Here is a 72,089-nt window from a genome sequence, read left to right as displayed (position 1 = left end):
TTCCGAACCGCTCTGGTGCACCTGGATATTCCCTAAAGACAAGTCAGTAGAGCAGTAGAATAAAACCCTTCAGTTTTAGGATTGGATAAATACCAATCAAAGTCGACGCCGTCAAATCCATACGTTCCTAGAAACGAAACGAGAGAGTCGAGGAAAGCTTTTTGAGCAGTAGAAGATGCGGCAAGATCAGAAAAGACATTGGAATATTCTCCTGGGTCGTTCATTGCCCATCCACCAATAGTGATCCACGTTTCGACACCATACTGCTTGAGAGCAGTGAAGCGAGCGTAGAGATCCGTTTGGTTGGATTCCATTGGTGTCAACTCATAGGTATCTGGGTCAATGTATAGGAAGGAAAAGATCAAGTGTGTGTATCCTCCAACAGGGATCTAGAATATTCATTAGCAATGATTATGTCTGTGTGATATGGGTTCAGTTTACTTCTTCTGGGGTCATCGCTGTGCAGAAATCATTAGCACAGAAGAATTCAAGGAACTGGAGACAAACTTACTATTGCAAGGATTATCCAGATTGAAGCCTTCGTAGTAGCCGATTCGCCGTGTGACAGACGAGTTACCAGAGCAAGAAGGAGAGGGCCAAGTTGTACTTCCGCAGAAATCAGACGTCGTCCCACCTATTCGATGAAATGAATCTTGCTGTCTCGTTCAGAACAAAACAATAATTAAGTACTTACAATATCCATATTGGCTGCAGCAAACGTTCAGTGGGCAAGATTGTGCAGACGAGTAGTTGGACGCTTTCAAAAGGAAGTCAGCAAGCAACATCAATTAGAAAATTAATGGCTATATATTCGTAGTACAAGGCAATTCATACCCCAAGTCTCACCCCAGCCGGGATATACACCAGGATTACATTCAGCCAACTGTGCACATGTGCCATTTGTGCTGGCGGCTGCAATACAAGTGCTGCCACAGTAGTCTGGGCCATATCCACAAACCTGGGATACACTTGAGCAGCAACCTTCAGTGCATGGATTATCCTCTGAGCAGGTCCCATCTTGTGCTTGGACTCTTGCAAGCAGCAGTACTAGCTGAAAAACTGTTGCCAGCATCCGAGCAGGCTTCATTGGAAAAATCTCACTACAGAGAGAAAAGCAGGAAAATGGAAGATAAGTAAATGAAGGTATGTATATTGAATAGAAAAGGCTCTGCAAGGATGCTAAAATATCTGGAAAGGTTTTCCCCTTTTAATAACATTCATCATTCACGATACAGGCTCTTTCTTTCCTACACGTATCTGTACGTATTGATAGAGGTCGTAGTCCGTATACATACCATCAACTCCAATGCTTAAGTAAAGCTCAACACTACAAACTTCACTCTTGTGGGTCTCACCTCATATATTGTAAAACAAGCATACCAGTGATACCACACAGGAAGGTGATCAAACATTGAGAAATTTTCCCTCGTGGAGGTTGCATTCTCATCGGAGCTTTCACTTTTTCTGTGCAAGTGGTTTGCAAAACCTCTACAGAATGGTATTGAGGCTTTTCGTACCCATCTTGACAAGCCAATTGGAGAGCAAGGTAGACAAATCAGAAAAGTAGCCACCATATAGTCGTATTTGTGTCGCCGGAGGGCGTAGTACTGGGTTCGATTGGGTGATGTTGTGCGCTAGGGCTTTTCTCAAGTTTGAGAGGATGAAAATTAATCTCCGTTGAAGCATTACGCGAAGAGATTTGTTGTGGAGATATTCTGCAGGACAGCCGGAAAATTCTCACACACCTATTTTTTTTTTGACTGACCTATGTCCACACAACAACCTAGGTGTATCCAGAAATGGTTGAATGGTCCAATACTATCCAGCCTGTTAGTAACCTATATACTACTCCGATTGCGAAATCCTTGACAGCAGAATGGTCTTTTAGGACTAAGGCTTCAAGCTAGTGCAGGGGCTAGTCCGGAGGTTGTTAAGACTGCTAGTTAAGCGATTGAGAATTTGAGATTCTAGTAGTAAGCAGTGGGTACTGCAAAGTAGTATCAAGTAATAAAATAGACTTATATGATTGACTTTATCCTAGCGTATATTTAACACTCCGTACTAATTTCGGTGAATGCAGTTTTCGCAAAACAGTCACTCGGAAAGATCATTTAAGGCCAGTGCCACTAAATGGCATGCGGCGCAGCGGGTAAATTGATTCCCGGTGAAGTATCGGTTCCAGCATTCGGCTGGAAAAATATGATTCCAGAAACATCCGGAAACTTACTCTTCTGGTGTATCATATCGCTTTGCTAATTCAATCAATCGATGCAGTCATTCGTACTGATTGACTGTAAGAGATGTCGAATCTTGAATGGGCTTGGCGATGAAAGTCCGGCAAGTCCCGCCAGCGGGCCGCCCGGCGCACGGGCATAGTTCAGGTCTAATTGATTTAGGCAGGTTACAATGATCCCCGATTGTTGCTAAGGAAGAAAAGGAACACGATCAGGAACGCGTTCCAGCAAAGGCAAGGTTCGGGAGTCGGGAACCAAGTGCAATCTTGTTAAGTGAGTTTACTAACGTCTTAACATGATGCACGTGCTGTGCATCAGGGTATACCGTACCATACTAGTAGTGGTACGGACTCCACTCCGGGCAGTTTGCTCGACGAGTAGAGTCAGTAGACACTATACAATGCAATTTCGCAAGTTGCGGTAGACCTCATTTCGTGGAAGCCATGGCGTTGCTACTCCATGCTCTAGTACCCAATAATGGAGCCAAGTCAGACTATATCTCCGGAGGTAGCACTATTTAGATATCATCCACAAAAATTTAGGTCTTAGTGGTATGCAACGATTGTGTATCGTCCTGATCGTCTAAAATACACGATCATAAATGCAGATTCAATGGTGTTGATATAGAAGAAGGAGCTTTCTACTTCGCCAGTCCCGGATAACAGCACCACCACGTATTTGCCTATAGCTATAGGAAATGAAAGTCGCTGCTCTCTTTCAACTATTTTGGGCTGCAGCAACCATCAACTTTGGGTTGGTGATTGCTGCTCCCAGAGGCCCATTGCACAATGGTCTCAGCAAAAGAACAACAACATACTTCTGTGATAGTACTGCAGAAGAAGTCATAACATACTCACTGGGCGAAATGATAGAGATGGTATATGTTTTATCCTCTGAATGACTCGTGATTATGCTTGCGATTGCATCTGCTAACGAACATCATTCGACTAGTTGACAACTGCCATTGATCGCACATTAAACCTGATGGCGTTCCTCGCCGATCCACCGATTCATATCAATCAACAGGGACAATTGCTACAGTCCACGTTCTATACTTTCGAATCGATATTTGGAAAACTGGAATACGGTGCAGGAAGTAGCGAAAACTCCGACGCGATTAGCAGAGTACAAACGCTTATAAGTCTGGTCCCCAGCCGAACCACTGCAAACTATGGTTTCTAACTAAGCATTCTTAGCTCTTGCTGAGACTATGCGGAGCTCGGTGCAGGGGATACTTTCAAACCAGTATTTCGAGATCTATTGTAGTGATGCCTGGCTTATCAGTGAGGATAGGGATGGTGACATAAGCTGTAAGAATACCCTATGCGCCAAAACATTCTGTCTTTATCGAAACTAGTCTACTGATCAATCATGACTTTCTAGTAATCAATCCCTATCTTTATTGGGATAATCGAGTGACCCGGACAACGTCTCTTGGTATTGATTTTTCGACGTCACAAGGAATCTGTAGAGACGATGCAGCTTTCTATGCGTGGGTGAACCCTGCCATGTCTTCAAGCCAGGCTCCAGGAGGACAAACGAGTGTGATGACTCTGTGCCAAAACGCACTTTCGGGCTGGGTATCAAATTACCAAGCTCAAAATACCATGAAAGTCGCTGCTCAACAAACGTATCCAGATAAAGTTTCCTTGGAAATCTTTCAGGGTCTGACTTTGACCACGGCTCTTTTGCACGAATTCACTCATGCCCCAGCCATAGTGGGCCCAAACTATCTAAGTATATCTTCCTCCATCCTTCTTTGGGATTCTACCTTGAGATATTTGCTTATTGTAGATGAAAATAACAGTTGATGAGTCATGTAACGATAATGGACAAATAAAATCGGCGTACGGTTGGTTCTGCGTAGCGCAACTCGCGGCAACACCCAGCAAAGCCCTAAACAATGCAGGTATGATATGACCAAGAACTTGAGTCTATTCTTCCCTAATGCCTTGAAGGATTTGTGCTAATTTTTTTCCCCCTTAGATTCGTTTTCTTTCTACATTACTGGTAAGAAGCTCACCCTGTTTTGATTTCGCTCGGTCTGGGTACACTGACATTCAAGAATAGCCATGTATTTGTCATTGAGCGATTGGTCCACTGGTTCTTCTGTCACAATACCACCTGATACCACCCCTGCCGATGAGGATGGCCTGGCGAGCATGATGTCGAAACTCACACTTGACTGACGACGCTTGCTTGCCATAAGATACTCCACGTTCGTCCAGATATTTCTAGTGAGAAATGGATAAGAAGTCGGGAAGTAACATCATCGGCCCAGTCGTTGAATTCGAATTCAATGTTCTTCTGGTCAATAAAGGTCACTTAGAAAGAAGCAGATATAAGCTCCATAAGCCTGTTTTCTTGTTTACCAAGTAACTTGTATCAAGTTAAATACAATCTCATTAGTTGCTTGCTGGCTGTTATTGGTCAAATCTAGGATAACATGTAATAGACGTGGTTATTGGAGGTTGGGGTACAGCCATCATTTGATGTATTAACTTCCAGGACGTCAGACAAACCCATTCAAATGACACTTGAAGGACAGTAGAGTTCCAACGAGCTTTTAAGAGCATTGCCAGTATGTGTCAAAGTCTGATAGGAAATAAACAAACATCAAAACTTGAAATTATACGGGCTGTGCAATCGTAGCTGGTCATGGTGGTTGCACGTGATGTGGCGCGGGGCGTCTGGTTTTTTTACGCTTCATTTCCCCAACGCATTGGTAAACTTCTGAGTCTGCATACTCTTCAGAACGCCAGGTCACCAAAATTATAGCTTAACGAGGATCTATTCAACCATCGGGTATTTACAACATCTTGAATATCGACATGATCATCGGACGTGTGGATGGCACACCCCATCTAAATAGGATCTCGTTTTTCACGAGAGATGTGGACCAGCTGCCGGCGAACCCCGTCCTTAGTATTATGCATTTCACTTTCCAGTCCGGAGTCGACATCGCAGATCAATCGCATCTAGCATCTATACCCTGGAGAAAGTCGTTGAAGTACGTCTCAACAATTCCAGGATTCCAAGGGCTGTATTGGGCTCCAGTGGATCAACCTTCGTCATGCCAGCAAATAATCGTTTTGATCCAGTGGGATAGTGGTCGTGGCTGGAGATGTTTTCAACGCTCTTTAGGCTTCAGTATGATGCTTGGTTACATTGAAAACATTTCTAATCGATGCATTCAGCTTGCTCTTCCTGTCGACAGCTTATTCACATCTCAGAGTTGTCTTGAGCTTGTATCCTTTCAGTTCTCCGAGGCGCCGTCTACGGATCAGATTGCTGGGTTGAGGTCCAAATGGAACGATATATTCTCCTCATATCTCAGCAATGCTTTAGTCGAGTCCAGGCTGATTCATTTTTGTGGAGAGTGGCTTGAAGTGGACAAAGATTCCGAAGATCGGTTTTTTGTTGGTTTGCTCTTCTGGAAACATTGTCAGGCAAATAACAACCAGGATCGAATTCAGCCAAGTGATCCTCAGAATCTCGAAAAGAATATCGAGGAGATTCGAAAAGATGCAACAAACGTGGTATCAGCTTCCACCACTCCACTGAATCATATACCTTTCAAAATCTCTACTCTTCAATCATTAGGTCGTCAACCACTATCTGTGCCAGAAATAGAGCATCCACTTTTTCAAACGCCTACAGAGCCTGAGTACAATCTGGATGAATTTGTGTTATCAAGTGGTCAGGACCGGCTTCATGTGGAATCTATGATAGAAGCGAGACGAGGGGAGCGTATTGCCGGTGGACCCGCTGGTACGTGGCTTGAGATGGGATTGCTTTCTCAGCATCATTTACCGCAAAGGCTAGAGTATAATGCGAGCCCTAATATGGAAATGATATCTTTTCGCGCCCCAATCGGGGATCCACAGGTCGAAAGTTCATTTGAGCATCTTCGAAAGGAACTCTGGGGCTTGGGAAACTGTCCTGATCTATTCTGGGGTAGAGACAAAGAAATGGAAGATGGACAGAGCAATACAAACCTACTGTTTATACGTACGTTACACCATCCTTGGTGCTGAAATATTGATATAATAACATTGCCACTTTTGCAGAGATCGAAGAATCAAAATATCCAAGGCCAGAATTTCAAGCACGAGTCCAAAAGTCCTTTCAAAGCTTCGCAGATAGGTGTGGTAAGGCTTTACAGGACATATCTTACAGAAGTATCGTTAGTCCAATTCGATGGGGTGTTCATCAGAATATGGACATTACCATTTTTGATGTCTCAAAAAATGAGTGGGACCAGCGATCATTTGAAATTGCTTTTTCTAATTTCCGGGAGTATGTTGACAACTTCTCATTGCAGACGGAAAGGTTAGAGACTCACAGGCTGATATTCAATTGCGCAGAACCACGGCTCAACATCAAATTCAACGACAGCCTTATGGACCTTATAACGCTTTCATGCCGAAAGGTCAAGGATGGGTCGTTCGCCATCAAGATTCTTCATTTGACATCCACGAACCCGAGACAGTGCGACAATTTATGTCCTATTTCAACTGCGAGAAGGAAGAAGGTGCTCGAAAAGAGTGGTACGGCGACTTTGCTCAACGAGCCCAGACCGAATATGAACTCTTAGGTCATATTGTGGATTGTATACGGACTGTGTGCACTCGCATAACTTCACATTACCTAGTTATGGAAAAAGAAGATGACTGGATGATTGCGGACAAGTTGAAAAGGGAGGAGGAAAAAGCCAACAAGCCGCCTTCGCCAGCGCCTAAGTCTATCTTCGATCTTTCATGGGCAAAACCGCCGAAGAAGCCTGACATATCATTTCACGTCAGATAATGTAGATTAGATACCATTATGGTCCAGCTTATAATAGAGGCATCAGCCAATAGGCACTTGAATGGTACAGATTAGTAACTCATAATCCAGACTCAGAGGCTCCATGCGGAAGGATAAAATCATTTTCCGATTATATTCCTAGATTAATGGGTTCTATGCCATCTTATAATACTGTGGTCAGCTATACACCCGACTGTGAGGTTTATTGCAACCTACTGCAAGGGACTTATTGATTGACGGGCATTGTTTGTATTGTAGGGAAGAGATACATGCATATGACCTGGACGTCTTAATAAAAAGCTGAAAATACCAGAACTACGACTCCTGCTATCTAATCCACACAGCCGTATCCTCGCAAGGACTTTGAGCTCATGATAGGCTTTGCAAAAGATGAATGGCAGTCCTTATGCGGCCACTCTCCCACCTTTCTGCATGGAAGTGAATATGACGCTCGCTCTATTCTCGAGCACGTCTTTGGAAGCAAAGAAACACAATACAAGAGTCTATATCCAATGCATATAACCGCGCAACTCCTCAATGATATTATGTCTATGCAAATGTCCAAATTCCATTCTTTGGATATTGCGTCCAATCTTGCTAAATAGGGCTTGTCGTGCTACGTAATTCAGTTTCCTCTCGATCTGCCTACGGGTGGAGGTGCGATTCATACGGGTGATATGCCCTTCATATTCCGCAACTTCACTGTTTGGGACATGGAGAAGCGGTCTGCTTTTGAAGACACTGATGTTGTTCTAGTGGCCTGACTTGCACCGGTCTTTGGAGACATGTACGGGTCATTCATTCGTCAGGGGAAGGTAGAAGAATCGACCCGATGGCCGATGTTTGACGACGAGACGCAGACCGTGTTGTGGTTTGGAGAGAGCATTGAGCCGCGGCACAATCTGTTGAGAAGTGAAATGGAGATATTTCGGAATGCAGGTATTTTTGATCATGCTACACTACTGGCACGGCTGCAGTAGAATATATGCTATCATCTTGGTCAGTTGTTGGCAATGAATGGTGTTCCTCTTTTGTATTGACTGAAGATCCTGTACAGCTTGCTGATAGGAAGCAATGACATACACGACGCACAAAATCAAACAATGAAGCAAATAGATTTGTCTAGTATTAAAATGGCAGTAACATAGGTAAATATTATCTACATTAATCTCAAGCAAACGCCGTTAAAAATCGCCGATGCTAGTGACCTTGAGACTGCCCTAAGTTATACTAAATAAATAATAGCGAGATGAGTAATACTAGTGGTCCTAATAGCTGTGTTAATAACGTCGCTCTTTTCCTCCTTAGAATCTAATTATTGATTATCTGCTCACTCATAATCTTTCCTCTAGCTAAGCATATTAGTATTCTAGTCCCTAGATGTTACGGGCTAGTCCCGCCTAATGCTCACTATAAGGGCTTACTCGAATTGAAATCACAACAATGAGGAAAGAAAGAGAAAAAGAAGCTACAAGTTTCGGGGGCGTATACAGGCTTATATGGGCAAGGGGAAATAGGGGCTTCGGCAGGTGTTGCCTGGCAACGGGGCAGAAGCAAGCGCGTAGACGTAGGCACGGAGCGTAGGTGTAGGCACCGAGCAGGTACCGGTTCGATGAGGTGATTCATTGAAGCGATCATAATACTACCGGGCGGTGAGGGCTTTATAAGGCGATCAATAAAGCGATAGTGAGGGCTTTGCCCGAATACCCTTCATGAGGTCAGCTCATAACATTACCCCCCTCCTCCCTTTGTGCGCTTTCCCAAACATCGAGCGCGACGGTGTCTTCCAGATTCCGTGCCGGTTCCCAGCCTCGTTGCTCGTATCCTAACCATTTCACCAAGTATTGGCGTTGCTTGCCACGCCCTCGCTTAACAGTACGTTCACCCTCAATCCTTTCTACCACGTACTCCGTCTCCATCGATCAGCTGACCCGGAGGCTGGTAATCAGACACCTCCTGCGACGGGAATGGGTTCTCAGATGCGGGTCGTAGCAAAGCTGTATGGAACACGTTGTGTATATTCCCAGGGACATCTAACCGATAAGCATGCGTGCCAATCTTTTCCAATACCGTAAACTTCGCATGTTTATAGTCCAGCTTCTTAGACGGCCGGTCCGTACGAATATTGCGTAAATCAAGCCACACCTTATCTCCTACTCGGTAGGTGTAGGCTGCGTCACGGTGCCGGTTTGCGGACTCCTCCATGCGTTGTTGTGCTGCTGCCATTTCGGTCTGTGCCAGGTCTGCTGCTTGTGCCAACTTCTCAATAATATCTTTTGCAATATCCCGTTCCTTACGGCGTGTTGTTGGTTCGTGGGAGGCATCCCGTAGATCCGTAACCTCCAAGTCATATCCGTGTGTAAGGAAGAAGGGACTCATTCCGGTGGTCGATGATATCCGGTTGTTAATTGCTATCTCAGCCATCGGGAGCAAACTGCTCCAATCGTTCTGGAAATAGTTACAGTGCTTTCGTAGATAGTCCTCAACAAGAGCATTCATTCGCTCGGTCTGACCATCGGTCTGTGGGTGCCATGCAGTCGATAGATGCCGTTCAGTCTTCGCACTCCGGCATACGTAGCTCCATATCTCACTTACAAACTGCGTGCCTCGGTCTGAGATAATGCTTTGTGGGGAATCCATGGCGAGCAATAAAGAATCGTAGGAACTCGCGCGCAACCGTCTCGGCGCCGAGATCCTTCAGTGGAACTAGGATAACACCTTTGCTCAGTCTATCCACTATAACCATAAGATGGCAGTAACCGTCACTAACTGGCAGCTTATCAATAAAGTCGATGCTGATCTCCCGCCAAATCCGTTCTGGGACTGGGAGTGGCTTCAAAAGTCCTTGTCTCCGTTCTCTCCAGATCGTATTCGCACCGCACTTGCTACAGTTACTCGTGAATCGCCGGACGTCATGGCTCATATGTGGCCAGAAGAACATTCTCTTTACAATAGCGCTTGTTCCGTTATGACCAGGGTGTCCTGAGAGCAAAGAGTCGTGGCAACGCTGTATTATCCTTGTCCGGAGTTGCTCCCCACCGTGGGCTCCCTGCTGGACACTGGTATTGCCACGATCTACTCGTCCCATACGGGCTCACGCTGCATAACGGCATACCACGATCCACTCGTTGTGCTGTCGTCCCGCACGGGTTGCCTTGTCGCTTACCACTGTTGAAGTAGGCTGTGAATGAAGGCGATGATATTGTTGTTAGTTAGGTAAAAGTGAGTCAACCCTCATATATACATATGTGTTGAGCCCCACATCCATGTCATGTCATTTCAACTGACTACCACAACTGGGATCTGATTGCGAATAACTAAACGAGGAAATGTTCGGAAGGACCAATCCACGGCAGAGGATGAACAACCACGTTTGAGAGTTCGGGCCCTCCAAACAAAGGGTGATAACGTTTCGGAAAATGAAGCCGGATATCTTTCCGCACAAGTCGAGATTGCTGGAAAAAAACACAAGCCGTCGCATGATCGACAGAAATGGCTTTCAAGTACGGATGCTTCCCTAGATAGGCAAGGACAAGGCTAAGATCACTTTCTCCAAGCCTACATTGTCTGATTGCGACTGAATCTAGTGCTAGAGGAAATGAGAGATGCCAATCAATATTGTAATAGTCCACGCCCAGTCTCGTAAGAGAAGTAAAGTCTTCGAAAGATCGAAACTTCGGAATCTAGTCGTAAGGCTTCCCATCATCATAGTCTTGTATCACAAGCTCTTCTAGGCTGTTATTATAGCGAAGTAAAGCTTCATGAATGTCTCCAACATCCAGATAGAATTTCCCTAGATCGCCGAAAAGGAAGCGCTTAGGACTTGAACAGAGGTATTAGAAATTAGTGAGGCGCTTGCAGCTCTTAATTACCGCACATATACCTTTCGAATCTAAATCACAGTCCTCAAAGAAGATCGTCTGGATTGAAGGAAAAGCCGCAGGTAATTCCAATATTGATTGGTCAAGTCGTAGATTTGTGAGTGACAGCAGGCACAGTTGCGGCAAGTCACCAAGTATTTCCCATATTATTGGGTCACACTCCACTCAGCGCAGTTCTTGTAGGCCTTTCAGGGAAATTTTGCCTTTCTGAATTGAGGTATGTAGCGAAGACAGAAGTTTGTGATGTCCTAGTATCGCTAATTTTCGTAAGCGAGGTGTGAACGATAGAAGTGGAACTGTCAGGCTTCGTAGCGTCCTAATACTTAGGTCACCACACATATCATCGACGATTATTGATCTAACTTGTGGGCGAACTAAAGGATCCTGTTTGATAAATTCCCAGAATCGTCGTAATTCTTCCCGTGTATGTTCTGGTATAGATTTCTTTTAGAAGGCATAGTGGAGATAAGGTAGGGAAGACTTGTATATATGTCGCGAAACGAAACGTGTAGAAATAAGTGCTGGCAGAGGAAGAACCCTCCAAATCAACGACAAAATCTCATTTGGAAGGTCAAGTATTCCCGGCATTGTTGATTAATTCAAGTGGCAGGAACAAGGCAAAATAAGTAGGCGATGTGTTGAATATAAATAGAAGGCAAGGCTGACTCAAAATAAGTCTAAACTAGCTTCCGTAGCTAGACCACATTAGGATTAGTACATGTTTCAAGTCGAGAAAGGAATTACTTGGTCTCGAGCAATCATGTGATATATCCGAAGAGTTCTATCATGCTAACAACGGATTCGGAACGCTGTATTAGCTAGTATTGAGAATACTATATAATCTGCATATCTAACTAAAGAGAACATTCAGGGGGTTACTTGAGGCCATATTTATAATTAGAATAGGGGTCAACTAAGACACATATCCGATGCCTATTCTGGCCAATTAGATGCACCTTTGTGAAATATAATATTGGTTATAGATTACATGCTGTATTCAGAATAGCGGTTATAATCTACTATCACACCCCTTCAGCGTATAATCTAAAATAGGAAAAAATAAAGCAAAAGAAAAAGGCAATATCTAAATGTCTATATAGAAACTTAATATTAAGAAGTAATAAAAACGGTGATAAATTCAAGAATTAAACCAAGAATCAATAAAAAGAGAAGAAAAGGTATAAAAAGCTATACTAGCTAGTTATTTTACTAAATAGGCCATCTTCCTAAATCTAGTAAAAATTCCCTATATTAGATATCTTGTTGGTACTAGTAAGACTTCTAATTAAACTAAAGTTTAATATAATAACTTATATCAATTAATCCTAAATACTTAATAAAAACTTTATACTTCTTAATCAAGAAGGGTTTAATAAAGCCATCAACAGTTATATTATTAATATTAATCTAGTATATATCAATCTATTAATCTTGTACCTTTTCATATAGTTAATAGTTATAAATATCAATATAGTAAAGATGCATTTAAATTACTTTATTTTTAATCATTAAGTATACTATATAATAGTTATTATATTTAATAATAAGAGGATCTTATTTAGTATTAAATTCAATAGTTTTAAAGAATTATTTCCACTAAAGAAGCTGTTTTTCTATATTAAATAAGATAAAAAGCTTAGTCTTAGTAATAAATGTAGTAATAATTCTCTATTTTTTTAAAATCTAGTTAATTAGACCTTTAAATAGCTTAAAAAGAAAAACCTTAGTACTATATTAATCTAAGTGATCAGTAAATACTGTATTACTTACTATATAAATCAGATCAGTTTTAAATAGTCCTATAAAGTATATCATATAGAATCTTATATAGTAAAGGTATAGAAGCATATAATTAATAGCTTTTATATAAGCTAATATTAGATTTTATATAAATATGCTTAAATAGAAAATCATATAGATAATATTAGATCTTATTATAATTGCTATATATAATGTAGATCCTATTTTTTCTTAGTAAAGTATAATCTAAGAAGGTGTTATTTTACCTTTATAAGGTGTTAATTTAATAGTAATTATTAGTGTTATAGGTAGTTTATTAGTAGATAGATTATAATATTTTATAATCTTTTTAATATAGGAATCCTAGCATAGATAAATAATCTCTATATCTTTATTCTAAATAATTCTTATATTTAAGAATTATTTAATATCTTTAAATACTTTAACTTTATATTTACTTATAACCTTTTCCTAGAATAAGGTATAATAGTATTTATTTTCTAGTTTATAAAGCATTATAATATTATTAATAAAGAAGAAGATAATAAGGTATTTATTTAAATAGAGATATATTTTATCTAAGCACTATCTTATACTAAATTTTTAAAATATTTTTACTAGTTCTTTTTATTATAGTTAAGAAGATTACTTGAAGTTATAAAGTATCTTTAGTAGCTTTAATATATATCTATTCTTCTCTTTAATATCTTTAAGAAAGCATATAAAGAAGTATTTCTTATTAATTAAAGTATTTAGAAAGATATTAATTATATTATATTAACCTATTTTATATCTAAAAATAATTGTAAGGCATAGTAGGTAATAGATTGTCCTTATACTTATTATAGTAGTATAAATATTATCCCAGCTAAGCTATATATTATTTTTAATATAGAGATGTGCGCTATAATGTGTTAAATAATTATTACTATCTAATTTATAAGTAAATATCTAGTATAAAAGTAAAATCTTAATATATTTAAGATTTAGATTAATATTTAATTTTTTTATCTTTTTAAATGTTTCTTTTTTTAATAAAGTACAATATTTCTTTCTTGTAGTCTTTATAAATTCTTTATAATAGATTTGAGGTAGTTTAAAGAAATCTTTCTAATAATTTAAAACCTCAGGAAGCTCATCTTAATATAAATATAAAAAACTATTCTTTAATTTTTCCTAAATATCTAATATAGTATTAAAAGTAATAAAATAAAATCTTATATTTAGTTTAGTCTTTAATCTATAACTTTTTTTGTCTTTTATAATATTAGAAGTATTAAATATAGTAGAAATCTTATTATATCTAAGTGTATATTTATAATTATTATATAATTAAGCTTTAGCTTAGAGTTATATATTAGCCTTAGTATTATAGTTATATAATATACTAGTAGTCTCTTCTACAGGAGATAAGGATTCTAGAGTAAGCAAGTAAGCATTTTTTTAATTATATATAGGTATTTAAGATTTCTTATTTTAAATAGATTGATTTAGCAATAAATTTAAAGATTATCTATATCTAGAATCAACTATTAATAATATTAGGAGATATATTAAGTGTAATTCCTTAGAGGCTTCTTTTTATATCTTTAAAATAGCTTACTTAGCAGATTTGTCGGAAACTTCGGTTATCTTACCGTCGAGTATAGCTAGGATAGCTATTAACAGGCGAAGTTAATAGGCTTCTAAGATTGAAAGGTCTCGGGAGATAAAAGAAATAAGAATAAGGCTATAAATATCTTAACTAATAGAAGATTATATATTTAAGTTATTATAATTAATTTAAGATAATAGAAGAAAATTAAATATATAGTAAATGACTATTCTTATATAGCTTTTCTTTATTATAGTTTTTATAGAAATCCTCTGATTTCTTTAATCTATAGATTATAGCTATTATAGAAATTCTCTGATTTCTCTGATGCTCTAACCCTAAGGCTTTATAGGTAATCTTTTGTTTTAATATGCATTAGTCCTATAGTGACTAATCTGATTTATTGATTATGATGTTCTGATTCTCTAATAATCTCTTTCTTTAAAGACTGATATCTTAACAGTTTAATAAATAGCTTATATCTTTTAAAGTATAAATAATTAATTCTAACTTCCTAAATATTCTAAATATATAATTTTATGGTTTTATATTAATTATATTTTTAAAGAAAATAATTTTAAAAAATTCTCTTCTTTTATATGTTAAATAATTTAGTATTATTTATTATTTTCTATATAATTAGTATAATAATTTAGAAAAGATTTATATTAAAGTAAAATTCTTTAAATATTATAATAAGTATATTTATATAAATAATTATTACTATATTAATATACTTATATCTAAGATAATATAAAAGTATCTTTTTAAGATTTAAGAATATTTTTAAGAAAAAAAAGAGTAGGCTTTAACTAAGATTTTTTATTTATAAAAATAATAAAAACTATTAAAGAAATAAGCTGGAGAATTTCTTTAAAAGGATATAAAGAATGTTAAAAAGTTAAAAAGATTAGAAAAAGTAGAAGAAAAGGTGAAAGTAAAATAAGTAAAAGAATAATAAAAAATTAAAGAGCTTCTAATTACTATTTTTACTTTATAAAATAATGATTTTATTCTTAGTATTAACTTTAATTTTTCTATCTTTCTTAACTGTATTTCTTTCTTTATTCTTAAATCTTCTTAGAATAATTTAAGTGCTTAATAGATTTCTATATATCTTCTTTAGATCTATATCCTTTCTATCTTATAAGATAATAGATATATTTTTTTTTTAATTTATGCTGTAATATTCTTTTAACTTTATATTCTTTATTATCTGCTATTTTATCTTTATTTATTAGATTAATAATTAATTCTAATAATAAGATATAAAATATTAAATATATTTATATTCTTGCTAGTAGCTAAAGTTTATAATTATTATTTATAAGTTTTTCTTTAATAGTAAATAATCTAAATTTAATTATATTAAATTTATTACTTAGTCTTATATTTTTAATATTAAAATTTTTTAATCCTAGTATTTATTATAAAAAATAAACTCTCTTTCTCTTTTTAAATACTAGCATATTCTTATACTTCTTATTATAATATCTCTTTATTTTTATTTCTGTCTATTTAATATCTTTTAACAAATTGCTATATATTAATTATATATATATTACTTAGATATTTGCTTTATTTAATGCTTCTTTTTATTTAATATTTTTCTAATTTATCCTTAGAATTCTTTTTAAATTAATAAAATATGATACTTATCCTATTAATATATTTATAGCATTATTTATTATAAACTAAGTAATTAGTAATAACTCTATTTAATTATTTTAATTCTAATCTAAATAATATCTTAGATATTATTTAACTACTTAAATTATTTTTTTAATCTAGCTATTAATTTATTAATAATATATAGTTAATAGATTATATTTTATTCTATAATTTTTTATAATTATCTGTTAAAATTTAGATATAAATAATTTATCTCTATTAGATATAATTTTACTTAGTAATCTGAATATTATAAATACTTCTTATAATATTAATATTATATATTATTATATTATTAAACTCTTTAGTATTAGCTTTAGAATAATATATTTTATAAGTTTATCCACAATAACAATAGCTTCAGTATATATAATTTCTAAAATAGGATCTTTTAATTTTAATAAGCCTTATATAAAATCTATTATAATTTTCTGCTATACTTTTATTAATATTTTTAAAATCTATATTCTTCTATAAGATTAATAATTGATTAGTTTATTGTAATTATAACTATTATATTTCTTAATATAGTTTTTAACCAATTTTCTCATTCTTAGAAAATAATATACTTATTATATCTTTTCCATTATTTAATTAATTCTATAATATCCTTTAATTAGTAAATCATAATTCATTTAAATAATTTCTATAATCATTAAAAATAGTATTAATATTAATCTTCTTTAAATGATTAATCCATTCTTAATTACTGCTTTGTTGTTGTGTAGTACTATTTATAATATTTTATTATTTCTAATAGCTTTTACTATTTTTTTATAAAAACCTTTACTTTTTATTATAATTATTATTACTAATATTACTTTATTATTATAATAAATTCTATCTTTATCTTCCACTAATATATTTATTTATAGCTGTTATATTCCAATTATATAATCTACTTTTCTATTTAATATATTAATAATAATATTTTCTTTTTCTTTGATATATTTAATTTAAAACTTAAATTTTAATAGATATTCTAATTATCTAACTTATCTATTGGTAAGCTTTTTTATTATTATGAAGTATTTTAGATTATAGTAATTACTTTTTATAATAATTTTTTCTTTAACTTCTTATAAGTAGTATCTTTATTACTTAAATACTTTAATTACTATAAGTAACTCTCTATTATGAACATCATAGTTTCTTTTTATAATAATAAATTATCTGAAGTAAAAGACAATAGATTATAATTATTTATTATCTTCTAATTATTTTAAAATAATCTCTAATATATATCCTAATGTATTTAGTTAAATTATATTTAATTTTTTTAGATTATAAAGTATAAGAATTAATATTTCTTTAATTAATTTTTTAACTTTCTTAAATATTTGTTATTGTTATTTTGTCTAATTAAAATCTTAATCTTTTTATAGTAATTCTATAATTAATTATATTATTTCTACATAGTTCTTTAAGTATCTTCTGATATACTTTATTATATCTAAAAATTATTATATTTTGTTAACATTTATTAGAATAGACTAGTTAAGTATTATATTTTTATTTTCTAGTTAAATCTTTAATTCTTCTAGTATATAAACTATTTCTAGATAATTAATAATTATAATATTAAATTTATATTTTCTGATCTTAAGTATTAATCTTTTATTTATAAGTGCTATTATAACTAGTTATATATATTCTTTATATTCTTTTAGATTTTATAAGTATATAATAATATTATTAAAATAGACTACAATAAACTTATTTAAATATTTCTATAGAATATATATCATATATTATGCAAATTATACTAATAGATTTTTTAAATCTATTAATATAATTATCTATTTAAATAGTCTTTTATCTATAAAGAAAGCTATTTTCTAAATATTATTTTTAGCTATTTATAGATTATAATAACCCTATTGAATATTAAAGACTATTATAATCTTTACTTCCTGTAATAGATCTTTTTTTTATTTTTAATAAAGCATCTTATTTATATTATCTATTATTCTATTATTTAATACTCTATAATTAATAATTATCTATTTAATTATGTTTTTCTTATTAATAAATATTAATCATACTAATGCTTTTCTATATCTTAATTATATATATATTGCTTTATAAAACTTATTAATAAACTTATTCTTAAGTTCTAATTTATCTCTTAACTTGTGATATTATTTAACTAATAATAATATAAATCTTTTTTCTAGTTTAATTTATACTTTAAATTCTTTATTATATATTAATAATTACTATTTCTTTTTTATAAATAGTTTAATAAACTTATAATATTTTTTAGACAACTTTGCTAATACTTTTATAAGTTTTTTTTTATATAATTCTTTTAACTTTAGCTTTATTTTCTATATTTTTTTAATAATTTTTATCTTATTAATTATTCATGCTTATTAAATTATCTTAATCTTTTCTATTTTATTATCTCTAATTCCTATTTTATTTTTATTACTCAGATTTCTCTAATTATTTTATAACTTTTCTATATTTTATACTTTATTTTCCTTATTAATATATTTAATATCTTTAATAAATGTTATCTTTCATTTCTATTTTTTTACCTTCCATACTATTCTTTTAACTTCTAGTAACATATTAAGGATTTTCTCTAACTTCTTATGTAACTATATAATTTTTTTAATATTCTTTTTTTTAATTATTTATATCTTTAGTATTATTTTATCAATAATTATTATTCCTTTAGCCTAGTTAATTACTAGATTTTAGGTTCATAATCATGCTATTTTAAATATAATATTATAATACTCTTTTAATACTAGTGCAATATTAAGTATAATTATTATAATATATTATTCTAATTTTATAACAATATTTAATATCTATCTTTTATAGCCTTGACTGATTATTTCTTTATTAATAAAAATAATTATTACCTATTTATTAGTCTAAATTATAAATAATCCTACTTCTTTTATAAATTTTTCTCTAATATAGTTATAGACTACTTCTAAATCTAATAAGATTCTTATATTTCTTCTATTAATTTTTACTAATATTATTACTGTTCGATTAACTACTTTTAGCTTTATAATTATTATAATAAATTTTATTATAATCATATATCTTTCTTAATATTTTTATTAATATTTAAAGTATTCTTTAATATTATAATAATACTATTTATATAGTCCTTCTGCTTTACATTTAGTAATTATAATATTGTCATAATAGAGATATATAAGTTCTTGATAGACATACTAATATTCTATTTATTCTTATAGATATTCAAGTCTTGATTCTTCAATCACTTCTAGGATCCTTAGAAATTATCTCTTTTGTTTTTTTTCCGCAAGATATATTTTATATAATGAGTTATAACATATTATCTAATGTACTTCCCAATGTAAATTTCCTTTTAATGCTGGATAGTGATAACAAGAGCATGTCAGAGAATCAGAACGTCACAGCCAATCGATAAGGCAACATTTACAGAACGGAATATGCACTACGCTGTAGATGCTAGAACAAGATAGGATAAGATTACTATTATATCTATTAGGACAAAGATATAATAGGAAATATATTAGAGCTACTAAAGATATAAAAATCTATTTATAGCCATTAGACTATAGATATAGAAGATATAATAGAGGAAAGCTATATAAAGATATTTATTTACTATATATTTAGTTTTCTTCTATTATCTTGAATTAATTATAATAATTTAAATATATAATCTTCTATTAATTAAGATATTTATAGCCTTATTTTTATTTCTTTCATCTATTAAGATCTTTTAATCTTAGAATTCTAATTATATTTAATAATAAGATAACTAAAGTTTGTAATAATTTAAGACCCTCAGTTAAAAAAGAAGTTTTAAAAATAAATAATAATAGTATTTTAAATTCTAATTTTAGCAATCTTAAGTCTTAATTTATAAACTATTAATACTAGCAATAAAGATATTATAACTATTAATAATAGAGATATAATAGTAATATTATAATATATTAAAGAATTAGAATAAGCTATAATTAATAATAAAAAAAGATTAAGCTAAGCATTTTAAGAAATTAAGATTAGGATAATAATTTTATTTAAAAAAGAATATAGAATTCTTAAGATATATTTTATTTAAATATAACTTTATTTTATATATAATAATAAATAAATTATAAATAAGTCTAATAAAATACTAGCAGCATCAAGTTTTCTTAATAAAAAAACTATAAAGTAATTTACTTTATATATCACTAACTGATATTATATAAATAATAATGAAAAATAAAGAAATCTTAAGATAATTATAATATTTTCTAATTATTAATACTATAAAGAAAAGCTTAATTAGTTATAGGAAACTATTAATAAAAAAATTGAAACTATTAATAAGATTTAATATATTAAATAATAGATCTTAGTTAAAGAATATATTTTAAAATTCTTATAGATATCAGAAGGACTTTTATAGAATAGTTAAGAATTTAAAGATTAGTTTTATAAAGGACTAAAGGATAATATTAAAGATTAAATCTTAATAATAATATTATAACTAAAAATATTTTAAGTAATAATAAAAGCAGTATTCTAGATTGATTTAATTATATATATTTAATAAATAGAAAAAGAAGAGTTTAGAAGGAATAAAGTAAACTTATATTAAAAATAAACTAAAAATAAGGATAAAGATATGATAATATAACTAAATGCAACTTTATCTAAAGAAGAAAAAAATAAATTAAGAAAAAATAAAGCTTATTTTAATTATAGAAAACTAGGTTATTTTATAAATTAATATTAAAAGTTAAGAAAGAATTAGAAATTAGTTATTTTAGATTTAAAAGAGTAAGTTGTAATAATTATTTTATTAATTTTAATTAATAATAGCAAAGCTGGCGGAATAGTTAATAATAAGATTAATTCTAATAAAGACTTAAAGTAATTAGTTAAAGATAAAGAATAATAATTAAAATAAATAATAAATTATAAATAAATTTAAGTAGAATAAATATAATAAATTAAAGAGCAGGAAGCTCTAGAATAATTAAAAAAAATATTTAATAATTTAAGTAATAAAGATAAAAAATAGAAATAGAAAAGATTTAGTTTTAGAAGGAGTATTGAATAGATAAGATGAGTTAGTATTAATATAAGGAAGAGATATTAATCTTATAATTTAAAGAAAGAATTAATTAATTAGGTATTTCTTATATATTACTTTAAAAATATTAAAAATTTATTAGAAGGATATAGTAAAGATATTAATTTAGAAGAAATTAATATAGAAGATTTTAATATAAAGGATATCTAAGTAAAATCTTTATTAAAAGAGTTGCTTTATATTTAATTAATGTTGTAGAATAATAAGTTAATAATAATAACTTATAAGGATCTATATTAAGAATTAAATAAAAACCCTATTGAGGAAGAATTAAATAAAGTATAGGAAGATATTATTTAGTCTTAAGAAAATGATTAGTATAATTATATATTAGTAACTATAACTTGCTAGAAGAAGTTTTAATAAAAATAGAAAGATTATATTAAAGAATATAAGTATTATAAAGAATAGATATATTATATGTATTAATAATATAGATAAATATATATATCTCTAGTAAACATGTATAAATATATATTGTATGAGCAAGGATGACGTTTTTACAATAAAATGATTAGACATATAAGGAATTGCTTTTATCATCACTATCCAGTATTAGGAGGAAATTTGTATTAGGAAATATATTAGATAATATATTATAATTTATTATGTAAAATATATCTTGCGGAAAAAGAGTAAAAGAAATAATTTTTAAGGATTCTAAAAGTAATTAAAGAAATAAGACTTAAATATCTATAAGAATAAATAGAATATTAGTATATCTATTAAGAATTTATATACCCTTATTATAATAATATTATAATTATTAAATGCAAAGCAGAAGGACTATATAAATAGTATTATTATAGTATTAAAGAATATTTTAAATATTAATAAAAGTATTAAAAAAAACATATAATTACAATAAAATTTATTATAATAACTATAAAGCTAAAAACAGTGAGTTAAATAGTAATAATATTAATAAAAATTAATAGAAAAAATACAAGAATCTTATTAAATTTAGAAATAGCTTATAACTATATTAAAGAAGAATTTATAAAAAAAGCAGGACTATTTATAACTTAGATTAATAAATAGATAATAATTATCTCTATTAGCAGAGAAATAATTAGTTAAAGCTATAAAAGATAAATACTAAATATTATTATAAAATTAGGATAATATGCCACAACAATTATATTTAATATTATATTAATATTAAGAAAATACTATAATACTATATTCAGAATAGCATGATTATAAACCTAAAATCTAATAATCAACTAGACCAAAGGAATAATAATTATTAATAAAATAATACTAAAGATATAGATAATTAAAAAAAATATCAAAGAAATTACATAACTACATAAGAAATTAGAAAAAATCCTTAATATATTATCAGAAGCTGAAAGAACAATATAAAAGATAAAAAAATAAGAATAAAAAGTGACATTTATTAAAAATATTAAATATATTAATAAGAAAAATAAAACATAAAATATAAAAAAGCTATAAAATAGTCAAAGAAACCTGAATAATAAAAATAAAATAAGAATTAGAAATAATAAAATAAGAAAAGTTAAGATAATCTAGCAAATATAAATAATTAATAAGATAAGAATTACTAAAAAAATATAAAAAATAAAGCTAAAGCCAAAAAAAACTATATAAAAAGGAACTTATAGAAGTATTAACAAAGTTACCTAAAAAGTATCATAAGTTTATTAAACTATTTATAAAAAAAAAATAGTAATTATTAATATATAATAAAAATTTCAAAGTATAAATTGAACTAAAAGAAGAATTTATACTATTATTAATTAAATAATATCATAAGTTAAGAGATAAATTAGAACTCAAGAATAAATTTATTAATAAGTTTTTGTAAGGCGGAATCCTGGATGGAGTTGGGAATAGCTTCAAAGTATAGCAGGCATATAACCTCGTCTGGCTTCTTACCACTAATTAGACTAGTGGCTTGGCATATACTATCTTATAACTATGAGTGGCCTTAGGCTTTTATAAAGTAGTAATTAGCTGCTGAGCATATATGTATATATATTATATATTTGAATCTATTCCTAGGCTAAAGCTGAATCCTAGCTACATTCTTATAATCTTTATTATAGTCTAATTACTTGCTTTATAAAAGTCTAGCAATCATTATCTGGAATAATTCTAAAATATATCTCTCTATATATCTAGAGATAAGCCCTTAAGGAACTATTATCTCTAATTAAATATCTTTTAAATATTAAAGAGATTCTAATAGAGAAAGAAGAAGTAAGAGTTATAAAGATAAAATTAGATAATAAAAAGAAAGACAAAGCTAATATATCTTTAATAATAGCTAGTAAGACAAATACTAAGACTATAGCTATAGAACTAGTAATTATAGAAACTTAGAATAAGGCTTTAGTATTTATAGTTCTATTAAAATTATTAATAAAATATTTAGAGAAAGACTTTATAGTAATAATAATAGATAAATTTATTAAATTTGAAGCTAGAGTAATTAAAGTTATAGAAATATAGTACTAAAGGATTATAGTTTAAATTATACTTTAAAAGCTTAAGAAGCTAGAGTAATAGCTACTATATTTATTATTAATAAGCTTACTAATATAGAGCTTTAATATATAGGAAGATTTAAATTATCTTAATCTAAAAAAGAAAAAAAAAGAGTAAGAGATAATTAATATTAAAATAATAACTAAAGAAGAGCTATTAAATTAAAAAAGACTATAAGTATTTATAGAAATTATTTTCTTAAAATAGCTAAAGCTAGTACTTAAAAAGAAGTATAATAGTATTAATATAAAGGAACTAAAATCTTTTAAGCTCTAACTTAAATATTATTTTATAAAGTATAATTACTATTATAACTTTGAAGATATTGATTAATAGAAAATACTAACTGTAGTTAAAGGGCTAAGCTAGAAAGTATTTAACTAATAGGATATGCTTATAAAGGATAAAATAAAGATCAACTATATAATATGGAAAGACTTTGAATCCTTTCTGGCAGGTATTATATATGCTTTAGAACTATTACACTAGAATATAAATAAGTAATATTAATAGGTATAGCAATGAAAAGGCTAAATTATATTTAAATTTAATGTTTATATCTAGAGATTAGAATGCTTTTTAGAACAAATATATATAAATGAGAATTAGAAATATTACTTTAAAGGTTAAATTGTGGAGTTTATATATATTAAGGCTATATAATAGGGCAATAAATCTAAAGAGTATAATAATTATATAATATACTTTTAAAAAATAAAAGATTTTATATTAGAATAAAAAAAGGAACTTTAAATTATTTAGAAGTAGATTATAAAGCTAAATTTAGATTCAAAAAATAAAACTTTAGATCAAAATTTAGACTAAAATAATAAATCTAACTAAAGGGACAACTACTATAGTAATCATTATTTCTAGAAGAAATCTAAAACCAAAGGTTCTAAGGATAGATTGAAGATTTAAAAGTTACTAATATATACCTACTGTAGCAAAAAAGGGCATATAAAGAAAAACTATTACTTCAAGGACTCTAGTAAGAGATTTAAGAGGGATTTAAAATAATTTTTTAATAAGGTCTAGTATGCTATTATAGTATTAAAACTGCACACTATATAATTAAATTAAAGATTATATATTAGTATATATATTTATATATAAACCTTAAAAGGCCATATAAAAGTACTTACCTTAATTGATAGAACTGCTAAAGATAACTTTATAAACTAAAAATAAATATAAAAAAATATATATTCTTTAATAGGTCTAGCTATAATTATAAAAGTAATTAATAAACATTTAATACTAATATATAGAAAGATCTTACTAAATATTATTACTCCTAATTTAGAAAACAGACTAGAAAGTATCTAATAGATCTATAGTATTATTAATATAAAGAGGTATAATATTATACTTAGATTATTATAGTACTTAACTGTGAATCCTAATATCTATTATATTATAAGATAGTGATATTACTGCTAGTCTATTAAATAGAAGGCTAAGCTTACACTCTATTATATAAGTTATAAGGCTGTATAGTAATAGGACCTTGTAAAAAATAAGAGTAATATACCTATAAAGTATATATTAAAACTATATATAAAGTAGATTATAGTCTAAGAATTCTACTAAGCTATAGAGGATAAAGAGATTATTTATATTATAAACTTAAAAAGAGTTATAATAAAAAAAGCTAACCTAAATAAAGAGGAGATTAAGAATCCCTTATAACTAATAGCTACTAATATTTTAGAACTACTAGTATACTTAGAATTATATCTTAATATTTTCTTAAAGAAGTAGATAGTAGTATTATCTAAATATATAGTCTATAATTATACTATTAATTTAAAGTTTAATAAAGAGCTATTATACTATTTAATTTATTAATTAAGTCTGAAAGAATAAGAAGTATTTTAAAAGTATCTAGTAGAGAATTTAACTAAAGGCTAGATTTATAAGTTAAAAAATCCTACTAAAGTATTTATCTTATTTATATTTAAGAAGGATAATAGCTTATAGCTATATATTAACTACTAGAGGGTAAATATTATTATAGTTAAGAATTAATATCTCTTATTATTAATTAAAGAGACCCTAAGTCAGCTTTTTAAAGTATTAATATTTATATAGTTAAATCTTTAGGATATGTACTATTATATTTAAATTAAGAAGAGAGATAAATGAAAAATTACTTTTTATATCTAATATAAGCATTATAAATATACTGTTATATTATTTAAGCTAATAAATGTCTTAATAACTTTTTAATTATATATAAATCAAGTGCTAAGTGATCTTCTAGATATAAGCTATATAATATATTTAGATAATATTATTATATATTTAAAGGATAAAGCTACCTACAAAAAGGATATTTATAAAATATTAAATTACTTATAATAGTATAAATTATATGCTAAGTTATTAAAATGTGCTTTTAAAGTTGATAAAATATATTTTCTAGATTTTATAATTAGAATAAAAGATATTTAAATAAAATCTGAATGTGTTGCTATTATTTAAGAATAATCTAAATTTAAGAATATATAGAATATGGCTTAATTCTTAGGCTTTGCTAATTTCTATTATAGGTTTATTAAGAGATACTCTATAATTACTACATTGTTATTAAATATGATTAAAAATTATAAATGAATATAAAAGAGGTTGAAAATAGAATAAGAAGCTAATGTAAAGTTTATTTTTACTAAAGAGGTATAAAATATTTTTAAAACTCTTAAGAAGTGCTTCATATAAGTATTTATACTTAAGTATTTTGAACTAGAATTCCTACTTAGAGTAAAAATTAATATATTAAATTTTACTATAATAGTGATCCTAAGTTAGTTAAAAGCTAATAAATTATAATATTTAATAGTATTTTATTCTTAAAAGATAACCCTAGTTAAACTTAATTATAAAATATATAATAGAGAATTATTAATTATTATTAAAGTCTTTAAACACTAGAGGCACTATCTAGAAGGTAGTAATAGGTTTATAACTGTTCTTTTAGATTATAATAATCTTTAGTATTTTATGATTATAAAGGAACTAAATTAAAAGCAGGTTTAATGGGCTAAAAAGCTTATAGTGTTTAATTTTAATATTAAGTATTAGCTAGAGTATAGAAATCCTATAGATATATTAAGTTGAAGGCTAGACTATATTAAAGTTAAAGATGACTAATAGATTTTATTATTAATATTAAAGAAGAAGCTGAGCTAAGGACTTTATTTAATAAGTATAGAATTTTTTAAATATAAATATAATTCTGATAGTATAGAACTTATATATCTAAAAGAGATAATAGAGACTCTTTAAGTTAATAATAATTTAAACTCTAAGTATTAAAATATATTTAATAGTTAAAAAGAAATAGTTATTAGTATTATAAGAGATCTAGAACTTTTAATATCAAGGTTCAAAGTAGTAGTAGTTATTATAATTAAGATAGTCTATTTAAATATGCTTAAAGAGCTTATTACTGTTATTTATTATTGCTAGTAAGTAGATATATAAGCCAGGAATATATAAAAATAGATAGTAGATTTAAATTTAAAGATAGATTATTTCTATTAGTATATTAAAGTTAATAATCTATTTAGATTTAAAAGTGTAGTATATATGTTATATAACTATATATTTAAATAAGAAGTCTTGTAAATTAATTATAATAATTTATAAGAAGATTATTTCAGCATTAAAAGAATATATAAAATAATATTATTGAAATATTTCTAATAAGGGCTTTATGATATAATTTAATATTATTACTTGATATATATAAAGTGTTAATATAATTGTATGCTATAGTATAAAGAATATAAACTAATGAAGTTATTATTAAAATCTATAAAACCTTAGAAATTAGTTATCTTAGATTTTATAGTAGAGCTTCTATCTTTAAATTAGAGAAGAAAAATGTATAATATTATTATAATTATCATAGAACTATTAATAAAATATATTATATATAAATTTATGTCTATTACTATATCAGTAAAAGAATTAGCAGAGGTTATATATAAATTAATAATTAAATACTTTATTGTATCTAAGAATATCGTGAATAATTAAGCAATAATATTTATAGTTATATTTTGGAAAATGCTCTATTAGTACCTTGATATAAAAAGAAGAATTAATATAGTCTATTACCCTTAAATTAATAGCTAAATAGAATAATAGAATTAGATATTAGAATATTACCTTTAGTTATATATCAATTTATTATAGAATGATTAGATATAGTGATTAGTGCTAGCTCAACACACATATAATAATAGTATGTATAGCATCACTAGAATGTTATCTATCAAAGTATTAATAAACTTTTAGGGGGATATTCATGTTAATATTAATTAGGACCCCCTGGGTATAGATTCTAATAAGGAAATCTTAGAGATAAAGAAGAATCAAATATTAGTAACTAAATAAGCAACTTAACTATGGATTAAATATAAAGAATTTTAAAAGCTATTAGAGGAAGTATTAGAGAATTAGTTTAAATATTTTAATAAGAAATGCATAGTAATGCAGTTTTAAATTAATAATAGAGTGATATTATAAACTATAAATATCTACCTTCTAGATAAGAAGAAATTAAAGTTTAATTTTAAGTTTATTAAACCTTTCTAAATACTAGATATATAGGGAATAAATATATATAAGCTAAAAATACCTCTATAATATTAATAGTTGCATCTAGTATTCTATATCTCCTTACTAGAATTATTCAAGGATATAGCCAGAAATAAAACCCTATCTAATAGTGTTATTATAAATAATATTAGAGAATACAAGATTAAAGAAATTTATATAGAAAAAAGCTTTAAAAAGAATAAAATATATCTTATTAAGTAGATAAACTATTTTAAAGAAGATTATACATAGAAATCTAAAAAAAATATTAATAATTATACTATATTTAAAACTTATCTTTAAAATTATAAGACTATTCATAACTTAAAGTAAAAAAGAAAGAGACAAAGAAAAGCTTAATTTATAGTAGTTAAGAATAAATATAAGATCTATTTTATACTATAAATTATTAATAGAGGTTATTGATTATAAGATTTAAAAAGAATTTATATTATATAATTAATAAAGACTTAGCTAATTAATTATAAAAGCTAAGAAAATAGATTATAAGATTAAGAGTTTAAAGGTCTAAGCATAGATACTTATCTATAAATAGGCTTAATAAGGGGAAATAAAAAAGACCTTTTTTCTCTACTAAAGTTAGTAGGATTACTAGCTAAATGTATTAATTAAAAATAAAAATAATAAGAATAAAGCTCCTCTAATAAAATAATATAAATTATTATAATTAAATGCTTTTTAAGTAGACTAGACTAAGTTAAAACTATACTTTTATTATTAGTTTTAGTATTAGAGTCTGTCTTAATAGTATATTTTCTAAATATATAATTTAAAGCCTTAAGTACTTTATTTAATATATAGTATTGATTATTAAAATCTCTTATTACCAAACCCTAATGGAACTCATTAGCTAAAGTCTTTAGATAGTCTAATAGGGATTTAGGGTATTATAAACTATTAATATTAATTATAAAATAAGAGATATTTAATAGTATAGATATCTAAACTAAAATATAAATATATACTTATAGGGATATATTTATACTTAAATATTTAACAATGCATATATAACTAAGTTATAGTATTATAATAAATATATTACTGCTTAATATAGTTATAAGAATTTAAAATAATTTATAATTAAAAGTAGGTTAAGTATAAAAGCTCATATAAAGACTTAATTGTATATTCTTATATCCTATTAGTATTAAAACCTTATATATAGAATATTATTACTTACCTTACCTTTTAAAGACATAAAGGGTTAAGAGTTATTAGATATAATACTAGAAGTAAAGACTGTACTAAAAGACTTAATTAGAAGATCCTTAAAAATATATAAAGATTTAGACTACTCATTTATTTATATTATTAGTAATTATATTAATATTTACCTAACTTTATAACTTATCTTATATAACTAACTTACCTATGTAGATAATATTTTTATAAGATACTCTAAATATAAGAATAAATCTAGATTAATAATAGTAAACTATTATTATATTAATATTTTCTTAAGTATTAGGATATTACTCTTAAAAAGAAAGATAACTAGAATAGGTTTAAATTATTAAAATTAAGTATTCTAAATTAACTATCATACTTAATTATAAGATAGTTAAAATTATCTTACTATTATCTTAAGTATTAAATTAATACAAAAAAAATAAGAAATTAATAATATAAAATGCACTAAATCTATATTTAATAAAATTTTAATAAAAAAATATGATATTAAGATAATATTTATTATTAAGGAAGAAGATAAGGCTAAGAAAGAGAAAAAAAAAAAAAAGAAAATTAGAATAAGAAAGATAAGAATTTATATATATTTATTACTAATATTAATCTTAATTACTTCTTATATATTTAATCCTTTATCTAATATCTATTATCTATCTTTAATTTCTTTATTAAGAATAAGGATTTTGTTATGAAACTTAAACTATTAATTCTATATACTAAATCTTATAAGCCTATGAAGTTTTAGGCTCAAAGATATACCCTTATAAAGAGAGAGATAGCTGTAAGGCAGAATCCTAAATAGAGTTAGGAATAGCTTTAAAGTATAACAGATATATAACCTCACCCAGCTTCCTACCACTAATTAGACTAGCAGCTTAGCACACACCACCTTATAACCACAAATGGCCTCAGGCCTTCATAAAGCAGCAATTAGCTGCTGAGCATACATATATATACATTATATATTCAAATCTATTCCTAGGCCGAAGCCGAATCCCAGCTACATTCTTGCAACCCCCGTCACAGTTTTATAAAATAATATATATATAATCAGAATATAGAAAAGTATCAGCACAATTAATATTTATTAATAAGAAAAATATAATCAAATAGATAATTATTAATTATAAAGCACTAAATAATAAAATAATAGATAATATAAATAAGACATCTTATTAAAAATAAAAAAAAGATCTATTATAGGAAGTAAAAATTATAATAGTCTTTAACATTTAATAAGATTATTATAACCTATAAATAGTTAAAAATAATATTTAAAAAACAATATTTCTTATAAATAAAGGATTATTTAAATAAATAATTATACTAATAAGATTAAAAAATCTATCAATATAATTTATATAATATATAATATATATTCTATAGAAATATTTAAACAAGTTTATTACAGTCTACTTTAATAATATTATTATATACTTACAAAATCTAGAAGAATATAAAAAACATATATAACTAGTTATAATAGTATTTATAAACAAAGAATTAATACTCAAAATTAAAAAGTATAAATTTAACATTATAATTATCAAATACTTAGAAATAATTTACATACTAGAAGGATTAAAAATCTAATCTAAAAAAAAGATATAATACTTAACTAGTTTATTTTAATAAATATCAATAAAATATAACAATTCTTAGATATAATAAGATATATTAAAAGATACTTAAAGAACTATATAGAAATAATATAATTAATTACAAAGTTATTATAAAAAGATCAAGAATTTAATTAGATAGAATAATAATAGTAAGTATTTAAGAAAATTAAGAAATTAATCAAAAAAGCACTGATTCTTATATTTTATAATCTAGAAAAATTAAATATAATTTGACTAGATACATTAGAATATATATTAAAGATTATTTTAGAATAATTAGAAGATAATAAATAATTATAACCTATTATCTTCTATTCTAGATAATTTATTATTATAAAAAAGAACTATAATATTTATAATAAAAAGCTATTTATAATAATTAAAGTATTTAAATAATAAAAATACTACTTATAAGGAGTTAAAAAAAAGATAATTATAAAAAGCAATCACTATAATCTAAAGTACTTCATAATAATAAAAAAGCTTATTAATAGATAAGTTAGATAATTAAAGCACCTATTAAGGTTTAAATTTTAAATTAAATATATTAAAGAAAAAAAAAATATTATTACTAATATATTAAGTAGAAGAGTAGATTATATAATTAAAATACAACAATTAACGTAATCCACACCCGAGTGGTCACCACAACCGAGTGGTCACTTTTCTCCGAGAACCGCGCTCTATATTAATTATCTATAATTCAACGCGTCAATATGCCACCAATTTATAATAAAAATCAATCAAATTCTGAGGAACAAGAAGGACAAATTCTATTAGCAATTTCCAATTTACAGAATAAAAAAATTCCTAATATTAGACAAGCAGTAAAGATTTATAATATTCCTTAAACAACACTTTTATATAGATTGAAAGATATTTAATAAAGATCTCAAACACATATTAATAATCATAAATTAACTAAAAATAAAAAGGAATTACTTATAAAATAGATATTAGATCTAGATAAGCAAAGATTATCTCCTTAGCCTTCTATAGTATAAGATATAGCTAATATTCTTCTTTTTTAATATAGAAATCAAATAGTCAGCAAGAACTAGGTTTTTAACCTAGTTAAATATTGCTCAAAGCTAAAAACATAGTTTTTATAAAGATATAACTACAAATATACTAAATACAAAGATCTAAAGCTAATTAAGAAATATTTTAATTATATACAAGAGGCTATAACCCAATATAGAATCCTAACAAAGAATATCTATAACTTCAATAAGACTAGCTTTGCAATAGGTCTCTATATAAGTGCAAAGATTATCACTAAAAATAATCAATATAATTGTCTATATCTACTATAACCTAACAATCAAGAATTAGTAACTATAATTAAGATAATTAACTCTACTAATTAGACTTTGCCCTCATATATAATCTTTAAAGTAACCAAATACTCCCAGAAAAGCTGGTTTAAGACCCTTCCAGATGATTAGAAAATCAATATAAGTAATAATAAGTAAATAACAGATAATATTAATATAAATTAGCTTGTTAATCACTTTATTCCTCATACAAATAGCTAGATTATTAAATAATATCACATATTAATTCTTGATAACCATAAAAACCATTTAACTACTAAATTTAATTATACATACACTAAAAATAAGATTATTCTAGTCTATATACCTATATATTCCTCACATCTTATATAGCCTCTTAATATTAGCTGTTTTACAATTTTAAAACAATAATATAGAAAGCTTATTAAGCAGCAGATAAGACTTAGATTTAATCATATTAATAAAATTAACTTTCTTACTACATTCCTAAAGGCCTATACAATAGCATATAAAGCTAAATCTATTCAGAATAGCTTCAAAGCAACTAGATTAGTGCCATTAGATCCAGATCAAGTTTATAGTCAACTTACTATCTAATTAAAGACTCTAACACCACCTCTTTATCTATCTAGTAATTCACAATCATCCTGCTTATAAACATCTTAAAACCCATATTAATTTAAGCGTTAATTAAGTACAATTAAGCAGCAAATCAGCTAACATATACAGAGCCCATCTAAGATCATTAATAAAGCGATTAGCCATATATCAAAGATTTATAAGACCAATATTAACGAGCTTCTTATTATATAGAAGAAAGTTCACAATTTATAAGCTATAAATAAGAAAGAGAAGCAAAAATATACATAATCTAAAAAACAGATATCTTATAAGCAAGATATTACTAGAAAAGAAGCTCAGGCACTTATAAATCAACTAATTAAAGCATCTCAAGCTGTCACTACTGCTCCAGCTAAGCCTAAACTTCCACCCTCTTAACCACATATACGCCGCCAATTTCAATGTAGTGAGTATGGAATTTTCGGGCATAGAAGGCCTCAATGCCCTAATCGTACTAGTAATTAATTTTTTGTATATAATTATTATTTCGGGTTGAAATTTCAGGTTGAAATTAATATAGAGCGCGGTTCTCAGAGAAAAGTGACCACTCGGTTGTGGTGACCACTCGGGTGTGGATTACGTTATAAATAAATATATTAGTAGAAAATAAAGATAGAATTTATTATAATAATAAAATAATACTAGCAATAATAATTATAATAAAAAATAAAGATTTTCATAAAAAAATAATAGAAGTTACTAAGAACAATAAAATACTATAGATAGCACTACATAATAACAAAGCAGTAATTAAAAATAAATTAGCTATTTAAAAAAGATTAATATTAATACTACTTTTAATAATTATAAAAGTTATTTAAATAAACTATAATTTACTAATTAAAAGACATCATAAAATTAACTAAATAATAGAAAAGATATAACAAATATATTATTTCTTAAGAATAAGAAAATTGATTAAAAACTATATCAAGAAATATAATAGTTATAATTATAATAAATTAATCAATTATCAACCCTATAAAAGAATATAAATTCTAGAAATATTAATAAAAGTATAGTAGAAGATTATAATGGATTTTATATAAAACTTACTAAAGTTAAAAGATCCTATTTTAGGAATTATATATACTAAAGCTATTATTATTATAAATAAACTTATAAAATATATTATCCTAAAACTAATACTAAAGAGTTTAATAACATAATAATGCATAATACTAATATTATAAAAAGTGTTTACAATATTTAGATTATTAAGTGAAATCATATCTAATAAAAACAAATTATTTATATTTAAATTTTGATAGATAATTATAAAAGATTATAGAATAAAATATAATCTATTAACTATATATTATTAATAGACTAATAGCCAGACTAAAAGAATAATTTAAGTAGTTAAATAATATCTAAAATATTACTTAGATTAAAATCAAGATAATTAAATAAAATTACTACTAATTACTTAGTTTATAATAAATAATACTATAAATATATTAACAAGACAAGTATTATATTTTGCTAATCTAGAAAGAATTTTAAGGATAAGTTGGAAAAATATTAAATAAGAAGAAGCATCTAATAAAGCAAATATCTAAGTAATATATATGCAATTAATGTATAGTAATTTATTAAAAAATATTAAATAAGTAGAAATAAGAATAAAGAGATATTATAATAAAAAATATAAAAATATACTAATATTTAAAAAGAAGAAGAGAGTTTATCTTTTATAATAAATATTAGGATTAAAAAATTTTAATATTAAAAGTATAAGATTAAGTAATAAATTTAATGCAGTTAAATTTAGATTATTTATTATTAAAAAAAAACTTATAAATAATAATTATAAACTTTAGCTATTAATAAGAATGTGAATACACTTAATATTTTATATCTTATTATTAGAACTAACCACTAACTTAATAAATAAAGATAAAATAGTAGACAATAAAGAATATAAAATTAAAAGAATATTACAGTACAAATTAAAAAAAGAATATATTTATTATCTTATAAAATAAAAAGAATATAGATTTAAAGAAAATATATAGAAATTTATTAAATATTTAAATTGCTTTAAAAAGATTTAAGAATAAAAACAAAAATATAATTAAGAAAAATAAAAGAATTAAAGTTGATATTAAGAATAAAGTCATTATTTTATAAAGTAAGAGTAATAGCTAGAAGCTTTCTAGCCTCTTATTATTCTTTTACTTATTTTACTTTTATCTTTTTTTCTACTTTTTTTAATCTTTCCAATTCTTTAATATTCTTTATATCTATTTAAAGAAATTTACTTATATATTTTTAGAGAAGCCTCTTTTATTTTTATAAATAAGAAAGATAAGCTATAAAGACTGTAATTTTTTATTAAGCTTTTTTCTTATTTATCTTAATTTTATTTTAAGCCATAATTAATTACTTTTATAAAGATTTAGAATTTACTATCTTAATATATTTATAGTTATTTATATAAATATAGTTATTATAATAAGAAGAACCCTTAGTTTTTATATAAATATAGTCTAATTAATAATAATAATTATAAGAAAAAAGAAGAATAATTTTAAATTTTTTAATTTTACTAATAAGATTGTGATTTTTAACAATTTTATTTTATTTTAAAGATATAGTTAATACGAAATCATAAGATTATATATTTAGAATATTTAAAAAATTAAAATTAATTATTTATATTTTAAAGAATACAAACTATTTATTAAGCTATTAAGATATTAGTTTTTAAAGAAAAGGATTGTCAGAGAATTAGAATATTATAATTAATTAATAAAGTAATATTTATAAAATAGAATATATATTATACTATAGATATTAGAATAAGATAGGATAAGATTACTATCATATTTATTAGGATAAAGATATAATAGGAAATATATTAGAGCTATTAAAGGTATAAAGGTCTATTTATAGCTATTAGACTATAGATATAGAAGGTATAATAGAGGAAAGCTATATAAGAATATTTATTTACTATATATTTAATTTTCTTCTATTATCTTGAATTAATTATGATAATTTAAGTATATAATCTTCTATTGATTAGGATATTTATAGCTTTATTCTTATTTCTTTTATCTACCGAGACCTTTTAATCTTAGAAGCCTATTAACTTCGCCCGTTAATAGCTATCCTAGCTATACTCGACGGTAAGATAATTGAAGTTTCCGACAGAGCAATTCCTCATATGTCCAGTTATTCCATTGCAAAAGCGTTGTCCTTGCTCGTGCGATATATGTTTATACATATTTGCTAGAGGTGTATGCATTTATCTATGTCATTAGTATATATAATATGTCTATTCTTTATAGTGCTTGTATTCTTTAATATAATCTTTTTATTTTTATTAAGATTTCTCTTAGTAAGTTGTGTTTGTTAATGTGTAATTATATTAATTATTCTCTTAAGGCTAAATAATATCTTTTTATGCTTTATTTAGTTCTTTCTTAATAAGGTTTTTATTTGATTCTTAGTATAGGTTCTTATAAGTTATTATTATTAGTTTATTGTCTTATAATGTTAGTTAAGTATAAAGTGACTCTTTTAATAAGGATTTTGCTTGGGTATTTTTATATATTTAAGTTTTTTATATTAATTTCTTCTAAATTAGTATCTTTATTATATCCTTTTAATAAGTTTTTAATATTTTTAAGATAATATATAAGAAATATCTGATTGATTAATTTTTTCTTTAAATTATAAGATTAATATCTCTTTTTTATATTAATACTAACTTATTTTATTTATTTAATACTTTTTCTAAGAATAAATCTTTTTTATTTCTATTTTTTATCTTTATTATTTAGATTATTAAGTATTTTCTTTAATTATTCTAAAGCTTTTTATTTTTTAGTTTATTATATTTATTCTATTTAAATTTATTTATAGTTTATTATTTATTTTAATTATTATTTTTTATCTTTGACTGATTGCTTTAAATCTTTATTAGAATTAATCTTATTATTAGCTATTCTACTAGCTTTATTATTATTAATTAAAATTAATAGAATCATTATTATAACTTATTTTTTTAAATCTAAAATGACTAATTTCTAGTTCTTTCTTAGCTTTTAGTATTAATTTATAAAATGATCTAGTTTTTTATAATTAAAATAAACTTTATTTTTTTTTAATTTATTTTTTTCTTTTTTAGATAAAGTTATATTTAATTATATTATTATATCTTTATTCTTATTTTTAGTTTATTTTTAATATAAGTTTACTTTATTTTTTCTGAACTCTCTTTTTTCTATTTATTAGATATATATAATTAAATTAATTTAGAATACTACTTCTATTATTACTTAAAATATTTCTAGTTATAATGTTATTATTAAGATTTAATTTTTAATATTATTCTTTAGTCTTTTATAAAACTAGTCTCTAAATCTTTAATTATTTTATAAAAATTCTTCTAATATCTATAAGAATTTTGAAATATATTTTTTAATTAAGATTTATTATTTAATATATTAAATCTTATTAATAGTTCTTTATAACTGATTAAGCTTTTCTTTGTAGTATTAGTAACTAGAAAATATTATAATTATCTTAGGGTTTTTTTATTTTTTATTATTATTTGCGCGGTATTAGTTAGTAATATATAAAATAAATTATTTTATAATCTCTTTATTAAGAAAGCTTAATATTACTAGTACTTTATTAGATTTATTTATAATTTATTCACTATTATATATAAAATAAAGTTATATTTAAGTAAGATATATCTTAAAGATTTTATATTCTCTTTTAAATAAAATTATTATTTTAATCTTAATTTCTTAAGGTGCTTGGCTTAGTCTTTTTTTATTATTAATTATAATTTATTCTAATTTTTTAATATATTATAATAGTACTACTATGTCCTTATTATTAATAATTATGATATCCCTACTATTAGTATTAGTAGTTTATAAATTAGGATTTAAGATTATTAAAACTAGGATTTAAGGTATTATTATTACTTATCCTTAAAACTTCTTTTTCAACTAAGGATCTTAAATTATTAGAAACTTTAGTTATCTTACTATTAAGTATAACTAGGATAGCTATTAATAGATGAAGTTAATAGACTTCTAAGATTAAAAGATTTTAAAAGATAAAAGAAATAAGAATAAAGTTATAAATATCCTAATTAATAGAAGATTATATATTTAAATTATTATAGTTAATTTAAGATAATAGAAGAAAATTAAATATATAATAAATAAGCATTCTTATATAGCTTTTCTTTATTATAGCTTTCATAGAAATCCTTTGATTTCTTTAATCTATAGATCATAGCCATTATAAAAATCCTCTAATTTCTCTGATACTCTAACCCTAAGGCTTCGCGGGTAATCCTTTGTTCCAATGTGCATTAGTCCCGTAGTGACTAACCTGATTCATTGGCTGTGACGTTCTGATTCTCTGACAAGATTCCTATATATTTTCTAATTTCTTAGTAATCTCCTTATCTAACTCTAATTCTTTCACTAAATCACCCCCCAAGTTTAGAATAACATTAAATACTTCTTTAAACTTAATAGGTTCCTGTGACGGGGGTTGCAAGAACGTAGCTGGGATTCGGCTTCGGCCTAGGAATAGATTCGAATATATAATATATATACATATATGCTCAGCAGCTAATTGCTGCTTCATGAAGGCCTAAGGCCACCCGCAGTTATAAGGTGGTATATGCCAAGCTATTAGTTCAATTAATAGCAGAAAACTGGATAAGATCACATGCCTATTATACTTTAAAACTATTCTTAACTCTATTTAAAATTTTACCTTACAGCTATCTCTCTCTTTATAAGAGCATATCCCTGAGCCTAAAACTTTATAGACTTATAGGGTTTAGTGTATAAAATTAGTAATTCAAGTTTCATAATAAAATCCTTATTCTTAGTGAAAAAATTAAAGGTAGATAATAAGCATCAAATAAAAAATTAAATATATAGGAAATAATTAAGATTAGTACTAGTAATAAGCACATATAAATTCTTATCTCTTTTATTTTAATTTCCTCTTTTTTTCTCTTCTCTTCTTTAGCCTTATCTTCTTTCTTAATAGTAAATATTATCTTAATATCATACTTTTTTATTAAAATTTTATTAAATATAGATTTAGTATATTCTATATTATTAATTTCTTATTTTTCTTATATTAATTTAATACTTAGAGTAATAGTAAGATAATTTTAATCATCTTATAATTAAATATAATAGTTAACTTAGAATACTTAATTCTAATAATTTAAACTTATTTTAACTATCCTCCTCTTTAAAAGTAGCATCTTAATACTTAAGAAAATACTAATATAATAATAATTTACTATTATTAATCTAGATTTATTCTTATATTTAGAATATCTTATAAAAATATTATTTATATAGATAAGTTAACTATATAAAATAAATTATAAAGTCAGATAAATATTAATATAGTTATTAATAATATAAATAAATAAGTAGCCTAAATCTTTATATACTTCTAAGAATTCTTTAATTAAGTCTTTTAGTACAGTCTCTACTTCTAATATTATATCTAATAACTTCTAGCTCTCTGCATCTCTAAAGAACAAGATGAGTAATAATATTTTATATATAGAATTTCAATACTAATAGAATATAAGAATATATAATTAAATCTTTATATAAGTTTCTATATTTAGCCTGCTTTTAATTATAGACTATTTTAAATCTTTATAATTATATTAAACAGTAGTATACTTATTATAATATTATAACTTAGTTATATATATATTATTAAACACTTAAGTATAAGTATATTTCTATAAGTATATATTTATACTCTAGTTTAAGTATCTATGCTATTAAATATCTCTTATTTTATAATTAATACTAATAATTTATAGTGCCCTAAGTCCTTATTAAACCATCTAAAGACTTTAGCTAATAAGTTTTATTAGAGTTCAGTAATAGAGAATTTTGATAATTAATATTATATATTAAATAAAGTACTCAAAACTTTGAATTATATATCTAGAAAATATATTATTAAGATAGATTCTAGTGCTAAAACTAATAATAAAAATATAGCTTTAACTTAGTCTAGTCTACTTAAAAAGTATTTAATTATAGTAATTTATATTATTTTATTAGAGGAGTTTTATTCTTATTATTCCTGTTTCTAGTTAATATATTTAATTAATGATCCTGCTAACTTTAGTAGGGAAAAAGGATCTCTTTTACTTCCTTCTATTAAGTTTATTTATAGATAGATATCTATGCTTAGGCCTTTAGACTCTTAATCTTATAATCTATTCTTTTAGCTTTTATAATTAATTAATTAAGCCTTTATTAATTATATAGTGTAAGTTCTCTTCAAATCTTATAATTAATAACCTTTATTAATAGTTTATAGTATAAAATAGATCTTATATTTATCTTTAGTTATTATAAATTAAGCTTTTCTTTGTCTCTTTCTTCCTCATTTTAAGTTATGAATAATCTTATGATTTTAAAGGTAAGTTTTAAATATAATATAATCACTAATATTTTTTTTAGATTTCTATGTGTAGTTTTCTTTAAAATAGTTTATCTACTTAATAAGATATATTTTATTCTTTTTAGAGTCTTTTTCTATATAAATTTCTTTAATCTTATATTCTCTGATATTATTTATAATAAGACTATTAGATAGGATTTTATTTCTAGCTATGTCTTTAAATAATTCTAGTAAGAAGATATGAAATATTAGATATAATTATTAGTATTATAGGGGCATTTTTAGCTTATATATATTTATTCCTTATATATCTAGTATTTAGAAGGGTCTAATAAATTTAGAATTAAATTTTAATTTCTTCCTATCTAGGAGGTAGATATTTATAATTTATAATATTATTCTATCATTAATTTAAAACTGCATTGTTATATGTTTTTTATTGAAATATTTAGACTGATTCTCTAATACTTTCTCTAATAATTTTTAAAATTCTTTATATTTAATCTATAGTCAGGTTGCTTGTTCAGTTGCTAGTATTTAATCTTTCTTTGTTCTTAAGATTTTCTTATTAGAATCTGTATCTAGAGGATTCTAATTAATATTAATACAAATATCCCTCTGAAAGCTTATTAGTATTTTGGTAAGTGATATTCTAGTGATGCTATGTATATTATTATTATATGTGTGTTGAGCTAGTGCTAATTATTATGCCTAGTTATCCTATGATGAATTAATATATAATTAAAGGTAATATTTTAATATCTGATTTTATTGTTCTATTTGGCCATCAGTTTAAGGATAATAGATTATGCTAATTCTCCTTCTTATACTGAGGTGCTAATAGAGTGTTTTTTAAAATATAGTTATAAATATTGTTGCTCAATCGCTTATGATATTCTTAGGTATAGTGAAGTATTTGATTATTGATTTATATATAGCCTCCACTAGTTCTTTTGCTAACATAGTGATAGATATGGGTTTATATATGATATATTTTATTAATAATTCTATAATAATTATAATAGTATTATATATTTTTTCTTTTTAATTTAAAAATAAAAGCTTTACTATGAAATTTAAGATGACTAATTTCTAAGATTTTATAGATTTTGGCAATAGCTTTATTAGTTTGTATTCTTTATATTATAATATACAATTATGTTGGCACTTTATATATATTAAGTAATAGTATTAAACTATATTATAAAGCTCTTACCAGAAATATTTTAACAATATTGTTTTATATATTCTTTTAACACTAAAATAACCTTCTTATAGGTCATTATAATTAACTTATAGGATTTCTTATCTAAATATATAATTATGTGGTACATATACTGCGCCTTTAAATCTAAGTAAGTTATTAATTCTAATATATTAACAAGAACAATCTACCTTTAAATTTAGATCTATTATCTATTTTTATATATTCTTAACTTATATATCTACTTACTAGTAATAATAAATAATAGTAGTAAGCTTTTTAGATATATCTAAATAGATTATCTTAATTATAATAACTATTATTACTTTAGATTTTAGTACTAAAAGTTCTAGACTTTTTATAATATTAATAATTGTTTCTTTTTAATTACTAAATACATTTTAATGCCTAGAGTTTAAATTATTATTAATTTAAAAAGTCTTTATTGCTTCTTTTAGATGTGCAAATTTTATATTATTAGAACTATATTTATATTTAAAGGATTTTATTCTTATTAAGTAAAGTCCTTGATTCAGCTTCTTCTTTAGTATTAGTAGTAGGGTCTATTAATTATCTTTAACTTTAATATAGTCTAGTCTTTGACTTAATATATCTATAAGATTTTTATATCCTGGCTAATACTTAATATTAAAATTGAATACTGTGAGTTTTTTAGTCTATTAAGTCTATCTTTAATTCAGTTCTTTTATGGTTATAAAATACCAAAGATTATTATAATTTAAAAGGATAGTTATAGGCTTATTACTACCTTCTAAGTAGTGCCTTTAATATTTAAAGGTTTTAATAATAGCTAATAGCTCTTTATTATATATTTTATAGTTAAGTTTAATTAGGATTATCTTTTAAAAGTAAAATATTATTAGATATTATAATTTATTAGCTTTTAATTAATTTAGGATTACTGCTATAATAAAGTTTAATATATTAATTTCTACTCTAAGTGGAAGTTCTAGTTCAAAATGCTTAAATATAAATATTTATGTGAAGTATTTCTTAAGGATTTTAAAAATATTTTATATTTCTTTAGTAAAAATAAACTTTATATTAATTTTTTATTTTATTTTTAATCCTTTTTGTGTCTATTTATAACCTTTGGTTATATTTAATAATAATATAGTAATTGTAGAGTATCTCTTAATAAATCTATAATAGAAGTTGACAAAGCCTAAAAATTAAGCTATATTCTATACATTCTTAGATTTAAGCTATTTCTAAATAATAATAATATATTTAGGTTCTATTTAAATGCCTTTTATTTTAATTATAAAATCTAGAAAATATATTTTATTAACTTTAAAAGTATATTTTAATAGCTTAGTATATAACTTATACTACTATAAATAGTCTAATATCTTATAAATATCTTTTTTATAGATAGCTTTATCCTTTAAATATATAATAATATTATCTAGATATATTATATAGCTTATATCTAGAAGATCACTTAGTGCTTGGTTCATATATAATTAAAAAGTTACTAGGGCATTTGCTAGTCTAAATAATATAATAATATATTTATAATACTTATATCAAATATAAAAAGTAATTTTTCATTTATCTTCCTTCTTAATTTAGATATAATAATATATATTCTAGAGATCTAGCTACATAAATATTAATGTTCTAGAGAACTAACTTAGAGTCTTTTTAATCAATAACAAGAGATATTAGTTCTTAATTATAATAGTATTTACTCCCTAGTAGTTAACATATAGCTATAGGCTACTATCTTTCTTAAATATAAATAAGATAGGTGCTCTAATAGGACTCTTTAATTTATAAATCTAGTTTTTAATTAGATTCTTTACTAGATACTTTCAAAGCACTTTTTATTCTTTTAAATTTAACTAATAAATTAAATAATATAATAGTTCTTTGCTAGGCTCTAAATTAATAATATAATTATAGATTATATATTTAAATAGTATTATTATCTACTCTTTTAAGAAGATATTAAGATATAATTCTAAGTATATTAGTAGTTTTAAAATATTAATAGTTATTAGTTATAAAAAACCCTTAGTCTTCTTCTTATCTAAATTAGCTTTTTTTATTATAACTTTTCTTAAGTCTGTAATATAAATGGTCTCTTTATTCTTTATAGCTTAATAGAGTTCTTAAGCTATAATCCACTCTATATATAATTTCAGTATATACTTTATAGATATATTACTTTTATTTTTTATAGGGTCTTACTACTATATAGCCCTATAACTTATATAATAAAGTATAAGCTTAGCCTTTTATTTAATAAACTAGTAATAATATTATTATCTTATAATATAGTAGATATTAGGATTTATAGCTAAGTGCTATAGTAATCTAAGTATAATATTATATCTCTTTGTATTAATAATACTATAGATCTATTAAATATTTCTTAATCTATCTTCTAAATTAAAAATAATAATATTTAGCAAGGTCTTTTTATATATTAATATTAAATGCTTATTAATTATCTTTATAACCATAACCAGACCTATTAGAGGATATATATTCTTTTATACTCATTCTTAGTCTATAAAATTACTTTTAATAGCTTTATTAATTAAGGCAAGTGCTCTCACACAGCTTTTTAGGATTTATATATAGATATATATACTAATATACAATCCTTAATTCAATTATATAATATACAGCCCTAACACTATAATAGTGCACTAGACCTTATTAAGAAGTCATTTTAAATCCTTTTTAAGTCTCTTACTAGAGTCTTTAGAATAATAGTTCTCTTCTATATATCCTTTTTTATTATAATAAATATATATTAGCAACTCCCAGGCCTTTAATCTGTTCTTGAAACCTTTGGTTCTAGACTTCTTCTAAAAATAATAACTACTATAGTAGTTACTCTTTTAATTAAATTTATTATTTTAGTTTAAATTTTAATTTAAAGCTTTATTTTTTAAATCTAAATTTAGCTTTATAGTTTATTTCTAAGTAGTTTAAAGTTTTTTTTTTATTTTAATATAAAATCTTCTATCTTTTAAAGATATATTATATAGTTATTATACTCTTTAGATTTATTATCTTATTATATAGCCTTAATATATACAAACTTCATGATTTAATCTTTAAGGTAATATTTTTAATTCTTATTCATATATATTTATTCTAAGAGGTATTCTAGTCCTTAGATATAAACATTAAATTTAGATATAGTTTGGCCTTTTTATTATTATGCCTATTAATATTACTTATTTATATCCTAGTGCAATAATTCTAGAATATATATAACACCTATTAAAAAGGATTCAAAGTCTTTCTATATTATATAATTAATCTTTATCTTATTCTTCATAAGTATATCTTATTAGTTAAATATTTTTTAGCTTAACTTTTCAACTATAATTAGTATTTTTCATTAGTTAATACTTTTAAAATTATAATAATAATTATATTTTATAAAATAATATTTAAATTAAAGCTTAAAAGATTTTAGTTCCTTTATACTAATATTATTATACTTTTTTTTAAATATTAATTTTAGCTGTTTTAGAAGAATAACTTTTATAAATACTTATAATCTCTTTTAACTTAGTAATTTTTTCTTAGTTATTATTTTAATATTAATTATCTCTCACTCTTTTCTTTCTTTCCTTAGATTAGGATGATTTGAACCTTCCTATATATTAAAGTCTTATATTAATAAACTTATTAATAATAAATATAGCAGTTATTACTTTAGCTTTTTAAGCTTTTAAAATATAATTTAGATTATAATCTTTTAATATTATATCTTTATAGCTTCAGCCACTCTAATTTTAAACTTAATAAATTTATTTATTATTATTATTATAAGATCTTTCTTTAAATACTCTATTAATAACTTTAATAAAATTATAAATGCTAAGATCTTATTTTAAATTTTTATAATTATTAGCTCTATAGCTATAATCTTAGTATTTATCTTACTAGTTATTATTAAAAATATATTAATTTTGTCTTCTCTTTTATTATTTAACTCTATCTCTATAATTCTTACTTTTTTTTTCTTTATTAAGATCTCTTTAATATCTAAAAGATGTTCGACTAGAGATAATAATTTTTTAGGGGTTTATCTCTAAGTATGTGGAGAGATATATTTCAGAGCTATTTTAGATAATAATTGCTGAGCCCTTACAAAGTGAGCGATTAGACTATAATAGGGATTATAAGAATATAGCTAGGATTTAGCTTTAGTCTAGGAATAAATTCAAATATATAATATATATATATATATGCTTAGCAGTTAATTGCTACTTCATAAAGGCCTGAGGCCACCCGCAGTTATAAGACAGTGTATGCCAAGCCACTAGTCCAATTAGCGGCGGGAAGCTGGGCGAGGTCACGTGCCCGCTGTACTTTGAAGCTATTCCCAACTCCATCCAGGATTCCGCCTTACAGTTCCTATAAACTATATTATTAGACTAGCTAGAATAAGTTAAAAAATATATCTTTATTAAATATAATATTATAAGTTCTGATAATAGCTTATTAACTTAAAATCTAAATTTAAAAAATATTAAAAGATTTAATTCCTATAAGATATCCTATCTCTACATATTCTATCATTTTTTAGAGGTGTAGAATATTAGAAATTTTTTAATATATTCTATAATTAAAAGTTTTTAATATTTTTAAATATAAAACATTATTCTAGCTATAAAAATTCTAAATAATCTTATAAGATATTTTTTAATTAAGTTACTAGTTTAACTATTAATTTATTAATTAAACTGTATACTGCAGTCCTTCTAACTAGAATAAATATAAAAGATTCACTTTATGCATAAGGATTCTTATAAAAGTAATTAGAAATATTCTAGATCTCTTTACTAAGTTATTTTGCTTATGTATGTAATTTATAGTATATTCTTACTTAATATTTATTTTTCTATAGAATAAGATATATTTATTTCCTAGTACTTACTTATTATTAGTATAAGTAAATCTAATATTAAAGCCTCTTCTTATAAGGCTTTTTAGGAAATTATAAATTAATCCTTGGACCTTTTTATCTCATATAAAAATAATTTTATGATATTATAAATAAAAGTAGTAGAAGTAAATTATATATTTTATATTATTATATAACCTTTTAATAGAAATAAGATTAAAGTGAATAATTTTCTAAGATAAGCTTTTAATTCTTTAAGATTATTATAAAATTTAGACTAATACTCTTACTAATTTATAGTATTTATAAAAAGATATATTAAAATTACTAGAAATATACATTCTTTATATATTCTTCTTAAGATAAATAAGAACCTTTTTATTAAAATATTCTAGGTAATCATGCTAATATTAATAGAAAGTAATTAATTTAGTAACCTACTTTAAGTATAAAATTAATCTCTTAGCTATATATACTATATTTATTAACAATTTATTATATTCAATAACAATTTAATTATAATATTTAAAGATTCTTATAACTTATACTCTTTCTAAATCTTTTTCTAAAAAATATAAAATATTATTATAATTATCCTAGTAAAGACTCTCTTTTTTATACTTATTAATAGAAATAAGACTAACTAGTACCTCTAGGCAGTATAATATATTATAAAAAATTATCAGTTATCTAAATTCTATTTTATCTAGTATAATAAAGAGAACCTTAATTACACTAATATTATATATTAATATTTAGCCTCTTAATATACTAATAAAGCTAATAATTAAGTTAAGATCTTTAAAGATAATAAACTAACTTTTAATATTATAAATATAATCTTTTAAGTTATTATTATAAATAAAACTTTCTATAAATGTATTCTTACTAATTTAATAAAAAAAGCTTTTTTCTAGAATAAATAACTAGCCTAGTTAGAAATATATTAATTTGTATATTTTTAACTCTATTAAAGATTACACTTTATACTCTTTAATAAATTTAATTAGAAAAGAATATTTAATAATATTCTTAGCTATTACTCTAGCCTTCTTTAAATTAAAAACCTAGTCTTTTTCTTAAATCTATTTATTACAATATGAGTAGTCTTCCTATCTAGAATAAAAATTTCTAGAAAAAATATATAAATAAGATTAGTTATTTTTCTAATTACTCTTTCTATTATTTTTATTCTCTTTTAATTAATTCTAATTAGTAGGCATAGGATTTCTTAAATCTTTTTTATTAAAGGGTTTCTCACTCTTCTAGATTATATATATCTTTGAATTTGAATCTTTTTTAATTTAATTAATAATTTTTTTATTAAACTAAAAGATTAATATCTTAAAAGTAATATTTTTAGTAGTCTTAACTTACACTAAATAGACTTAGTAAAAGCTGTTAAAATTAGATTTAATAAAATTAAGAAAGTTATATAAAGATTACTTTATTAAATCTAAGAAATCACTAATATTAAATTTTCTTATCTTACTATACATTTTTACTTAATCTAATATTTAGATGATAAGGTCTTTGCTTTTCAATGATCTTAATCTTAATTTAATCTACTTATTAATAATTTTATACTATATCTCTTAATCTAATAGTTTGAAATAGATTAATAGTATTTTTAATACATTATAAATCTCTTTCTTATTAGAGATTAAGAATTGAGCTGTTATACTAATTAACTTATTTATATAAGAAAGAATAATTTTAAAAATTTATTCCTTCTTTTTATACTTTTCTACTTTTTATTTATAATTAACCTTCTTAATCTTATTCTTAAGGTTATTAAAAGTAGAAGGATATTTATTTAATTTAAAATTCCTAAAATTAGGATTAATATATTCCCAAATCTTTCCTTATCTTGTCCTAATTTAAATCAGTTTAAACTAATCATGCTAATATAATTATTTAAGTAAGTTAACCTTCTTCTAAATTATTGCTGTTATTTTAATATTAAATTTATAATATTTTAATAAAATTGTTAGTATCTATTTTTAACAAGAATTATAGATTAGTAGAGATATAATTCTTAGATATATAGATTAAGAATAGCTTTAATAATTGGGATTTAGCTATTTATAAGCTCTTATATCCTATTAACCAGTTCCTTTTCTAAATCAGTAAAATCTAATGCTATTAAGATATGCTACTATAACAATGGATTTGGAACGCTATATTAGCTAGTATTAAGAATACTATATAATCTGTATATCTAACTAAAGAGAATATTCAGGGGGTTACTTAAGGCCATATTTATAATCAAAATAGGGGTCAACTAAGATATATATCTGATGCCTATTCTGGCCAATTAGATGCACCTCTGTGAAATACGGTGTTGGTTGTGGATTACATGCTGTATTCGGAATAGCGGTCATAATCCGCTGTCACATGCATACCAGTTGGTCAGGCACGAGTCCTACCCTACTACCATCGCTCCCAAAATTACGCGAGATTTCTGGGCGATGAAAATCCGGGATGTTAGTAGAACCAGCGAGGCCGGCAATAGATGCTTGGAGCGCCAATTGTGGCGCGCTTCGATGTACATACAGTATGTCAGGCGAGCCCTACTTCGCGCCTGCAGGAGAGCCGAAGCGCTTGCAACTTACACAACCTTTTGGAAATAGATTGTAGCTATTAAATCACAGTCATCAGGCTTTGCAGGAATACTCTGAAATATTGGAAATGGAGCGAGTTATCTTAGCTCACAAAAGCTGGCAATACGACCCTCTTGAAGCCGGCAGCAAAATAACAAGCCGCGCTGTGAGAAGCTTGGTGTGAGACAAGAATGGCGCTTTCTTAATCACCAAGAGCAGGAAGCATACATAATCGCAGTGAAGTGTCTAATGAGCCAACCGTCCATCTTCAATTCGAAGACATCACGTTACGATGACTTTATCTTCGCGCATTCTAAAACGGGCAGTTACTCTCATTATGCAGCTGCATTTCTGCCATGGCATCGCATGTACATTCATATATACGAACAGAATCTAAGGGATAAATGCAGTTATACGGGTCCAATGCCGTGAGTTTACGTTCATTGAGGTTATATAGTGAACGAATAAAGTGCTGATGGTCTGCTGGGCGCCATTGCAGTTACTGGGACTGGACATTGGACGCCCACGACATTTCTTCCTCCGCAGTGTGGAGTAACGATCATGGATTTGGTGGAGATGGAGATTCAACTTCCCCAGAAATCTTGCATCATGGTCACTGCGTTCTCGATGGACCATTTGCAAATTCGACTCGGGCTTGGAGTGCCATTAGCGAGGGCCATTCTCACGATGTCGGCTATAATCCCCATTGCTTGAGTCGTGGATTTGTGAACAATGACCCAGAGACGCCCCGGGAAGATATCAAGCTACTGCAACACTTGATATCCCCAGAATACGTTCAGGAGACTTTAAATCAGTCGGATTACGAGTCGTTCTTTAAGATGTTTGAAAGCGGCGCGCATAATGCTATTCCTCAATTTGTGCGGGGAGATTTTCTGACATTTTCGGCACCTAATGGTGATGATATCTATAAACCATAATTTTGACTTGCAAGCTAACGAGAAAGGCAAAAGATCCCGTATTTTTTCTGCATCATGCCCAGGTTGATCGACTCTGGTGGCTATGGCAGCAACGCGACCCTACTATGCGCCTAGCCCAGTTTCACGGACCGGCTGAGGATTTTCGACATCACGAACACGGGGCTTCATCATCAACGCTATTAGATATGATGCCAATTGGTGGCCTGGCCGAAGATATGCCCGTACAGGACGTGATGGATACTCAAAACGGAATACTTTGCTACGTGTACTAGGAGCTGGTATTAAAGTATCATACACATAGCCAAGGACGAAAAGTGAAATTATTATCTTCATTAAGATGTAGGATTCCAGAGGTAGAGAACAAATAGCCTTCATGCCTAATTTCCCTTAATTCATCTTGAACGGTCGGCAAAAGTTTTCAAGCTTGTGGTGAATTCAATATAGTCTCTACGTATGTAACTAGCCAAACAAAGCTCGGTTATTATCTTCCTTTTTTGAATTTTACCATATAGAACGGACGGCGCCAAATTGGGTCGATTCTCTAGGCGCCTAAAATTTACTGGCGCCTGGTGAATCTCAGTGAACACACCGTTGATCAAGACACAGTCACATATTAACAAAAATCCTTCTTTGCCTAGGCATCATGAGAGGCCTTTTGCTCTTTGCATCCCTTATGGGCCTTGCCCTTCAATCGCTCGCATCACCATTACGGTCTGGCGTTATTCCGGTTAGTATGTTGATATATAAACAGAATAGTTCTTTATTCATAGAATTTCTGTCTATAGGCCCTTGAGGTGCGAAAGGTGCGAGATAGCTCGGTAAGTATTTGACACAATACAAGAGAGCAGTGCACAGAACTGAATATCTTAGTGTACGTTGATACCAGAACCAGAATCTACTGAATTATACAGCAGCGGACAATGCTAAGCTTTTCAACAGAGTAGGTACTTCAAACCACACATAGGATTGTTTACTAACTTAGAAACCCAGTAACGAGCAAGACCTTCATGAATTCGATGGGATTTTGCCCGAGTCAGAAACGGCCTGATAAAGACAAAGTAAGCGGACAGTGTACTTTTCACGAGCTATCTCTAATTCTAGATCAAGTTTAATAATATTGCTAAATGGTGGTATGGAATGAAGGGCTGTTACGTATCTCGACTGGGAGAGGAAACGATGTGATTCAAGTTTTGTGATGCTGTTAGAATGATGTCTACATTCTGTAGCTATTTTCCGTACTAATGGTACCTGGCAATAAACTGTAACCATATGACAGTTCTGTTGTAATATCAGACTACAATAAAAGCTACTACACGTGCACCTTGATGAACTGATCTTATACTTTATATTCGACCACCTAGTTTTACTGTAGGGTAAAATAGCAGTCACACACTCTATCTTATATTACGCTGTGCAGAAAATAAATATATGTACGCTGAGAGGGCATTGTGTAGGTATTTCTGTGGAGTGATACGACTGCAAGCTGTAAGTATTTCTGACTGATATAATCTAGCTATTGCTCCGGGTAAGAATGATGTTTTAAAGCCCACTGTTGAATCTTACTGTAGTTGCGACATTTGCGATAAACATCAAAGTCTGTTTTTCGACCTTCTGGTCGAGGTTCATCCACCATAACCACGATAGGTGTTACATCAGATGCACACATCAGTGCCTTCCGCACCGTCTCAATGCAATGATCAACATGACCACGGACGATCTCATCCGATGCGCGAAAAGCAGTCACATTGCTATAGTCATACTCGTCCCTATAAATGTACTGTCGAACAGTGTTCTTAAAAAACGTCAGCAAATAGTAAAATAGATAACATAAGCCAGTCAAACCCTCACCAGGCAATGGAGCTGATGGAAAATATCTAAGTAGCCCATCACCTCTCCACCATATTCCGGGGCAACGTGGAGATAATCGCTTTCGGGCCCTTTCTGTAAGACTTTCAGTTGCTCTCCAGGAACAGAGATGGGAGGGACTAAGTGTTGCCACTGTTAGTTATGGTCTTCGAAAGACTGATGACCACGAATGAGATAAGTATATGGAAATTCATACGGTTATATAGAGTTTCCCAGGCTTCCTCAATTTCGAGTGTTGGCTTGCCTCTGTAAATAGATGGCTGCATCAAATGGTTGTTTCCAAGAAATTCATCGTATTCCAAGTCATCCGAGTCGAGGTATGGTGCTATGCAGTCTTAGTAAGAATGACAATGTTTCTGGCGTCTAGATAGTCTCACACCACGGAGATAATTGCCGAGCGCAATCCATATCACTGGGTGCTTGACTGGCGGTCATGATATAGATGAGGAGTATAAATAACGCCGTGCTTTCGACTAGGAATGCTGTAAATATGCCTAATTCGTGGCATGGTCCTCTTTCAATTCGGTTGTTGGCTTCAAGGCTAGCCCCATGCACCAATTGGTCTTCCTCGGTGTTCTCAACTTTCACGAAGCGGACATACTTTCTCTGACCTTGTGCAATCCTAGCCATGGTCTGGCTCAAATTTAAGAGCATATTTCAGGCTAGGAAGGCGAGTGGGATTTCAGTTGTTCAACACTTTCAGGTTCATAGACATCGGCAACGCGAAGCACCTCTCTTTTAGTCGGAAATACTACCGGGTTTAGTACGATGATCAATACTAGTAACAAGATTTAAATTTCCATGGCGCCCAAGAGGAGCGCGCCTAATCCATTGAGGACACACATATCTAAGTCTAAATACATCAAACACGCCAACCTTGCGCCGATGCCACGACCAGGCGCCTAAACTAAAAGGCTGAAAGTGGCGATTCGAATAAAAAAAAGGCGCAGAGACTTCAGGGCATATACTATGTAGTGCGTTGACACTCGAGCTAAAAATTTAGAACTGCAGTCCAATGATAACCCTTCTACTCCTCATTGGAGGACTACGCTGTGAACCAGGGATTGTTTTTAGATTGCATGTCATTGCATCCAGCGTAGCATTGGCCACTCCAGATCCCTGGTCTGCCAGGACTCTGGAGTGGCCAACCAGACGCCGACACATAGAGTCTCACATGGCTAAATGGGTCCAGAGTGGGCTCGTCCGGCTAAGGAATACTGTATTGGCCCTAGTTCAATGCCTACTACGGAGTACTAGACCTCGACTCCGTAGTAGTCCTACGCTAATGTAAGGCGGAACTCCGAATAGCTTCATGTACGGGGTGGTGAAAATTCGCCCGTGGCCTAAGGTCGAAAATCAGCAACGAGGTACTGCATATTATGCGCGTATCTTTGTGCCTAGATATTACACAAATTTCATGCACACTACGGAAGCCAGCGTTGCTTCAAACACGCACACTGCATCCTTGCAACCGCCAGCTTCGTAAAATGTTTATAACTAAAACGGATTATGGTTATTCAAGAATTACGTAGAAAGAAGGCGGAAAGCCAAGGAAGAAAGCTTTGCTTAAGTTATAACCAAATACTTATGTAACTATATACGGAGTACTAACTATGTAGTATGTGCGAAGGCGCAGGGCTCATAATTACTACTAGGCTACAAATAGATAATCTCACTCTTGGACTAACCCAATTCACTCAAGCATCTGCGGCGTAGTAAAACGGATCTAATTCTATAGTAACATCATACGTAGAATAACGTAGCCGATGCTCATCCTACACGAGCAGCGCCGCAAAAAGGGTCAAGTTGGATCACTAAATTTTTTATATGATAAAGTGCCATATAACTGGTCGTTTGCGAGACCTTCCTGGTTAGTCTTAGCCTTGCTAAAGTGAACATGTAGGTAAGATAGCAGGTAATTATAAAGAGGGATCATCTCAGGAATTATCCGCCGGAACAATATTTATTCTTCTTGGGAAGCAACAGTATTGAAGTACTAAACTAGTGCGCACCTCTACCTAACGTGACATAACCGTGCTCTGCGAATGTTGAGATGTCCGCCGGTCAACGGAGCAAAAATGGATGCTGGACGTGTCGAACACGCCGAAAGAAGTGCGATGAGGGCAGTCCTCCTTGCGGAAATTGCGAGGCTAGAGGCTTGTTCTGCCACGGATATGGGCCTAAACCGCCCTGGAAGGATAGGGGAGAGAAAGAGCGAGATGAGGCTCGGCAACTTCACATGCAAACACGATCACGAAGAACCCAATTATTGACGTCGCAAAGTAGTAGCAGTAGCTCTCCTGCTTTGGCCTCCTTTCTTAGGCCTTCGCCTGATTCTGCGGTTGCATGTGAAGGAGAGCTTTCTAGACCCTGTCTCTCTCCTTCAGATGATCTGCCTAATATAGGGAACTTTGGGGGGCTAGGTATGTCCGGCGACTTCTGGGGGCCACCAGTACTCGCTACTGATATCCTTTTTACTTCGAGCTCTGATGAATTCAATAATGGCGCTGTGGAATTACCTATTGTCCCTCAGTCCGGGCCGGGACTAATATGTTTTCCCTCGAGGACGAGTAACGAGCAAGCGGCCAACAGCGAGCACGAATTACGTTATTTGATGCATTTCATGGGGGATACATTTTCTTTGTTACACTCTGGTTATCAACCTACATCTCTCATGAAGCGCAGTTGGCTTCTCTTGCTACTTATGCGATCCGCTCCTTTTTATTACGCATCCCTTAGTATGAGCGCCTACCACGAATCTCACCAACTCTCCAATTTCTCTAATCCAGACGTGAACGGCATACCTTATCAAGATTATCAAACCTATCGAACTTTAGCTATTCGTCGCCTTGCTGACTTGCGAGAAGCCCATCAATCATCGGCCCCTGCATTCCGGCTTGCTGAAGAAGAAATGATTTGCTTCGTCCAACTTGCCATATTGGAGGTGAGCAAGGGCTTCTCCCTTTGATTGCGGTAGAACGTGATGTCCAGTGCTAATTGTTTTTAGGCATTAGGTGATAATTCCCAAGACTGTCGACTGTACCTCTCATCTGCTCTGAAATCCCTTTATGACAATGCCTTTTTCGAGCATGAAAACCAACTACTCGTAACCCAACGACCTTCCAGTCATTCTGCTTCTCAGCCTTTTCAGACACCGGACTTGATCTGCCGTTCATCGCCGATGGAGCGCGAGGCCTTAGAATTTTACAGATCTCTTCTTGTGTGGAACGATATACTTTCTTGCTCATTAAATGCCACGGAGCCGTCTAACACATCGGCCTATCAGGTCATTCTTCGTGACGATCATTTGAGTTTCAAGTTTGAAGAGGTAGTTTCCTGTCAGAGTTGGATCCTGTGTAGCATTCTGGATGCCACCCAGTTATCCAATTGGAAGAGAGAACAAGAGGCGCAGGGTCATCTGAGTGTACGAGGCCTGGTAGGGCGATCGGAAAAAATCGAGTCCGTGCTAGAACAAGGTATTCAGAAGCTCGCTGAGCTCGTCGGTCAAGATCCTCCTCCGTCTAATCTACTATCCTCGCATGTGCATAGCTACATTTTCGCCCACGCTGTTCTAGTTCATTTGAATACCATTGTCTCAGGATACTCACCTGGCGTACCAGAAATCCAGCAAGCAATGGACCGAGCAATTGCCGCTTGGGATACTCATCCATCACTGACAGATCTCCGACTTCTCGCTTGGCCTTTCTATGTGACAGCCGTTCTCTGTCTAGGCTCACAGAGACAGCAGTTTCGCCAGCTTATTGCAGACGCTTCCAAGAAGGCTGGATATCTACAGAGTACTTTGCCAAAGTTGAATTCGATAGTGGAGGATGTTTGGAGGAAAGTAGACACGTCAGTCATGAGAAAGGATAAATTCTCTAGTTATATCAAACCACTACACAACCAGCATTTAAATGTTTTCTTCTTTTAATCATACTTATACTACCTCAATGATCTAACTTTATATCAATCAGTTAACTCAAAGTAAAATAAAAATACATACTTGAACACTCGACAAGATATTTGCAAATACTTAATCTAGAGGACATCAGCATATAACAAAGACCTTTCTGAAAAAGAAAATATCTGTTGCAAGCACATTGGGTCAAAGTCCAATATACTTTCTTTCTGCCTCCCCCCACACCTTGTTAGTTGCAATATAGACAGATATATATATAACAATGACCACTGCGTAAGCGCAAAGCTTTTCATTCCCAATATTGCCTAAGTTCGAACAACATTTCGAAGGCGCCTGCGCCTCGCTACTCTCTCGCGTCTCGCTCTGGCGATACGCCACGGAATACGGTGATTCCTAGAGTGAGGTGTCAAACAATACGAGTATCTAGGTAGATACCCACTTAACGTTTTAATACAACACGTTCGCCTCACAATATATATCGTAGCTCAGGCCTGATGTTTGTCAATTTTTCCACTCATAACCATTACTATTTACGAACCTAGGTAGCAACAAATTACAACACCTTCCATATTCATCGAAGATAAAACGACCGTTATACAATTTCGCAACATGAAGTTCTCCGCAAGTGTGGCATACTTTTTGGCTATTACCTTAGCTACTATCGCCAATTCCGCCCCAACATTGCAGGTAAGTATAGGCGACAAAATCTACTTTGGTGTACGCTTTTACTTAGAAATAGGCCAAGGATCTTACCAAGCGCCACGAGGCTCCCGAGTCCGTCGAGGACTACGTGATTCCAAACAAGCGCGAGGAAACCGTCGAAGACTATGTGATCCCCAATAAGCGCGAGGAAACCGTCGAAGACTATGTGATTCCAAACAAGCGCGAGGAAACCGTCGAAGACTATGTGATCCCCAACAAGCGCGAGGAAACCGTCGAAGACTATGTGATCCCCAACAAACGCGAGGAAACCGTCAAAGACTATGTGATTCCAAATTGAGTAGGATCTCGTGTCTCTTGACTCAGACTCTTAGATAACCATAGCACAAAGTCAATATTATCTGGTCTGTTGCTGCATTTCCGGGTCTCCTAGAATATAAGTGGAAGTTGTGAAGGATTCTTACTTTAGTTCTGTGCTCAATTCACCCAAGTACTCAATACTTAATTAATTCTTTTCTTGATATGGACTACCTAGATAGGAATTATTATAGCCCACGCTAATTTTATTGTTACTTCCAACATAGGAATCCGAGCGGGGAGAAACCTCGCATTCAAGAAGCTCAAAAGCATCTTTTATCTTCTCTGTTCACACTTCTCATTTAATTGCTCTAGTTTAAGAGGATTCAATTTACTTATGCTATTATCTCTAGAGACCTCGCAGATCTTAGGAAGACTATGTCCCTGAATAGTATTTAAGGCGGTCAACGCTCTATTTGCGTGTGTGATAAAAGTGATACTGCTGCAATTTAATTTCCCTACTCAAGTTCATTGAATTCCTATATGTGAAGAGAACCGATTCTCTTCTGCCCAACGAAATATGGCCTGATAGTCCCTGCACTGATGCAGATATCCCCAGCCTGTCGTGCCATTATCATTCGGAGGTGCCGGCAACCATTCTAATGTCGTATCTGCAAAACACATAATGGCTTGTCGCAAGTAGTCCCAGCAGTGAAGCATATGCCCAGGTGGTACTTTGTCCGGGTTACCCTCTCGCAGGCCGAAGTAGCCATCTCGAATAGTGTACTGCGTTCAAATAATTAGCATATGATAGATACTTGACGGAGAATAGAATCTGGAGTGCGTACTAGACAATGTATCTGGTGGATGTTGCGATTATAGCTCGTTGCTCGGTTAGGGACTGGTCGAGCCCAGGGAGTTTGGGAAGCGCAGTATCATTTTGCACCCGAACATATCCTCTGCCCACTAAGCATTTATGTTAGCTGAACTGTCCTTAGCAAATGGTACAAAGACAGTCTTGCCTGGCATTAGTTCTTCCCACGCCTTGTCGCTTTCTGGTGAAGGGGGTTGAGCGAATATCCCGTGGTATTCGAAAAGCGCTGTAGATTCGTCTTCCGATTGTAGAACCATGAGCATTGTGACAGAATTAAATACGTATTGCTGTACAGAACTCACTCTCCGGAGGAAGCCAAGATTTATCTATAGCTCTCCTTTCGTGAAATTGCGATACAAATATAATCGCAAATAGGACTATATTTGACAAGCCCAGTATGGCCACGATGTAGTGAAGGGCAGTAAACTTTCTTTTTGCCCTTCTCTCTCGACCCTGTGAGGATTGTAGAAGATTTTCTTTCTCATCTTCAAAAAAATGGGACGGAGTGTTCATCATGGTTTCGTCAAACGAGTCTGAAATCATAGCAAAAGACGAATAAGTAATATGTGGATTATTACCAGGTCTCACGACAGGAACTGTCGGATTATTGCAAAACTTCAAGACTAGGTCGCTGAATCAACCTGCTCATGTGTAGTAAAAATACGAAAGGCTTCAATTTGGTTCTTTTGCTCTACAATTGGAAGCATATTTCCATTTTGGCGAGCTCCAGAAATCGGCTAACTGTTCATAACTTAGCCTGAAAGCTATGTCTTGATCCTAATAATTATATTGCGCAATATCAGGCGCCAGGTTGCGCCTACTAATGCTGCGCTACAATCTTTCGCAAGCAGTTCCAATTACGTCGCCTATACGGAAAGTCGTTGGAATCAGCGTTTTTCATCGCCACATCTTGCCATTGTTTAATACAATCCTTATTTTGAAGAGGAGAATATAGTATCTTAGGGAATTAATGGAAACTTGCGAAGAATAATTGTGTGTTTCCTTGCTTATATAGCGATGGCTACTATGAATTGTTGTGACACCTTGACAGTTGGTACTCTGGTTTGAGCGAAACGCAGAAGCCCTGAGACCGCCCATGGAGGATATCGGCGCATACCAAATTGTATACCAAATTCCAATGTTGACTAGGCAGAGAATTACATATGTTTCTTATTTGTGACACTCTGGCCTTCCGCCCATCTCAAAATCGCGTCATAGTCTTTGCACATATGAATCGCACCAGTCCCATCGGTAGACGGCAGGGTAGTATTGAGATCCTGCCCCTCAAAGGCAGTATCGCCACAGCATAGCAATGATTGTCGCAGATAGCGGAAACAATGATCAATATGCTTATGCGCATTTCTCCCTGAACTGCTTTGCTCTCCATCGATAAGATCATCGAAGGTCCGCATGATTGAATACTGAGCTCAGTTAGAGGACACACACAGACACATAAAGATTGAAGGGGGCGTAATGAATGATATATACCAAGCAGTGTAGTTGATGGGTAACAGCGAGAGAATATACATGTTCTCCAGACTTCTCTATCGGTGGTGGGAGTTGATAATTCTCGCCATCATTTAGAATTATGAAACCATTCCCTCCTATGATCAACACCTACATCAGCAACTTAACGTGTAATTCATGGGAAGATATACTAACTAGGCATATATTTGAGCCAATTTTCTTCGGTTGCATTGATTGAATCAACAGTGGTGTGATCCGAAGTTGCTAGTGGATCAGGGCGGAAAAGAACAGGTTGAGGGCGAACTGCGTTCACGAATTTCAGCGTCAACTCAAGGATTTATGGATTTAGAATCCATGAAATCTTCTGCGTGTCACGTACATTCCGGGACAAGTCCGTTGAGCTCCCCTAACAACGACGGCATTTGATTCCTTCCTCCGCCGTGGACAAGCAAGACCAGAAAAAAGATCAACTCCACGCAGCCCACAAGCGCGATACCGGCCAATATGAAAATTCGACTAGTATTTCTACGTTGTTCATTTATCTTTGGAGACCCGGGAGCCAGCCTCTTCAGCAAATCCTCAGATTCACGCGGAGAGTAACCGATCTCTTCGTTTTCTGCATATGAGTCCATTCTGAGAAAGTTTTCGCCTTCTTGCCGAGAGACTGCAATGTATATATCCAGAAGTTCAGGGCACCGTAGATAGCTTCATCAAGAGGTTTTGTGAAGAAATGACGAGTAGCGATGCGTACCAGCATTACGAAGACCTGCTGTGTTGTACATGCAAGGACGTTGGCGCCGGTCAGGGCGCCATTCGGGCGCCTCGCTGTGTCGTCTCTTCACATATTCATACAAATTGGTCAATTGGATATCGATAAACGGCTTGAATTAAATTCCAGCAGATGCCAATTGTACTTCACACGCAGAGAAACAAAAGACATGATGCAATATATAAATACCTAGGTATGTGATCAAGAATCTTACCTAGGTGCTGACTCGGGTTGTCAACAGTGGGTACCGGCCTTTAGAGTTTAGACTGAAGACATGGACTAGCATGAACTGATACTCAAGATTCAGATTGATCTCATACCACTTGTTGGATTGATCCGGGCCGATTATCCGTGCGCAGGAATCAATCTCGGGTGGGAGATTCTGTAATGTGGAATCTCCAGGGATATGAACGAGTTTCTTAGTAAAATGTATGAGGATAATTTAAGTGTATGTGCGTGTATGATCTTGATTGCTCTTGTGTGAGAATATGTTCTGCTTCTGATCCTGACCCCCGGAGGGATCCTAGAGTATCCTACTTTTAGGCCCCTGAGCCTACGTAGTCGACTACTCCGTATGTAGTTAAGAATTCTCGCCCACTCTCTCTCCCCCTTACATATTGGCCGAGGCCTCCCATCAAACTGGGATTCTAGAACGCTGTAGCCTGTTAGCCTGTTACGCACTATCCTTTTACTGGCAAATATACTAACTCCACTTTGTACGGAGTACGGAATCCGGGAACATCGCGGCAACCTAAAGGCTAATAGTAAAGATCATATCTCAGAAAGTTTTCTAGTGCAAAGATCTCTAGTCTCTACCGTAAGTACTAAGAAGCTAATAACAAAAGAGCCAGAAAACTCAGATCAGCAGGTTCAAAGCAGCCACTACGGAGTACTCCGTACGTACCCTGCATAGCCGCACTTGACCCTCTCAGGAACAGGTAACGGCCCCTGCGGAGCCCAAGCTGCCTTTGATGATAAGGAAATGAATATGTACATAAGTGCATAAATAATATGGGCGTTACCGCACTAGTGGAGGTAATGACAACGTAAAACAGCGCGCCTGTTAGGCGCCAATCGGCTTCAATTATTACCATAACAACACCGTAATCATCGTATCTACGGCGGACTAAATGAACATGCCCGCCAAAACCCCCTTTTCAAGTTTAGTGTTGTTTGATTTGTAAATTACACCTACCGCCCATGTTTCTCAACCTCTGATTGGCTGATATGTGCGTCTAGTAATGAAGGTCACGTGACTGATAGATCCCATGACTATACTAAAATGTGGAGCTGGACAATTACTAAGCATGAATTAATTAACGTAACCGGTAAGCCACCCGGCCATGTAAGCGACCCGGCCACCTCCGCCCGGAAACGCGTTCTATATGAATTTCTAATCACAATTTTCAACCCAAAATAATAATTATATATAAAAAAACTAATTACTAGTATAATAAGGGCATTAAGGCCTTCTATACCTAAGAATACTATACTTACTATACTTAAATTGGTAGCATACAATCACTTGTGAGACTGACAGCTCAGGCTTAACTAGAGCAGTAGTAATACTTTGAGATATCTTAATCTAATTTTATATAAGCATCTAAATTTCCTTTCTAGTAATTCTTTACTTATATTCTATCTACTTTTTAAATTATCTATATTTTTACTTCTTCTTCTCATGTATAACCTATAAATTATAAACTTCTTTTCTTAAAAGTATAAGATTATTTGCAGTCATTTTATATACCTTAAATATCTAATTAATTATCTTATTAACTAAACTTAATAGACTTCTTATATACTGGCTTATATACCTCTTTATTATATTTAATTAATATTTAAATTAGCGTGGATTTTGAGGTATTTATAAATAGAATGATTAAGTATTACTTAATTAATTTAAGGGAGGTATAAGAGTCTTAAGCTAAATAGTAAGTTATTAATAAACTTAATTTAGATTATATAGTACTAATCTAATAACTATAAAACCCTTCTGAATAGTCTTAGCTTTATATACTATTATACAGGCCTCTAGAAATACAATAAGAAAATTAATTTTATTAATATAATTAAATCTAAATCTTATCTACTGCTTAATAAGTTATTTATATTTCCACTTTATAACTATAAAACAGCTAATATTAAGAGACTATAAGAGATAAGAGAAATATAGAGATATATAGACTAGAATAATATTATTCTCAGTATATATATAGTTAAATTCTATAGTCAAATAACTTTTATAACTATTAAGAATTAGCATTTAATATCTTTCCATTATATAGCTATTTGTAAAAGGAATAAAGTGATTTTAAAGCTAATCTATACTAATATTATTAGTTATCTATTTATTATTGCTAATATTAATTTTTTAATTATTTAGAAGAGTCTTAAACCAGCTTTTTTATATATATTTTATTACTTTAAAAATTATATATAAAGATAAAGTCTATCTAGTAAAATTAACTATCTTAATTAAAATTACTCATTCTCAATTACTAGATTATAATAGCTTTAAATAGGTATATTAATTGCTTCTAATAATAATCTTTATAGTTACATAAAGTCCTATAGCAAAACTAGTTTTATTAAAATTATAAATATCTTTTAATAAGATATTATATTTTAATATAGCCTCTTATACGCAATTAAAATATTCTTAGATTATCTTTAGATCTTTATATTTAGTATATTTATAGTTATATCTTTAAAAAAATCACGATTTGAGCTTTAAGCAATATTAAACTAGATTATAAACCCATTTTTCTCTAATCTATTGATTTCTATGTTAAGAAAGAAGATAATTAGCTATTTCTTATATTATAGATGGCTAGGGAGATAATTCTTGCCTATCTAGATCTAATATCTATTTAATAAGTAATTTCTCTTTAAACTAAGTGAATTTATAATTATTAATGTGTTTTGTATATTTATATTGTGTTCTCTTCAGTCAGTCTTAGAGAGTTATATAAAAGATAGTATAAACCCATATAGCTTTATAAATACTTTAAATATTCCCATTTTTTAAATTAGAAATAGTTAATTGAATCTTTCCTTCTAATTCAGCTAATTTTAAAGGATTTTTCTTATGAATTAGTGGTATATTGACGCATTAAAGTTGTAAGATTAAAATAGAACGCGTTTCCGGGCGGAGGTGGCCGGGTCACTTACATGGCCGGGTGGCTTACCGGTTACGTTAACGTAATCGGTAACGTAATCCACACCCGAGTGGTCACCACAACCGAGTGGTCACATTTCTCCGAGAACCACGCTCTATATTAATTTTAACCCAAAATTTCAACCTAAAATAATAATTATATACAAAAAATTAATTATTAGTACAATTAAGACATTAAGGCCTTCTATACCTAAAAATTCCACACTTACTATATTAAAATTAGTAGTATACACATAATTAAAAGGATAGAAGCTTAGGCTTAACTAGAGTAATAGTAATAACTTAAAATGCTTCAACTAGTTAATTTATAAATACCTAAACTTCCTCTCTAGTAATATCTTACTTATAAAATATCTACTTTTTAGATTATATATGTTTTCGCTTCTCTTTCTTATTTACAGCTTATAAATCATGAACTTCCTTCTATATAATAAGAAGCTCATTAATACTAGTCTTATAGGCCTTTAATATACAGCTAATCACTTTATTAATAACCTTAGATAAGCTCTATATATACCAGCTAATTCACTGCTTAATTATACTTAACTAACACTTAAATTGACGTAGGTTTTAAGGTATTTATAAATAGGACAATTATAAATCACTAAATAGATAAAAAAATAGTATTAAAGTTTTTAATTAGATAATAAATTAACTATAAACTCAATCTAAATCTAATAACACTAATCCAGTTACTTTAAAGCTATTCTAAATAGACTCAGCTTTATATGCTATTATATAGGCCTCTAAGAATATAGTAAAAAAGTCAATTTTATTAATATAATTAAATCTAAATCTCATCCACTGCTCAACAAGCTTTTCATATTATTATTTTAAAATTATAAAACAATTAATATTAAGAGGCTATATAAAATATAAGAAATATATAAGCATATAGACTAGAATAATCTTATTCTTAGTATATATATAATTAAATTTAATAGTTAAATGACTTCTATAGCTATTAAAAATTAATATATAATATTATCTAATAATCTAGCTATTTATATAAGGAATAAAGTGATTAATAAGTTAATCTATACTAATATCATCTATCATCTATTTATTATTATTTATATTAATCTTCTAATTATTTAGAAAGGTCTCAAATCAATCTTCCTAGAAATATTTAGTTACTTTAAAGATTATATATAAGAGTAAAATCTAACTAGTAGAATTAACTGCCTTAATTATAATTACTTATTCTTAATTACTAGATTATAGTAGATATAAACAACTATATTAATCACTTTTAATAATAATCTTTGTATTTATATAGAGACCTATTATAAAGCTAGTCTTATTAAAGTTATAGATATCCTTTATTAGGATTCCATACTAGATTATAGTCTCTTATATGCGATTAAAATACTCCTTAATTAGCTTTGGATCTTCGTATTTAACATGCTCATAATTATATCTCTATAAAAACTATGTTTTTAGCTTTAAATAATATTTAATTAAATTAAAAACCTAGTTCTCACCAACTATTTAATTTCTATATTAAGAAAGAAGAATATTAGCTATATTTTATATTATAAAAGGCCAGGAAGATAATCCTTACTTATCTAGATCTAATATCTATTTTATAAGTGATTCCTCTTTATTTTTAGTTAATTTATAATTATTAATGTATATTTAAGATCTTTATTAAATATCTTTCAATCTATATAAAAGTATTATCCAAGAAATATTATAAATCTTTACTGCTTATCTAATATTAAGAATTTTTTTATTCTATAAATTAAAAATTGCTAATAGAATTTATCCTTCTTATTCCTCAGAATTTAATTGATTTTTATTGCAAATTAGTGGCATATTAACGCGTTGAATTATAGATAATTAATATAGAGCGCGGTTCTCGGAGAAAAGTGACCACTCGGTTGTGGTGACCACTCGGGTGTGGATTACGTTAAGCGTTCCGGCCACGTAAGCGATCCGGCCACCTCTCTGGAAAATAACTCTCTATATTAATTTGCAATATTACAATGCGTTAAAATACCACCAATTCGAAAAAGGAACCCTCTAAAATCAAGTCAGAATAAAGAGAAGATCAAATTAGCTATTTCCAATTTAAAAAATAAAAAAATTCATAGTATTTATAAAGCTATAAAGATCTATACAATCCCTTATACAACTCTTTAAGATTGACTACATAGAGTACCATTTCAACATATAATATATGCTACCAACTATAAATTAACCCAATTCAAGGAGGAATTGCTTGTTAAGTAGGTGTTTAATCTAAGTTAATATGAATTACCACCCCAGCACTCTCTTATATAAAATATAGCTAATTATCTTTTCTTATAATATAAAGATTAATAGATTAGAGATAAATAAGTATATGTGACGGGGTTTGCAAGAACGTAGCTGGGATTCGGCTTCGGCCTAGGAATAGATTCGAATATATAACGTATATACATGTATGCTTAGCAGCTAATTGCTACTTTACAAAGGCCTAAGATCACCTATAATTATAAGACAGTATATACTAAGCTACTAGTCTAATTAGTGGCGGGAAGCTAGATAAGATTATATATCTATTATACTTTAAAGCTATTTTTAACTTTATCTAGGATTCTATCTTATAACTATTCTTTTTTTTATAAAGATATATCTCTAAGCCTAAAACTTTATAGGCTTATAAGATTTAGTATATAAAATTAATAATTTAAGTTTTATAATAAAATCCTTATTTTTGGTAAAAAAATTAAAGATAAATAATAGATATTAGATAGAGGATTAAATATATAGAAAATAGTTAAGATTAGTGCTAATAATAAGCATATATAAATCCTTATCTCTCTTATTCTAACTTCCTCTTTCTTTTTCTTCTTTTTTTTAGTCTTATCTTTTTTCTTAATAGTAAATATTATTTTAATATTATACTTTTTTATTAAAATTTCATTAAATATAGATTTAGTATATTCTATATTATTAATTCCTTATTTTTTCTATATTAATTTAATACTTAGGGCAATAATGAGGTAATTTTAATTATCTTATAATTAAGTATATTAATTAACTTAAAGTACTTAATTCTAATAATTTAAATCTACTTTAATTATCTCTCTTTTTAGAAATAGTATTTTAATACTTAAAAAAATACTAATATAATAGTAATTCATTATTATTAATCTAGATTTATTTTTATATTTAGAATACCTTATAAAAATATTATCTATATAAATAAATTAATTATATAAAATAAGTTATAAAATTAGGCAAATATTAATATAATTATTAATAATATAAATAAATAGATAGCCTAAATCTCTATATACTTTTAAGAATCTTTTAATTAAGCCTCTTAGTGCAGTCTCTATTTCTAATACTATATTTAATAACTCTTAGCCCTCTGCATCTCTAAAAAATAAAATAAGTAATAATATTTTATATATAGGATTTTAATATTAATAAAGTATAGAAATATATAATTAAGTCTCTATATAAGCTTTTATACTTAATCTGCTTTCAATTATAAACTACTTTAAATTTTTATAACTATATTAAGCAGCAGTATATTTATTATAATACTATAACTTAGTTATATATATATTATTAAATACTTAAGTATAAGTATATCCCTATAAATATATATTTATACTTCAGTTTAAATATCTATATTATTAAATATCTCTTATTTTATAATTAATATTAATAATTTATAATATCTTAAGTCCTTATTAGACTATCTAAAAGCTTTAGCTAACAAATTCTATTAAAATTTAATAGTAGGGGATTTTAATAATTAATATTATATATTAGATAAAATACTTAAGACTTTAAATTATATATTTAGAAAATATGCTATTAAAATAGACTCTAGTATTAAAACTAATAATAAAAATATAGTTTTAATTTAGCTTAGTCTACTTAAAAAATATTTAATTATAATAATTTATACTATCTTATTAGAGAAATTTTATTTTTATTATTTTTATTCCTAGTTAATATATTTAGTTAATAATCTTATTAATTTTAAGAAAGAAAAAGGGTCTTTTTTACTTCTTTTTATTAAGTTTATTTATAGGTAGATATCTATATCTAGGTCTTTAGACTTTTAATCTTATAATCTATTTTCTTAACTTTTATAATTAATTAGCTAAGTCTTTATTAATTATATAATATAAGTTTTTTTTAAATCTTATAATTAACAACTCTTACTAATAATTTATAATATAAAATAAATTTTATATTTATTCTTAGTTATTATAAATTAAGCTTTTCTTTATCTCTTTTTTTTTTATTTTAAGTTATAAATAATCTTATAATTTTAAAGATAAGTTTTAAATATAATATAATTATTAATATTCTTCTTAGATTCTTATATATAGTCTTCTTTAAAATAGCCTGTTTATTTAATAAGATATATTTTATTTTTTTTAGAATCTTTTTTTATATAAATTTCTTTAATCTTATATTCTTGAATATTATTTATAATAAAATTATTAAATAAGATTTTATTTCTAGCTATATCTTTAAATAATTTTAGTAAAAAGATATAGAATACTAAATACAACTATTAATATTATAAAGACATTTTTAGCTTATATATATTTATTTTCTATATATCTAGTATTTAGAAGGATTTAATAAATTTAAAATTAAACTTTAATTTCTTTCTATCTAAAAGATAGATATTTATAATTTATAACATCATTTTATTATTAATTCAAAACTGTATTATTATATATTTCTTATTAAAATATTTAGACTAATTCTTTAATACTTCTTCTAATAGCTTTTAAAGTTCTTTATATTTAATCTATAATTAGATTATCTATTTAGTTATTAGTATTTAATCCTTCTTTATCCCCAAGATTTCCTCATTAAAACCTATATCTAGAGGGTCCTAATTAATATTAATATAAATATTCCCTTAAAAGCCTATTAATACTTTAATAGATAACATTCTAGAGATGCTATGCATACTATTATTATATATATATTAAGCTAATATTAACTATTATATCTAGTTATCCTATAATAAATTAATATATAACTAAAGATAATATTCTAATATTTAATTCTATTATTCTATTTAGCTATTAGTTTAAAGATAATAGACTATATTAATTCTTCTTCTTATACTAAGATATTAATAGAGTATTTTCTAAAATATAGCTATAAATATTATTATTTAATCACTTATAATATTTTTAAGTACAGTAAAGTATTTAACTATTAATTTATATATAATCTTTACCAGTTTTTTTACTAATATAATAATAGATATAAATTTATATATAATATATTTTATTAATAATTCTATAATAATTATAATAATATTATACATTTTTTCTCTTTAATTTAAAGATAAAAGCTCCACTATAAAATCCAAGATAACTAACTCCTAAGATTTTATAGATTTTAATAATAGCTTTATCAATCTATATTCTTTATACTATAGCATACAATTATATTAGCACTTTATATATATTAAATAATAGTATTAAACCGCATCATAAAGTCCTTATTAAAAATATTTTAATAATATTATTTTATATATTCTTTTAATATTGAAATGATCTTTTTATAAGTTATTATAATTAACTTATAGGACTTCTTATCTAAATATATAGTTATACAGCACATATATTATATCTTTAAATCTAAATAAATTATTAGCTTTAATATATTAATAAGAATAATCTACCTTTAAATTTAAATCTATTATCTATTTTTATATATTCCTAATTTATATATCTACTTACTAATAATAATAAATAATAGTGATAAGCTCTTTAAATATATTTAAATAGGCTATCTTAATTACAATAACTATTATTACTTTAAACCTTAATACTAAAAGTTCTAGATCTCTTATAATACTAGTAACTATTTCTTTTTAATTACTAAGTATATTTTAATATTTAGAATTTAAATTATTATTAATTTAAAGAGTCTTTATTACCTCTTTTAAATATATAAATTTTATATTATTAGAATTATATTTATATTTAGAAAGTTCTATTCTTATTAAGTAAAATTCTCAGCTTAGCTTTTTTTTTAGTATTAATAATAAAGTTTATTAATTATCTTTAACTTTAATATAATTTAATCTTTAACTTAGTATATCTATAAGATTTCTATACTCTAGTTAATACTTAATATTAAAATTAAATATTATAAGCTTTTTAGTCTATTAAGCCTGCCTTTAGTTTAGTTTCTTTATAATTATAAAATACTAAAAATTATTATAATTTAAAAGAATAATTATAGGCTTATTATTATCTTCTAAGTAATATCTCTAATATTTAAAGACTTTAATAATAGCTAATAGCTCTTTATTATATATTTTATAATTAAATTCAATTAAGATCATCTTTTAAGAGTAGAATATTATTAAATACTATAATTTATTAGTTTTTAACTAATTTAAGATTACTATTATAGTAAAGTTCAATATATTAATTTCTATTCTAAATAAAAGTTCTAATTTAAAATACTTAAATATAAATATTTATATAAAGTACTTCTTAAGAGTTTTAAAGATATTTTATATCTTTTTAATAAAAATAAACTTTATATTAGCTTATTATTTTATTTTTAATCTCTTTTATATCTATTTATAATTCTTAATTATATTTAATAATAGTATAGTAATTATAGAGTATCTTTTAATAAATCTATAGTAAAAGTTAGCAAAGCTTAAAAATTAAGCTATATCTTATATATTCTTAGATTTAAGTTATTTCTAAATAATAATAATATATTTAGATTTTATTTAAATATTTTTTATTTTAACTATAAAATCTAGAAAATATACTTTATTAACTTTAAAAGTATATTTTAATAACTTAATATATAACTTATACTACTATAAGTAGTCTAACATCTTATAAATATTCTTTTTATAGATAGCTTTATTCTTTAAATATATAATAATATCATCTAGATATACTATATAGCTCATATCTAGAAAATTACTTAGCACTCAGTTCATATATAATTAAAAGATTACTAAGATATTCACCAGCCCAAATAATATAACAGTATATTTAAAATATTTATATTAAATATAAAAAATAATTTTCCACTTATCTCCCTTCTTAATTCAGATATAATAATATATATTCTAGAGATCCAGCTATATAAATATTAATACTCCAGAGAGCTAACTCAGAATCTTTCTAATTAATAGTAAAAAATATTAATTCTTAACTATAATAGCATTTACCCCCTAGTAATTAATATAAAGCTATAAACTATTATCCTTTTTAGATATAAATAAGATAAATACTCTAGTAGGACTCTTTAATTTATAAATCTAGTCTTTAGCTAGATTCTTTATTAGATATTTTTAAAGTACTTCTTGTTTTTTTAGATTTAATTATTAAATAAAATAATATAATAACTCTTTATTAGACTTTAAATTAATAATATAATTATAGACTATATATTTAGATAATACTATCATTTATTCTTTTAAGAAGATATTAAGATATAATTCTAAATATATTAATAATTCTAAAATATTAATAACTACTAGTCATAAAGAATCCTTAATTTTTTCCTTATCTAAATTAGCTTTTTTTATTATAATTCTTTTTAGATCTATAATATAAATAATCTCTCTCTTCTCTATAGTTTAATAGAGTTCTTAAACTATAATTTACTCTATATATAATTTTAATATATACTTTATAAATATATTACTCTTATTTTTTATAAAGTCTTACTATTATATAATCTTATAACTTATATAATAGAGTATAAGCTTAGCCTTCTATTTAATAGGCTAGCAGTAATACCACTACCTTATAATATAATAAATATTAAGATTTATAGCTAAGTACTATAATAATCTAAATATAATATTATATCTCTTTATATTAATAATACTATAGATCTACTAGATACTTCCTAGTCTACTTTCTAAATTAAAAGTAATGATATTTAGCAAGGTCTTTTTATATATTAATATTAAATATCTATTAATCACCTTTATAACTATAATTAAATCTATTAAAAAATATATATTCTTTCATATTTATTCTTAATCTATAAAGTTATCTTTAATAGCTTTATTAATTAAAATAAATACTCTTACACAGTCTTTTAGAATTTATATATAGATATATATACTAATATATAATCCTTAATTTAATTATATAATATATAGCTCTAATACTATAATAATATACTAGATCTTATTAAAAAATCATTTTAAATCTCTCTTAAATCTTTTACTAAGGTCCTTAAAGTAATAATTCTCCTCTATATACTTTTTTTTATTATAATAAGTATATATTAAAAACTCCTAAACCTTTAACTTATCTCTAAAATCTTTAATTTTAAACTTCTTCTAAAAATAATAATTACTATAATAGTTATTCTTTTAATTAAATTTATTACTTTAGTCTAAATTTTAATCTAAAGCTTTATTTTTTAAATCTAAATTTAGCTCTATAACTTACTTTTAAGTAGTTTAAAATTTCTCTTTTTATTCTAATATAGAATCTTTTATCTTTTAAAGATATATTATATAATTATTATACTTTTTAGGTTTATTACTCTATTATATGACCTTAATATATACAGACTCTATAATTTAACCTTCTAAGTAATATTTCTAATTCTTATTTATATATATTTATTCTAAGAGATATTCTAATCTCTAGATATAGATATTAAATTTAAATATAATTTAGTCTTTTTATTATTATGCTTATTAATATTACTTATTTATATTTTAATATAATAATTTTAGGGTGTATATAATACTTATTAGAAAGGATTTAAAGTCTTTTTATATTATATAATTAATCTTTATCTTATTCTTTATAAGTATATTTTATTAGTTGAATATTTTCTAGCTTAGTTCTTCAATTATAATTAGTATTTTTTATTAGTTAGTACTTTTAAAGTTATAATAATAATTATACTTTATAAAATAATATTTAAATTAGAGCTTAAAAGATTCTAGTTTCTTTATATTAATACTATTATATTTCTTTATAAATACTAGCTTTAGCTATTTTAGAAGAATAATTTCTATAAGTACTTATAATCTCTTTTAACTTAATAGCTTTTCTTTAGTTATTATTTTAATAT

General features: G+C 27.3%; 5 protein-coding genes across 5 annotated transcripts in view, besides 18 other annotated features; 4 read left to right on the top strand and 1 right to left on the bottom strand.

Moving 5' to 3' along the window:
• The window catches only part of UA08_06887 (hypothetical protein), a gene marked incomplete at both ends in the record, with an annotated part of 3,927 nt that extends 2,840 nt beyond the window's left edge, over positions 1–1,087 (bottom strand). The window contains 6 exons of the mRNA XM_020262293.1: positions 1–32; positions 94–389; positions 442–458; positions 512–634; positions 695–757; positions 835–1,087. The exon at positions 1–32 is cut by the window's left edge and continues 149 nt beyond it. Of these exons, the coding sequence (XP_020117891.1) occupies positions 1–32; positions 94–389; positions 442–458; positions 512–634; positions 695–757; positions 835–1,087 (784 nt within the window). The remainder of the gene's footprint in view (positions 33–93; positions 390–441; positions 459–511; positions 635–694; positions 758–834) is intronic.
• Positions 1,088–5,065: 3,978 nt separating this feature from the next.
• Positions 5,066–7,043, top strand: UA08_06886 (hypothetical protein; the record flags this gene model as incomplete). The annotated part of the gene is made up of 4 exons (XM_020262282.1): positions 5,066–6,245; positions 6,305–6,566; positions 6,602–6,846; positions 6,889–7,043. The coding sequence occupies 4 exons, from the start codon at positions 5,066–5,068 to the stop codon at positions 7,041–7,043; spliced, it is 1,842 nt and encodes a 613-aa protein (XP_020117883.1).
• A 1,731-nt stretch (positions 7,044–8,774) lies between these two features.
• Positions 8,775–10,084: a repeat region (Identified by RepeatMasker using a combination of RepBase library and repeat library created with RepeatScout).
• Positions 10,085–11,713: 1,629 nt separating this feature from the next.
• Positions 11,714–12,587: a repeat region (Identified by RepeatMasker using a combination of RepBase library and repeat library created with RepeatScout).
• Positions 12,583–14,278: a repeat region (Identified by RepeatMasker using a combination of RepBase library and repeat library created with RepeatScout).
• Positions 14,278–19,312: a repeat region (Identified by RepeatMasker using a combination of RepBase library and repeat library created with RepeatScout).
• Positions 19,313–19,314: 2 nt separating this feature from the next.
• Positions 19,315–19,352: a repeat region (Identified by RepeatMasker using a combination of RepBase library and repeat library created with RepeatScout).
• Positions 19,353–19,451: 99 nt separating this feature from the next.
• Positions 19,452–19,685: a repeat region (Identified by RepeatMasker using a combination of RepBase library and repeat library created with RepeatScout).
• Positions 19,512–22,865: a repeat region (Identified by RepeatMasker using a combination of RepBase library and repeat library created with RepeatScout).
• Positions 22,866–30,395: a repeat region (Identified by RepeatMasker using a combination of RepBase library and repeat library created with RepeatScout).
• Positions 30,395–31,611: a repeat region (Identified by RepeatMasker using a combination of RepBase library and repeat library created with RepeatScout).
• Positions 31,612–33,496: a repeat region (Identified by RepeatMasker using a combination of RepBase library and repeat library created with RepeatScout).
• Positions 33,497–36,069: a repeat region (Identified by RepeatMasker using a combination of RepBase library and repeat library created with RepeatScout).
• Positions 36,069–38,311: a repeat region (Identified by RepeatMasker using a combination of RepBase library and repeat library created with RepeatScout).
• Positions 38,312–45,961: a repeat region (Identified by RepeatMasker using a combination of RepBase library and repeat library created with RepeatScout).
• Positions 45,959–48,849: a repeat region (Identified by RepeatMasker using a combination of RepBase library and repeat library created with RepeatScout).
• A 1,787-nt stretch (positions 48,850–50,636) lies between these two features.
• UA08_06885 (hypothetical protein) lies at positions 50,637–51,041 on the top strand (the record flags this gene model as incomplete). The annotated part of the gene is made up of 4 exons (XM_020262271.1): positions 50,637–50,720; positions 50,779–50,811; positions 50,905–50,933; positions 50,984–51,041. 4 exons carry the CDS (start codon positions 50,637–50,639, stop codon positions 51,039–51,041), a joined length of 204 nt encoding a protein of 67 aa, XP_020117884.1.
• A 2,871-nt stretch (positions 51,042–53,912) lies between these two features.
• Positions 53,913–55,790, top strand: UA08_06884 (hypothetical protein; the record flags this gene model as incomplete). Its single annotated transcript, XM_020262260.1, has 2 exons — positions 53,913–54,803; positions 54,867–55,790. The coding sequence occupies 2 exons, from the start codon at positions 53,913–53,915 to the stop codon at positions 55,788–55,790; spliced, it is 1,815 nt and encodes a 604-aa protein (XP_020117885.1).
• A 597-nt stretch (positions 55,791–56,387) lies between these two features.
• UA08_06883 (hypothetical protein) lies at positions 56,388–56,778 on the top strand (the record flags this gene model as incomplete). The annotated part of the gene is made up of 2 exons (XM_020262249.1): positions 56,388–56,465; positions 56,518–56,778. The coding sequence occupies 2 exons, from the start codon at positions 56,388–56,390 to the stop codon at positions 56,776–56,778; spliced, it is 339 nt and encodes a 112-aa protein (XP_020117886.1).
• Positions 56,779–61,162: 4,384 nt separating this feature from the next.
• Positions 61,163–63,047: a repeat region (Identified by RepeatMasker using a combination of RepBase library and repeat library created with RepeatScout).
• A 10-nt stretch (positions 63,048–63,057) lies between these two features.
• Positions 63,058–64,941: a repeat region (Identified by RepeatMasker using a combination of RepBase library and repeat library created with RepeatScout).
• Positions 64,942–64,943: 2 nt separating this feature from the next.
• Positions 64,944–65,375: a repeat region (Identified by RepeatMasker using a combination of RepBase library and repeat library created with RepeatScout).
• Positions 65,367–72,089: part of a repeat region (Identified by RepeatMasker using a combination of RepBase library and repeat library created with RepeatScout) that runs on past the window's edge.

Source organism: Talaromyces atroroseus (assembly GCF_001907595.1).
Source record: "Talaromyces atroroseus strain IBT 11181 chromosome Unknown scaffold_10, whole genome shotgun sequence".
Taxonomy (NCBI): domain Eukaryota; kingdom Fungi; phylum Ascomycota; class Eurotiomycetes; order Eurotiales; family Trichocomaceae; genus Talaromyces; species Talaromyces atroroseus.
Note: the sequence above shows the minus strand (reverse complement) of the source record. Positions and strands in the feature narration are given on the sequence as shown.